The sequence below is a fragment of the Bufo bufo genome, chromosome 4 (assembly GCF_905171765.1).
Source record: "Bufo bufo chromosome 4, aBufBuf1.1, whole genome shotgun sequence".
In the NCBI taxonomy this organism is placed as follows: Eukaryota; Metazoa; Chordata; class Amphibia; order Anura; family Bufonidae; genus Bufo; species Bufo bufo.
The window spans coordinates 155,241,722-155,313,810 of record NC_053392.1 but is presented as its reverse complement, the minus strand read 5'-3'; the positions used below and the strand labels follow the sequence as shown (position 1 = coordinate 155,313,810).

Here is a 72,089-nt window from a genome sequence, read left to right as displayed (position 1 = left end):
CCTGTATCCTGGCTCACATGCAACAAATTGAGTGCTGTAAATAGGAGTAATAGAGGAATGATGGAATTCCACACAGAAAGTAGGGTCCAACTTGTCTTTACTTGATGTTATAAGATGCAGCTTTAGATCCATACAATGTTACAGCAATAGTCTAGAGTCCCAGCAGATATTGGCAATATGTGGCAGGAATTATATCTATATTCTGCATCTAGTACATACGCCTCTAAGAATCTGGCAGGTATCTGTCTTCTGCTCTGTTTATGGTCTGCTTGATTTGGGCCTGACTAGCTATGGAGGTACTTATCTTCTCCTTGTATTTGGAATCTGTACTTACAGGACTGCTCGCAGGGAATGGTGGTTTCTTCCTGGAGATCTAGTAGTTCTGAAGTTGGCTGCTTTCTTTGTCATCCAGCTGAGGTAAGGAACTCAGGCTGGAAATGTTGCTTTGGGCCTCAAGTTAGGCCTGAATCCTTGGTTGGGATCCCTGTTTCTGGGAGCTCCTATTCACACAGCCTACCCCAACAGGGGGTGGCTGGTACACTGCCTAGAACTTTCTGTCCTCCCTCTGAAGTAGGATGTGGGAGCATTCCACTCCTCCTCAGATAGGGGGGAGCTAGCCTGGAATGGTCTATTCCAGTCTAGATATACTAACTGGCTTTGTTCTGCTACATACTGCTTCCACCTGCTGGTGTACATTAAGCATTACAGCAAATACATATTAAACAGTCCCAGTAAATCCAGATTATAGAAAAGCAATGTCATATTACACAGGGTGACAACACATCTACACTTTAACATCACGTAGCAGGGTGACAGAGTTTTAGTGACATACTCTGGGATGTTACATACCCGCTTACTTTAAGTGAAGCTGTCCTCGGCGTATGCTATAATAAGAGGAACAAGCTCTGGGTACCCAGTTAATACAAAGTGATGCATGAATATACATAAAATGACATACAAAGATAAAACATTTAACGGTTTCCTCGATGTTCCTGCCCGCTAGCATAAGGTGTCCAACACACAGTTTCCTTATCTTGGTATAACCAGGTAACCTATAACTGCACAAAGCTAAACCTTTACTGACTGACTTTGTATGTTCTGGATCCTTTAAACATTAAAGAAAGCATGGGGGTGTCTTTACTCCGTAATCCCACCATTATGTAATGGAATGCCCGCAAATGAAAGGGTGGCTTTATCCTGTATTCCCTTCCCTGCATCATAGCCTGAAGAAATTGCTATGTGGGGACAGTGTGGGGTAATTGCTATGTGGGGACAGTGTGGGGTAATTGCAATGTGGGGACAGTGTGGGGTAATTGCAATGTGGGGACAGTGTGGGGTAATTGCTATGTGGGGACAGTGTGGGGGTAATTGCTATGTGGGGACAGTGTGGGGGTAATTGCTATGTGGGGACAGTGTGGGGGTAATTGCTATGTGGGGACAGTGTGGGGGTAATTGCTATGTGGGGACAGTGTGGGCTAATTGCTATGTGGCGGCAGTGTGGGAAAAACTATTGTGTGGGGACAGTGTGGGGAAATTGCTATGTGGGGACAGTGTGGGGTAATTGCTATGTGGGGACAGTGTGGGGTAATTACTATGTGGGGACAGTGTGGAGAAATTGCTATGTGAGAGCAAATTACTATGTGGGGCAGTGTGGGGGGAAATTACTATGTAGGGGAAATTACTGTGTGGGGGCAAACTACTATATGGGGGCAGTTTGGGGGAAATTACTGTGTGGGGGCAAATTACTATGGGGGGATTACTATGTGGGGGCAGTGTGGTGGAAATTACTATATGGGGGTGTTACTATTGGGGAGGCACTGTAGGGGCAATTCTATTATTTTTGGGGACACTATACAGGGATTATTGCCTGGAGCACAATAGAGGGTGGTATTGTTACTCAGGGCACTCTAGGGGACATTATAGCTGCTGTGGACACTATAGGAACATTTGGGGTAATTTATCAAACTGGTGTAAAGCAGAACTGGCTTAGTTGCCCATAGCAGCCAATCAGGTTCCACCATTTATTTTTGACAGCTCTTTTGGAAATCCAGTTCTACTTTACACCAGTTTGATAAATGACTCCAATTATGTCTATTATGGTCACTATTTTTTCAGCAGTATAGTACCTGGGACATTGGGGAGCACAACGGGCACAGTATTGGGAGTGGCAGCAGGATGACACTGTGGGGACACCAGGATGGGGAGGTTGATGGAAAAATTGAGAAATCTAACATGTCTGTGTTACAAACTGTAGAGACGAGATGTGGCTGAAAGAATTTGCCATGGTGGTCTGGGTCAAATGGAGGAGAAGAAAGAGAAGGTTTACATGACAGGAGATGTCACTGGATGTAAGAGGTATGCGGTGCTGTATTCTCCTCAATGTCTTTTTTATTATAATTATATGTATTTTAAATTTGGTGACCAAATTTTTCAGGTCAATTAACACAACCAAAGTAAAGGTTTGATCAAACCGGTACGAATATAATGGGCTAGACCCTTAAATCCAATAACTAATCACAATAATGGGTAGCTTATTAATACTTAACATTTAATTGTATCAAAAATTAAAATAATAGGCCCTTATAATATAGATAAAAAATCTATGCTGAATGCAATTAGAGTGCTGCATACAAGTCTCCTGTTGGCAGATGCCAATTAGGAGAAAGGGGGACCAAAAAAAAAAGAAAGGGGAAAGTAGTATGGATATATTGAGGAGGAATGGATGCGCAGTTAGAGGGACACACTGCTGGGTCACAGGCCCTAGGAGTCCCTAGCTGTCGCTCCTTAACACCCTATTTCCTATCACTAACCCTACGTCCCCCTACCTAGACGTGGACTGCCCAGCTTTGTCCAAAAGATAGAAAATGGTCCCTAAGATCTAAAGAAAGACAAAATATATCAGAAAAGGGAGGGCAAGGAATGTGAGCAAAAAAACAACAGATGTGAAGTAAACTATGCTAATTGTTGATATGGTGATTTAAACAAGCATAGTCCTCTGGGGTCAGCAATGGATCCCAATAAAGGTGAGCAATAAAATGTCCCGACGCGTTTCCTTGAAGGTTAGCAAATCTTCAGGGGACTATAACCTTTAGGTATATAGGCACTCTTTCAACTGAATTATAGATATCACAGATTCAGTCGGATGTCACAGATTCTGCAAAAGATAGCCCTTAGATATCAGGACCACAACCGATCTAATGGTATACAGAAATCATCAAACTAAAAGATTTCAAGTCACTTCACCAAAAGTGGCTCAAAATCCCCAGTGGCCACCTGTTTCAGGGTCACTAGTTCATCAATCATCAAATAAATGAATTTCGAGTCACTTAAGTCCAAGTTGCTCAAAATAACCAGTGACCACCAATTCAGGATCACTAGTCAAGCACGGTATATCAAATAAACCACTGATATGGTCAAGGTCCAAGTAAGAAGCAGTGTAAATAACCTAGATTACATAACACTCAGAGGTATTAAAAGAGCTGGCTCTCAGGTGTTGAATCGGCTTTCTTGGTGTATTAACACCCACCAACTTATGTTCACAGCCGTTCAATACTGTGTGCAGAGAAAAGCTAGACAGCGATGATATTCAAACACAGAGTCAGCTAAGTACTTATCTGCACAATCTTGATGGATCGACTGTTCACAGAAAGGTGCGGATATCACTCCTTGGCATCCCGCGTATGGCAGCAAATTTTTCAGTTTAGGACCCAATTTGGGGATTTTTTTTTTTTCTCTGAAGATGTCATATGGCCTATGAACAGACTGTGGCGCTCATGAAGCACCGCAGCCTCCTCATACAAAAAACAAAACAAAACTAAAACTAAACTGGAGGGAGGGGCCCCAAGTTAGGTAGACAACCCCGGGCCTATCATGCACTTAATCCGCCCCTGTCTCTGACCCCTGTGGGTCAGCTTTCATCTACACCAGGACTATTCCAGGAGGTAGCGGCCTGGTTAATTCCCTGCAGTGAAATCCACATCCCTGCACAGGGGTTAAAGGGTGAATACAGGGAACTGGCAGGACAACGCCCTTAGGTTTAGCCCAAAGTCAAACTGTTTAGTTGGCCCAGTGGGTCTACACCCACTGTCCATTACATTCTCCTTCTAGTGTGTGCAGTGGCGTAACTAGAGATGACTGGGCCCCAAAGCAAGTTTTTGAAGGAGCGGCCCCCACACCAGGCCCCGCAGCCGCTCTGTCCATTTCCTACAGTGTCACTGCATATAATGTCATTGTATAATATTGTTGAGGGGGCATGACAATAAAATCTTTTAGTCCTCTTCCTGGGTGGGCCACTTCTGAGTTCAGGCTCCAAAGCATCTGCTTCCCCTATAGCTTCACCCGACTGTATTTTACATTGTTTATAAATAAAAATCAGAAAACGGCTCACTTTTGATCACCCTGGTAAGGTGCTCTTGTCTATAGAATCACCCTTTCCAAGTTTGTGCATCTGACAGCTGTGTTTGTCTTAAATAAATTATGAATTGATCTAGAGCAGAGTTTTGCCTATCTTTTTTTTTTTGGAGGGTTCTTTGTCTATTGCCTCGGTTATTAAACCCGTCCCCTTGTGGGTCTGACTTAATGTTTTTGAATGGTCCTGTCTGGTCTCCATTGTTGCTCATGTGTCTATACACAACTAATGCTGATGTGTGATAAGGTGGTATGTGTGTCCTATACTAAGCTGAGGCTCTGTTGTGCTGGTTGCCGGATGAACAAGGGCACATTCACATGACCGTGTGATGGGCGTTCCAGTTTTCAAGACTGCAAACCATGGATCCACAAAGCATGGGCACCAGCCGTGCGCACCTCGCATTGTGGTGCAGACCAATTGACGTCAATGAGTCAGCAATCCGCAAGATGCAGCCAAAGATAGGACATGTCCTATCTTTTGCGGCACTGACCCAGAAGCACATGGGGTGCACATGACGAGGGGAGCACAGGGCCAGTGCCCAAGCTTTGCAGTCTGCAAAGCTGACATGGCCATCACATGGTCATGTCAATGTGGTCTTAGAGTGCTTGTAGTGATGATGTCTGGTACTGATAATGTTATGTCTGTGGTGACAGTGTCCACTGTGACTGCACATAATAACGAGGACTGTGTGGTGACAGGGTCTGTGAGGTTTGTACATGTGCTGGTGTATGGTCTAAAAAAGGGTGTTTTGCCAAAGGTTGGTATAATTAATGTTACGCTGACGGCGCGTGTCTGCCACTGTCCCGCTTTCCCGAACGGGCTTCACTCCACTCACCCTGTGTGAATTGGGACTAATGCTTAGTGAACTCCCTTACAGCACTAATCAAGGTAATCCTTCCCTCTTGTTCCCTGTCCAGCTGTCGATTAAGAGGCTGATCAGCCTTCCTATTTAGCTGGGCTGTGGATCTACCTCCTCATCTGAACTTTGTGGTTTTCTACAAATCTGCTCCTTGCCGCCTGATCTGACCTTGGAACTGCTATCTGGACTACACATGTACTCAGCTGATGTCTCTGACCAGTGGCGGATTACAATAGGGATGTTCGGGTCAGCAGCCCTGGGTCCAGCACCGCTGGGGGGCCCAACGCTGACCCAAACGCCCACATACTGCGGCTGGGCACGGGAGCGCATAGCTCCCTGTCCCGTCGCCGATCACCGCCATAGGCCTGAGGCCTATGCGGTAGTGAAATCCCGGCGCAAGTTTTTGAAGGAGCGGCCCCCACGCCAGGCCCCGCAGCCACTCTGTCCATTTCCTACAGTGTCACTGTATATAATGTCATTATATAATATTGTTAAGGGGGGCATGACAAAATCTTTTAGTCCTCTTCCTGGGTGGGCCACTTCTGAGTTCAGGCTCCGAAGCAGCCGCTTCCCCTATAGCTTCACCCGACTGTATTTTACATTGTTTATAAATAAAAATCTGAAAACGGCTCACTTTTGATCACCCTGGTAAGGTGCTCTTGTCTATAGAATCACCCTTTCCAACACAACTATGTATGTTACATTGGTCGGTCTCCTAGTCGTTTTTGGTTTACTAGTCCCTCTATAATAGCAGAGAGTTGTTTTTCTGTTCTTTTGAATAATTTCCTGTTCTAATTTATCTAATCTGGGGGATATACTCTCATGGTATTAATTGTATTTGCTGTTATGCGGAAATGTGTCAGTCTTTTGATTGAGTCTCTATTTGTTGTTCTAATTCCTGCGATACCTGTGTTATTCGTTGAATGATTAACTTTATAATGCCAATGATTGGGTTTTAAAAAAAAAAATAGCTCCCAATCGTTATTAAATTCTTCACTACATATGTCATGTGCTGAAATTTAATACAAGGTGAATCCCTTTGGCGTTTTACCTTTTTTATGTATTGTCCTAATGCATATTGGTTTTAGTTGACGAAATGTGTCAAACATCAGATTGGTATGAAGATGGCACACAGAGCCATATGGGTCCCCAAGGCACCCAAATATGAAATGTTTCTGTTATTATTTAAAAATTGCCAGATATCCATAATAGATCAGATTAGGAGATGACACCGATTATATAATTTCTCTGAAATACTTAAAACAAGTTGGCTTACTGCCACTGGTGTATGGAATGAAGGTGCTTGAGTCACTGATTACCTAAAATCAGGCAAATAATAAAGACAAAAAGAACAAAGTAGCCGGCACACCTCAGGAACTGGCAATTACAGTAGATCTCCACTAATATATACACAATTTATTGTAAAAATACAAATATAATTTAAAATCCAAAAGGAGCCCCAGTTACGGGGCAAAACAGTCCACCGTGGAGGCATTCTACCCTACTAAGCCCCTGCAGCTGTGTTCTGCCCCCAAGACAGCATAGCAGTTTCCTCCATTCACTGCATAGCGTTCATTGGATGTTATGCACTGAGCATAGAAGGTGGAAGTGGTAATAAACCACCTCTGTCTTCTCCTCAAGGTGGCACTGACAGTCGGGGGCTTGACCTGCTTCTGCTAGATTGCAGGAGCAGGAACTTTAATCCACAGGTACGGTGCCCCGATTTAAATCTCAGGACCAAACATTGTACATGTACTGCATTTGGTTGTAATGGGGTTAATATATGAAAATACACTGACCTTGGTTTGGTCCAGGGTATATATAATTATTAAGGACTAATAGCTGTGAGGCTATGAATGTGACCCATTTGTGACCTCAATATTAAAACCTTAGCTTTTATTTCAAATAACATTTAACATAAATCATTAAAAGTCCTATTCTCTCTCACTCGTAGCTGCTATTTTACCATAGTGTTAATGGGATCCCTGTAGTTACCACTGTGTTTATATGGTTCGATGGTATGGTGTATTACTGCATACTTTTCCCCTTTCAGACGTCTTCCACCCTGCCTCATCTGTACAGGAAAGTCTGATTCCAGTTTCTATTAAGAGGGTCCTATATTTCCTTCAACTGAGATGCTTCATCCGAATCCAAAGAGATTTAGATAGAGTATGTCTCCCTAGGGAGAGGGCTAAGGCCCTATATAGCTCCAGCCAAAAGGCAAGGGTGATATGACCGTAGCCATTTTATTCAGCTACCTTGTCATAAGAATGCCGCAATCAATTGATCCCAGTGGTGCCCTACAGGGTCTCCCTAATGTATAGGCAATTCAACAGTCTGGGCTGTTTCTAGGTGAAATGGGGCCCTGGGGCAAAAAAACAATAAGGCCCCCCCAAATGACACTTGATGACTTTTACAGAAGAAACTGTATATTGTGTGGCACAGTGTATGTGCTATATGTGTATAACAAACATATTTCATATGAAAACTTACAATTACTTGGCTTGACCCTTGGGGATCTCGGACACCACTTCCACACTTTGGCTGGGGGGCTCGTGGAGCTGATGTTGTGTTTTATCCTAATGAGAAAGATTTCATAATAAGGATTTGGAGAATGGGCAGAGGGATAGCAGAGCAGGGAGAGGCTGGTGCAGCTACTAGGGGGTCATACCATGGGGGAATAATAAAGCCCACCATAATGCCCCCCCCCCCCAGTAGAAATATAATTCTTCTTATAATGTGACAGTGCAAAAAAATACCCCCTTGAAATGCCCCCAGTTGAGCTAATGTCCCCATAATGTGCCAGTATAAAATACCCCTATATAGTGCCCCCAGAGTGCTCCTTTCCCCCCTCCTAGTGCCCCCCATAATGTACCAGTATAAAATGCCCCATATATAGTGCCCCAGTAGATGCCCTCAGTGTCCCCCATAATTTGTAAGTATAAAATACCCCTTCTCAGTGCCCCTGTAGATGACCCTATAGTACTCCTCTCCCCCTTCCCCATAGTATCCACCATAATGAGTCCCAGTATAAAATGCCCCTATACAGAGCCCCCATATAAAATACCCATTCTTTGTGGCCTCAGTAGATGCCCCTATAGTGCCCAATAATGTGCCAGTAATAAGTGCCCCCATAGATGTCCCCCAATAATGTGCCAGTAATAATAGCCCCCCCTATATCACATGCCAGTAGACAGAGCCCCCCCTATATCACATGCCAGTAGCTAGAGCCCCCCTATATCTTGTGCCAGTAGCCAGAGCCCCCCCTATATCATGTGCCAGTAGCCAGAGTCCCCCCATATCATGTGCCAGTAGTCAGAGCCCCCCATATCACGTGCCAGTAGTCAGAGCCCCCTCATCAACATGTGCCAGTAGCCAGAGCCCCCTCATCAACATGTGCCAGTAGTCAGAGCCCCCCCCATCAAAATGTGCCAGTAGTCAGAGCCCCCCCCATCAAAATGTGCCAGTAGTCAGAGCCCCCCCCCCCCCCCCATCAAAATGTGCCAGTAGTCAGAGCACCCCCCCCCCATCAAAATGTGCCAGTAGTCAGAACACCCCCCCCCCATCAAAATGTGCCAGTAGTCAGAGCACCCCCCCCCCCCCCCATCAACATGTGCCAGTAGCCACCAGTATTGTACACAATTTCACAAAAAAATACAAATAAAACACTTATACTTACCTCCATGTCAGCGATGCGATGCAGGCCTCTTCCGGCCTGTGTCCCGGGCTGTATGGCTCAGGTGGCGCGATGACATCACGCCGCCTGCACCGGCCTCTGATAGGCTGCCGGCCTAGTGCCTGCAGCCTATCAGAGGAAGGGACACACCTCTCCCTCCCCTGCTGGACGGCGGTACAGATGACTATGGAGATGAGCGCTTCCACAATAGAAGCGCTCATTTCCGTGCGACTGTCCGCTGCTGCCCCCACGGAAATAGTTAGTTGCGGGCTGGCGCGAGGGGGCCCCTAAGGACTCGGGGGCAATTGCCCCCTTGCCTTAATGGAAGCGCCTGTCCTGTCCGTATTAGATATGGATTAGCTGTGGCGCTGTGCCTGTACTGTATAAGGGCAGGTAAGTTGCCTTATATTAGCAGAAAAATTCCATCCCGACTCAAATCAGAATAAGTTCCTGGATCAACATCTCATCTCCAGTATCTATTATGACTTGTGATATCATTACTTCCAGTAGAGGTATCCAGAACCCTCTTGAATTAAATTCATTCATCATGCAGTTCTTCACAACTGTAGCTATTAAATTACAGTTCTACCATCTCTATCCTCTTAAAAGACGTATGGATGTAAACATATATAGTGGCCACTAGGGGTCAGTATGTTTACAGCTACAGTATATTACTTAGAGGGCTTCTACCACCAGAAATACTGTTATGTAGCTGACTGACGGTAGCGATGCACTAATGTCAGCACTACATAACAGTATGTTTTTTTAGATTTCTCCCTGCAGCTGTTTTGTTAAAAAAAAAAAGCACTTTTATAATATGCTAATGAGCCTCTAGGTGCTATGTGGGCATAAAATCAGCCTGCGCTGAATACAGAGGTAAACGGCGCAGGCGCGGGATTTCAGCAGCGATGCAGCGGACCGTGCCATCAATCAAGAGGAGCGGGCAGAACAGAGGACCTGGGCGGGATAAAGGGTGAGTGGACGGAGCCTCTAGGTGCTGATTTTACGCCCACATAGCACCTATAGGCTCATTAGCATATTATAAAAGTGCTTTTTTTTAACAAAACGGCTGCGGGGAGAAAGGTAAAAAACATACCGTTATGTAGTGCTGACATAACAGTATTTCTGGTGGTAGAAACCCTTTAGGTGAAGTAAGTGTAGTAACAGGCTACTTCTTCCTTATACCTTAATGTCAGTTTTATTACCCACAAAAAGGGGGAAGCTGCAAGGGGAAAAAAGGAAGAAACATCAACATTCCAGTGACTCCAGGGTGGAAGAGTACAGGAACCTCTGTTCATATTATATTAATTTATGCCTTATTTACATTAATGTATCCAATTTGCATCAGCAAAAAAGCTGACCATTTTGTATCCCTACGAATGTCTGTATAGATTGTGGGTTACGGGTGTCTTTTTTTATGCCACTGTAATGGTCGAGTCTGGATCTCAAAAAGTTTGAATGAATTTGGTAGGTAAAACAGACAGAACAGGTTTTTGCCATTCATTTTGGAAAAATCACATAAAAATGGAGGCCAGTGCCATTTTACTGTGGAAATTGGTGGTGAAAACCAGGAGTGAGGCACCCTGAGAGTAGGTAGGGGGAGGGCATGCCCTGATTGACTCAGCCAATTAAGGGGCAGTATTCAGGAAGGTCCTTCTGCAGAGAAAGAAGGATCACCATTCTGTCTTCAGCTTCTGACCTAGAATGATGTCTTGTTGCAGTGTCTACCAAAAAGCTATTACAGACACACACCACTAATGTAATGTGAAAGGACACTATAAGGAGAGTACAGAGAGAAAATAAGGATATATAAGTGGGTATATTTTAGGGACTTTGATCAGGGAAAGCGAGAGTGGGGGACTGGTCACTCAGAGTTCTGTATAATGCAGCTACTGGAGTAATTGCACTTTTTGTTTTCTAAAAACCAGTTCAGGCTACTTTCACACTTGCGTTTTTCTTTTCCGGCATAGAGTTCCGTCACAGGGGCTCTATACCGGAAAAGAACTGATCAGTTTTATCCCCATGTATTCTGAATAGAGAGCAATCCGTTCAGGATGCATCAGGATGTCTTCAGTTCAGTCATTTTGACTGATCAGGCAAAAGAGAAAACCGTAGCATGCTACGGTTTTATCTCCTACGGAAAAAAAAAAACCTGAAGACTTGCCTGAATGCCGGATCCGGCATTTTTTCCCCATAGGAATGTATTACTGCCGGATCCGGCATTCGGAATGCCGGATCCGTCCTTCCGGTCTGCACATGCGCAGACTGAAAAAATGATGACACCGGAAAAACGGATCCGACATTTCAATGCATTTTTTCGACTGATCAGGATCCTGATCAGTCTTACTAATTCCATCAGTTGGGATACATTTTGCCTGATCCGGCAGGCAGTTCCGGCTGCCGCAAGTGTGAAAGTACCCTTAAATGTATAATTTGTAATTGCATTTCAGTGCATTTTACCCATGTTATGAAATGCATTGCATATTACTTCAAGGTACTGGGTAGTTACAGCAAAAGCAATAACCCGCATTATTAAACAGGTTGTATATTACTGCAAGATAACAGGTAGTCAAGAACAAAGCAATACCTTCATTTTTATACCCATGTTATTGAAGGTATTTTATATTACAAAAAATGTCAGACTACTGCAAAAATTACATTCTAATACCCCTGCTAGTGAAGACATTCATATTCAATTATTGCAATACACCATGTAGTTTAAACATATTTACTGCAAAATGATTTATTCCCAAAGTAAAATGTCAGTACCAATGTGCAGTGTGTTTGTAGAAGGGGAGGGACATTTAATTGCGCCTTTACTCGTGGCCTCATAATAAATGTCTGGGAAATGGAAGAGTGCAAAACCAAAGACTCAGGCCTCATCATTCGAGATTCAGAATGTGGGTAACAGTGCAAACACCAGTAGTAGCACCAGCCAGTAGTAGTAGGCCACAGACTTCATTTGTTGCAGATTGTCCTCAATAACATTGTGGTGCCTAAGAGGAAGAGACTGGACTGGATGGTTCACTCCTCCTCTCAGTCACAGCAGAATGATGTAGATGTCACCTATGACTGACACCCTACCTTGGAGTAGGGATTACAGCTCTGCTGCTTCTCATTCTCTTTGTAGAAAAGACATTTACCATCAACGTACCTTACTAAAGAAATACCTTCCTTCACGGACGTGTATAGTATTAAAGAAATAAAGCATGCAAAAAATAAATTAAAAAAATAGCACAAAAACTAGACTTGAGTAAGGACAAAAATATGCATAAAAGGGAGTGGGGCGATCGCAATTTAGTGTGCATAAAATAAATCTGCCCTATAATTAAGGCCTTTTGTAAAACTTGTATCTACACATAAAATCCAATAAATTGCAGGAGTGAAAGGTATTTAGTAAACAAGTAAGTTAATAAAATGTTTAGCTGCGTCTCATACTCCAGTACGTTCTTTGGTAATGTAATAAATCTGTTCTGCCATGCAAGATTTCAATTTTCTAGTGGTACAAAACTCATGTATGATTTAGCACAAGCAATATAATCTAGGGTTATATAACATGTAACCATAGATAAATGGATACCAAATCTTTACTAAATATCACCATAAAATCCCAAACCGTTAAAAATACCAAACAGACAATAGGAAAAACAAGAGGGACATCTGGTGGACAGAATATGTAATGGCACCCACTATCACTACAGAAAAACAGCTATACAATCTCGTGTGCGGTCACATAGGACGTCATCAGGCAAGATTTTGCGTGGATAAGGAGAGTATTTTTATTACAGGATTAACCCTTGAAAGTCCTTCCTTTTCTCAGATGCTGCGATCAGCAATGAATGTGGCATCTGAGGGGGCACAGTTCCCAGTCATTGCACCCGCTACTCACAAAGAAATTTGTCACAAAGCAGAATTTCTTAGTAAAATTTGTCAAGTCAGCCGAAACAAATTTTTGATCACTTCGCTCATCTCTAAACATGCTGCAAGCTCCTCTTGCCCTTATATATTCTGCTGTAGGAAGGCTTTAATAGTTGGAATTGGGTGGGAGCTATGTACATTTAGGACAGTGTTGCCACAGGTTTACAGTATAACATCACCGATTGACATACATAAAAGGTTCACTAAAAACATTGCTAGAACTGGCCTAGTTGCCCATAGCAACCAGATTCCACCTTTAATTTTCTAAAGGAACTGTCAAAAATGAAAGGTGGAATCTAGTTGCTATGGGCAACTAAGCCAGTTCTACCAGTTTGATAAATATCCCCATTTGTATATAAATACGGGCAGACATTCTTCTCCTGTTAATGCATAATTTTTGTTCATAAACAGGGACAGCGATTCCTCCCCACCCACCATTTACCCATTTTCATTATTCTTCCCTATCTTCCTTGAGCCATAACTTTTCTTATATTTCCGGTCACATAGCTGTATGAGGGCTTATTTTTTGCGGGACAAGTTGTACTTTCTAATGCCACCATTAATTATGGCATAAAATGTAGTGGGAAGCGGTAAAAAAAAAAAAAAAAAAATATATTCCAAATGGGGTGGATTTTGAAAAATAAATAATTTCCTCCACTGTTTTACAGGTTTTGTTCCCATGGAGTTTTGCCTGCAGCAAAACTGACCCGAGCCTTTGATCCTCTGGGTCAGTACGATTACAGCGATACCCTATATGTGTAGGTATTTTAGGTCTAAGAAGTGTAAAAATTAAATGTAAACTTTGAAAAAAATCTATTTTTTTTTTTACATAACCATATTCTGACCCCCATAACTTTTTTATACTTATGCATACTGCGCTATACAGGGGCTCATTTTTGCAGGACAATCTGTAGTTTTTAGTGATACCATTTTGGAGTGTGTAACTTTTTGATCACCTTTTTGGGGCAAGAGAAGCAATGAAAAAAATGGCAAATGGGACTACAGATTGTTCATTTTTTTATCCTGGCCTGCCACCAGGTGGCTAAAATAAGAATTGCAGCATGAACACTAAGCCTCGTCAGCAAGGCTTAGTGTTCAGTGCAACTATCGATGCCCACATTGGCCGCACGGGGCATTGGTAGGACGACCGGAAGAGCAAGCTTCCGGGTTTTTGCGCATTTAGATGCAGTTATCCCACTTGATCACAGCATCTAAAGCCTTTAATTACCGTGATCAGCATTATTGCCGGTCACGGTAATTAGCTGCAGGTCTCTGCTGTATGAAAACAGCAGAGACCTGACGGTCATGGCGCCCGCTGCACGTGCGAGCGCGTGCCATGTTTACTCATCGCTCCAGCGCATAATTTGTGGATGCTTAGTCCCAACAAGCCACTGTGTTTTACCAATAACGTGTGTGTTTAAACACCATCTACCTCAATAAAAGGACCATTTTTGGAAGGTTTCTAATATGAAAAAGCATAAGACATGTGACAGTGCAGTGTGTTTTTAAACATGCTGAGGTTTTTGTTTTGTTTTTTATCATCGTGAACCATGCGTTTACTCATACTATGTATGACATTGTCACTGACATTATTTGTCATTGCTGTCATTGTGTCATGAGACCTCAAAGTCATACCAAATTTTCAGGACAGTCACATGGTGAAAAGAAAAAAAAAAGGAAAAAAGTCTGGTACCGTGATAGCATGGTGAACTCCTCATGTAAAGTACTTTAGGAAACACTGACCTTGCTTAACTCCTGAACAGGTAAAGATAGGTCAAAACTGACACTTCCCGTGTGTTTCTGTATATATATATATATATATATATATATATATATATATATATACATACATACACACACACACACACACACACAGTATAAAAATATACCATTATTTAAACCACACAGTGAGCACCATAAAAAAATAAAAATGTCCCTAATGCCAAAATTGGCATTATTTGGTTAGCCCACCTCCCCCCAAAACTGAATTGAAAACAATTTGAAATGATCAAAAAGTCCCACATATCCCAAAATTGTATTAATAAAAACTATGTAAGACACTGGGTCTTGTCAAAAGAGGACATAAAATGTGCTTCCCTCTATTCCCTATAAAAAGTCTCTTAGAGGCTAGTTTTGGGCAGTGCACCTCCTGGTCAGAAATAGTTGACGGCTAGACCTGCCTCTACAACACAGTTGGCAGACTTTAAGAGGGGGCACATCACTGGACAGAGAAGCAGGATAGTGCTAGGTGGCACCTCCATTACACACCCATGTCTACAGTACACTGGGTCCGACATCACTTTTTATAGGTACAACAACAAGCAGTTTGGATTAAAATGCACACATTTATTCCATTGTCACACTACAATATATCATTTATACAGATACACTACAGAGACTACAGTGAGAACATTCTTCCAATAGAACATTTTCTCGAGTTCTTGAATGAAGACGTGGACTTCCGTGTTCTTTAGGCACTTTACTGGTCAATGACACAGGATACAAATTCTGAAGGCATTATACTTAATGAGGTATTCTGGTTTTAGGATATTGATGACCTATCCTCAGGATAGTTCATCAATATCAGACCGGTGGGGGTTCGACTCCCTGCACCCCCGCTAAGCAGCTGTCTACATTGCAGCGGTGGTGCAGGGTACTTACAGCTTTGTGCCCCATTCACTTGAATGGGAGGGGAAGCTATAGGTTACCCTGCATTGCCACTACCATGGAGACAAACCATTTCACTACAATTACACACAGCATGAATTTTAGAATAAAATCTGATACTGTGACATCATTGGAATGATCAAAAGTGAAGATCAGTTTGGAATGATTGTTAATGGTTATCTAGTTACTAAAAATTATAAAATAAAAAAAGCGGTAAATGTCAAAAACCACACACTATTCCCCTTTTCCATTACCAGCCGATCCAGCTTTGGCAGTTGCCCTCTTTGTTTACAAGCAGCCAGTATTGGATTACTGCCGCCCAACCTCAGTGGTCACACTAGGTACGGTATGATGGCACCTATTGATGTGTGCTGATGCCAGTAGCATGGCAAATGATCACTGAGCATGTGCTGGCCACCTGTAAACAGAAACTAGAGGGACTGCCAAGGCAGTTGGAGAGCAGTAGCGGTAGGGCTTTATAACATTTGCAGCTCTTTTTTATTTATATATACATTTTTGAGAAACTGGATAACCCCTTTTTTTGTACAGAGTACTAGAAGTGCATGAGGCGTCTACTGAACCTTATAACACCTTCGTTTTCATTGTGGCCTGCTCCATGCCTACTGCATTTGTCCAATCCTCATCTACTCTTACATTGTACCATGTTCTGCCACCCTTATAGTCCATGTCTAGTCAAATAGGACAGAATAGATTATAATAAAGATTCACTATGGAAGGAAAAAAAAAAAATGTTTATATGGAAAAACAGTGGGGGAGATTTATCAAAACCGGTGTGATGGAAAGCGGGCTTAGCTGCCCATAGCAACCAATCAGATTGATCCTTTCATTTTCCAAAGGCGCTCTGAAAAATGAAAGGTGGAATCTGATTGGTTGCTATGGGCAACTAAGCCAGAACCAGTTTTTATAAATCTTTCCCAGTATCTTTATATCACATAACAAATTTACAACAACATGTGAAAGCATTCAGTGAGTGACTTACACAGAAACATACACAACTGAAGAGCGGCCACCATGAACATGCTGTGCAATCTGCAGGCAGCACATTATAGAGCAGGAGGAGCTGAGCACAGCGATCGTTTTGTGTGAAAAGATTCATTATAACTTGTATTTTATACATTTCTCTCTCTGCTCTGGAGGCGTTATCAGCGACTGACGGCCATCTCTCTGCACAACTGTGCGCAGCATGCAGCAATCTGCTCCACTATATGGGGATGTAGATTCAGGTTTACACAGCACAATCTATTGCCTAGAAATGATGATTTAGGTGTCCGCGTGAACGATTATTGTACCCAGTAAATGAGCATTTTGCTCGTTGATCGGGTGATCTGCGGCACCTTTACATGGCCGATCATCGGGAACGACCGTTCACGCTAACTCTGTTCCTAATAATTGGTCCAACAACTGCCTCGTTTGAACACATCATTCCAGAGAATGCTGTCAATCACCGATAAGACCTTCCCTGTGAACGAAAGTCAGAAAGCACAGATTTCCATGTATACAATTACAAGTGATCTGGATCTTTTCCCATAAAACTATGTAGCAATCTGCTCAGCTCCTCCTGCTCTATAACAGGCTGCACTTTGCAGTGACAGGTCCAATGCCGCTGGATGTGATAGATACAAAAATGAGTGGTTATTCAGACTCATTGGTCGTGTCAACTGACGTACATTAAAAACATGTAAAAAGTGAAGTATAATGCATAAGAAAACTAAAATGGATTTTTCAAAAAAAATGCTGCAAAAGTTTTGATTTATGATCAGATGTGTACAAGAGTAGCACCATTCTACAGTCAAAAAAGGTTCCCAGAGTCTAGAGAAGGGCTACAGAAAAGCTTACTTTGGTATACATTGTTTCTTATAGGCAAGCGAGACTGAAATCCATTGTACAAAAACATTCAAATGAAAACCTTGTTTTACAGACAAACAGTATAATGCCTCTTGCACACGACCGTATGTATTGTGCGGTCCGCAAAAAAAATACGGATGACGTCCGTGTGCATTCTGTATTTTGCAGAACGGAAGAGCTGGCCCCTAATAGAACAGTCCTATCCTTGTCCGTAATGCTGACAATAATAGGACAGGTTCTATTTTCTTGCGGAACGGAAATACGGAAACAGAATGCACACGGAGTACCTTCAGTCCCCAACCATTTCCACCTTGGGAGCCACATTAAAAGTAAAAAAAAATTAATAAAATGTTAAAAGGAAGTCTGACAGCTCCAAAAAGTAAGCATATCTCAGTGTAGGGTAGGTGCCCCCGAAACACAACCATACCCTTCTTGTGAAAATCCGTTCCTCTAACCCTAAGAAATGTATATTTTTTTAAATTTTTAGGTAAATAAGTTTCAGTGCACTATGGGCTAGTCCAATTCGCCACCCAACTGCATCGAACGGAATGGCCCTGCCCATGGGGAACCGAACACCTTATTTGCATAACAGTAAAAAAGATCTACCTCTGAATTAGAGGACATTATTTTCACAAGAAAGGTTTCAGGACCCTGGCCCTAAATGGGGGTATATGTTTACTGTCAAACTGATTTTGGAGGCGACCCTTTATCATTAAATTCAATTACAGATAAAAACTTTGACATTTACTACAGTGGGGTTATGCCACCCAAAGTGCAAGGGGGGAGTATATGGCTGGCATATAAATGTGGATATAAAGTTGTAGCAAGTGCCTTCATTTGTAAGGTGAGCTGCCAAACGCGGGTGGCACGTCATATGTGACTCCCAAGCCACGGATTGGGGACTACTGATATAAAGTAAGGCTCATGCAGACAAGAAATATGACAGTAGTGGATTATACAGGATATCACCTCATATTAACATTTACATTGTTAGCACTAGTAGATTAGCAGATGGCACACCCAGACTAAAACTAGGCCTGAAGGTGGGTTAGACTAGAGCATAGGGTGCGCTGATCATGAAGAGCAATTTTGAGTAATTTACTCTTGGTCAATGCCAGGAAGGGTTCCAAGAGAGAAAGAGAAGATCCACTCCTGACACTGGTTTGGAGGGAAAAAAAAAAAATAATTACTCAATAACTGCACCAAAATATGGTATTAGAACCTCGACTAAGAGATATGTTCTTGGTCAATGTGAATGCACCCATTAGAAGCCGGCAAAAATCTAATATGCAGCATATGAGGCGAGATTTATCAAAACTGGTGTAAAGTAGAACTGGCTTCCTGGCCTACAGCAACTAATCAGATGCCACCTTTCATTTTTTTTTTTTTTTTTTATGAAAAGTGGCATCTGATTGGTTGCTCTGGGCAACTAAGCCAGTTTTCCTTTACACCAGTTTTGATAAATTTACAAGGTTTCTATATTTTTTGGCACAAAAGATTTCAGGAAATAAAACACTATTTTATTTAATGCCTAAAAATCTGAACACTATATGGGAGGTAGATATTTTGTTTTAAGGCAAATGTCTTAACAATAAAAAAAATCTGAAACCTGAAATGCCAACAACCGGTAAATTGTGCAAATCAATAAATTCTAATAAAGAATGCAATCTAAATTAAAAAAATATATATGAGAGATTTATCAAACAGGTGTAAAGTAGAACCGGCTTAGTTGCCCACAGCAACCAATCAGATCCCCCTTTCATTTTGGACAGCTCCTTTGGAAAATGAAAGGTGGAATCTGATTGGTTGCTATGGGCAACTAAGCCAGTTCTACTTTACACCTGTTTGATAAATCTCCTCCATTGTTCTTATAAGGAAGCATTAGGATTCTGCCACACTTATAAAAAAAAAAGGCAAAGAACAGAGTTTTGTGGCGTTTATTTGTAGTTTTTTTAAAATATATTTTACTATTAGCCAACATGTAACACCTGGATGTGCAAAAAACAGAAAATGCAATATTTTTACAAAAAAATAAAAAAAATATAGAGTGTTAACCTAAACTGCAGTTTGAGCCAAAGCCAGAAGTAGATCAAGCAGAAAGGAGACCTTCCTTTGCATTTCCCCTTCATCAAAAACTCTGGCTTTTCCAGAAAAAAAAAAAAAAGGGTAGTTTCACAGTTTGTTTTTTAAATGCCACAATTTTTGTGGTAGTTTCATTTTTTTTTTTTAGAGATTTCTTCCTGCTGTATCCACTTCCAGCTTTTTCTCACAAACAGGATTGGTATTTTTCCAAAAACACTGCAGGAATCCTAAGCATTGGAGTGCATAGTCAACAGAAAGAAGTAATCTAAGCAGGGTGGGGGGTAACGGAGTATAACCTCATATCATAGAAACTGGTTATTTGGCTGTGTGGTTCATAGTAAAATTTGCTGGTCTCAGGTTCTGAGAGCAACGGCTGCGCAGAACATCCTATCTTCTAGGCAACAGGTAAAAAAAAGTCAAAGCGCCCTGGTTAACAACACCTGAGTGGGATTTATACATTTGAAAATAAAATACATAATAAAAACGGTCAACCATGCATTTAAAAACCTGAAATTAAAAACAAATCGTTTTTTCCTCCCAGTTTAAAGCCATCTTCACATTCTAATTGTTATTTCCAGATTTTTCGAAAAACATGAAATCCTGTAAAACAAAAAAGAAAAAAAGTTAGACATTAATTTTGTATATACATTGAAGTTTTAAAGTGTTACATTACCAGGTACATTCAGGAAAAGTAACTGAAATGAGTTGGTTAGAACTGGACAGCCAGTAGGTGGCAGTGTAGCGTCACTGAACTTCATACAGTAGGTAGAGCTTCATTATGGGATTATACACATTTTAATAATATTTTGCCTTGGGTGCCCATAACCACTTAGGGGCTATGGATGCTTTGAGACATTTTTTTAAAATAAATTATTGATTTAGAAGTAAACTAGACTATTGAAAACAAAGTCCTTTCTTAGCATTTTGCAGCTTCCATGTTTCCTTGTACATAGCTGCTGCAGAAAGCTGTTCTGTGATGAATCCGTCAAACTTAAGGGTGCATTAGGCTACTTTCACACTGGCGTTTTGGCTTTCAGTTTGCGAGATCCGTTCAGGGCTCTCACAAGCGGTCCAAAACGGATCAGTTTGCATTCCGAATGGAAAAAGGATCCGCTCATAATTCATCAGTTCAGTCTCCATTCTGCTTTGGAGACGGACACCAAAATGATGAAACTGAGCCAAACGGATTCGTCCTGGCACACGATTTAAGTCAATGGGGATGGATCAGTTTTCACCGACACAATAGAAAACGGATCCGTCCTCCGTTGACTTTCAATGGTGTTCAAGACGGATCAGTCTTGGCAATGTTAAAGATAATACAAACGGATCTGTTCTGAACGGATCAGTCCATGACGGATCCGCACAAAACGAGTGTGAAAGTAGCCTTAGATGGGCAGATTTTCTGCCCCATGATTGCTAATGAGCGTTCATATGAATGCCAGTTAGCTATAATCTTGCAGTGTAATACTGCTGCCGATTGCCCGATGAATGAGCTTGTTCATCGGGCAATCCAGATCTTTCAGCATGTCGAAAGATCAGGGTTTGCCGGCGGCAGATTGTGCGGTCTAATTATGATCTGCAATCGGAAAACCACTGTACAGCATGGGGACAAGCAATGGCCGTAAACCATGTATTTGGCATCACTATAATCATACGGACCCAGGTAATAATGTTATTTATGCCGAAAAATAAACTCCAGAAAACCAAGAATGTAAAAGCTTAATAGCGGTATTGCTGTTTTTTCCCCCCTCCCCCAGAAAGAGTTGATAAAAGGTTGTGTGTACCCCAAATTGGTACCATTAAAACTACAAAAAACAAGCCCTCATACAAATTGACACAAAAATAAAAAAAAGGTCTTGGAACGCGACAATGAAAAAAAAAAAAAAAAACGCTTGGTCCCTAAGGGGTTAAAGCATTAGCAAAAACAAAGTATTAAGTGACTTGTATTCAAATCCATTCTTCAGAGCAGATCTTTGTAGTATCGAGAGCTGCCTAGTATGCAAATGCTTATGGACCTGAGCGAGGGCTATGAACACATGAAAAAGCAGAAGGTCTGAGGCGTTGTGCATGGCTCACAAGCATCACATCCTGCCTCACGCTGGGTTCACACCTGAGCGTACTGTATGGAGCGCTCTGTATGCGCAATTTTATCGGGCGTTCCTATTCGCGGCCGGCAACAAGCAAACGCCCATTGTCGCGCGTTCCCGGAAGTCTATGGGTGGGAACGCGCGACCATACGCCCCAAAGAAGCTCCTGTACTTCTTGGGGCGTAGGGCGTTTTACAGCACGTTCGTACGCCCTGTAAAACGCTCAGGTGAGAACCATGCCCATAGGGGATCATTGGTTCTTGCCTGTTGAGCGTTTTACAGCGCGTAGGAACGCGCTGTAAAACGCTCAGGTGTGAACCCAGCGTCACATTCAACAGAACACATGTAGGCCAACAGATCTAAAAATATACAAAAAAACTCAAGGACCCCCAAACTGATATTGTGGGGGAGGAGGGCGCGTCCCGAGTCTTGTGATGTGGAGAGCTCCCTTGATAAGTGTATGGGTGGTGATTGTGAGAAGTGCCCACAAGGTGGTTCCCAGTTAAACACCCAGCGCCAACTGGCATGCTGTGCTGCACAGACGTGACAGGAGACGGCCTGAGAAAAAAAATAAGTCAACCAGCATTACACACATTTCGTTAGGGACAGCAGGGTAGTTCGGTGCGGTGTGTGAATGACACCATCTGACATCCTTAGGGTACATGCACACGACCGGGGAAAAAAAAATGTCCGTTAAAAACAAGACACTGGTCAGTTTTTTATGGCCACTTTACTCCATTTTCTGGCCATGTGTAAGATTTTAATGTCCGCTTTGCATCAGTTTTCCACGCCCGTTAAAAACCGATATGAAAAATGGATGAATTTGATTGGCAGTTATTTCTAGACCCACCCTTCTGAGAACACCCACAGGATGGTAGGCCTCCAGCCAAAATAATGTCCCCCATAGTGGAGGAATTTTTTTTTACTGTCCCCAGTTTGAATAATGCCTCCAATGTAGGCACCTCCCCCCCCCCCCCCCCAATCCTAAATAACGTCCCACATAGTGGAGGAAATTTTCTTTTTATTGTCCCCAGCTTCAATAATGTCCCCATGTAGGGCCTCATCTTAAATAATTTCCCCCATGGTTTAAATAATGCCCCCATATTGGGTCAGTTTTTTTATTTTTTTTGTAAAAAACACCTCACCGCATCCACTTGCTTGCGCTGCAGCAGTCTCTTCTCTCTTCATTGAACAGGACCTGCAATGTGCGTGATGACGTCAATGAGCGCTCCCACGTGGACCATGCATATTGCAGGTCCGGCTCAATGGAGAGAAGAGACTGCTACAGCATGAGCAAGTGGATGCAGTGTTTTTTTTTTTTTTTTTAACCCCTAAATAGCCATATAAAGTGTACCCGTTTTTAACAGCTGTTAGACGGCTGCACTCCTGTCAATCGGCCGTTAAAACTGTCCCATTGATTTCAATAGGGTTCGTCTGGCCGTGGAAACAGCCAAAAACAGGACGTCCTATTTTTGGACGGACGCTATTCACTGGCCGTTGCCCCATAGACTTTCATTGGTGCTAAAAATGGCCATGTGACGGCAGTTACTTAAAAGGCCGTTACACGGCCATTATTCACCGTCATGTGCATGAGGCCTTAGGCCTCTCTTGCGCTCACTCACTCTGCACTGGGTCCTATTACACAGGAGACACACAGCAGGGGCTTGTGAGCAACATGGGGCTCGCAAACTAGAGAACCACTCATAAGTGTTCTGAGCAGTAGACATACTGAAAAACATCTCTTTAAAAATGTGGCTCAATGCCCTTAAAGGGGTTGTCCGCTTTTTTAAAGGAAATGTATCACCCAAAATTTAACCTGCCAGTTAAAACCAGATAGTAACACATCCCTTTTTCTAATCAGTTTTTATTTTCTGATTGCAGATCTTTTTTATTATATTTCCTGAACGTGATTATGTGGGCGGACATCTTGCCTGAGCTATTCTTAACAGCATTTACAAAGCATTAAGAAAATTGCTTTATGGCAGCCTCATGGCCCATAGGCACAATGGTCAGGAGGGGACCTCATTGACTTCTATGGGAGAGTTATCTAGGCAGCTCTGTGACCTGGGCAGAGGACATTGTACAATGGAAGAATACATAAATGAGATTTGACAATCACCTATTGTGAATGGTGGATCCTGTCTTATCTATACAAAGGTGATTACAGGCAGGATTAGAATGACAGATAAGCATGTAGCTGCAGTAAAGTGATACAGACCAAGAAGTGGCGACAGTTATTCTTCGTGGCCAGTGCGAAAACTGCAGGACTTCATGTTTTTTGTTTACATATAGACAGTCATGGAAAATAAAAAACATCACCAAAAACTCTTTAAAGAGATGGGCTTTCACACTAGCGTTAGAAGAATCCAGCAGGCAGTTCCGTTGCTGGAACTGTCTGCCAGATCTGGAAATCCGTATGCAATTTGTTTCCGGATCCGCCTGACAAATGCATTGCAATACTGGATCCGTCTCTCCGGTGTCATCCAGAAAAACTGATCTTTTTTTCCGGAATTTTGGCCGGAGAAAACACCGCAGCATGCGGAAGACATACTGAATGGATTGCTTTCCAATCAGAATGCATTGGGACAAAACTGAAGCGTTTTTTTTTTTTTCTGGTACTGAGCCCCTATGACAGAACTCAATACCGGAAAACTTTAAACGCTATTTTTATTTCCTGTGCGCTCAAAATTCAGTTCTCTGTACATCGCTGACTGCTCAGCGGTGTATGGAGTACGGACTGTGAAATTAAAGAATAGGGCTGCAGCAGCGTAGGGAGTACTGGCAGGAGCACATATTGCTGCTTCTGCCTGCCCCCACAGAGGTTTACTTTCAATTGGCATAGCACATGGGTACCCTGTACCCATGTACTATGCCAGGATTAGCTGAGCTGAATCTTGTCTGTGCCTCTTCGCTTAGGAGATCAGGCAGAAGCAGGAGCCTGCTCCGCTTAGCTAATCCTGGCATATTACATGGGTACCCATGTGCTATGCCAGGGGGCACTGGCAGCAATACGCGTTCCGGCCCATACTTACTGCTTATGCGGCCCCATTCATAAAAATGTCATGTCCGTACTCTGTACACCACCGAGCTGTCAGCGGTGTACAGAGAGCTACGTTTTAAGCGCACAGGGAATGGTGCATTTTAGGGAGGAAAAAGTATAATAAAAATACTAAGTTAATTAATAAAAGTATAAAAGAAAATTAGGACATTATTATTAGGACATTAGGGACATCATTAAAATTTTACACGGATGTTTAGTTACTCTTCAAAAATATGTTAAATATAAAAACATGATTTAAACAATAGGTCATTTCCTGATGGCACATTACCTGTAATATTGATGACCTATCCTGAGGATAGGTCATCAATATTAAAAAAAAAAAAAAAGCAGACAACCCCTTTAAGAAAAGGGGTTGTTAATTTCACTTTTAGATTGATAGGCTGGGGTGTGGCTGCCACATGTAGCTGAAATCCCAACTACCCATGGTGGCCAAAGATAATAATTTGGTAATACCTGCTAAAATGGGCATCCATGTGCTGCCATAGGTGGGTAAGGTCTCGGCTGCATGCAACAGCGTTTAAACCTGGCCTAATGGTCTATTCACACTCGGGCTAGTTCTAGTCCCTCAGCCGGGATATTCTAACCTGCAAACTAACAAACCTGATGGACCAGTTATGAAACCCTGAGACTCAACACGGTCAGTTACTAGTAAGTATTACAAACAAATCTAGAAATGAAAACCACATCCACAGGAAGACGCTAGGAGGTTGAGCAACATCTTGCTTCAGGATGCTAATTGTCAGCTCCGCTTTAGCAAGGTAACTGCTGTGGTTTCCTGCTTACTTACTGTGAATTTCAACTTTTGTTAAAGGGATTCTGTCACCAGAATTAACCCTATTAAGCTAGCTGACATTAACCCTGTGGGGGGGGGGGGGGGGGAGAAGGGGCGTTGTTCCTGCTCCTAGACGATCCGCTCTCCCACCTTTGTCGCCTCCCTCCAAGTCCTGATTGACAGGGCCAGGCAGCGCTCCCATCTGTCTGCCAGCCCTGTGCTATGGTGAAATCTCGCGCTGTTCAGCATTCGGTGCAGGCGCGGTAAGGAAGCTGGCAGTCTGCGAGCGTCTTTCCCTCACTGCGTGAGATTTCACCACAGCACAGGGCTGGAAGACAGATGGGAGCGCTGCCTGGACCTGTCAATCAGGACTTAGAGAGGCGACAAAGGGGGGCGAACGGAGCCTCTAGGAGCAGGAACAACGCATTAGGGCCCCTAAAATGCTAGGGCAGTATAACTACCCCACAAGTGACCCCATTTTGGAAAGAAGACACCCCAAGGTATTCCATGAGGGGCATGGCGAGTTCATAGAAGTTATTTTTTTTTGGGCACAAGTTTGCGGAAATTGATTTTTTTTTGTTTCTCACAAAGTCTCCCTTTCCGCTAACTTGTGACAAAAAATAAATTTTTACATGAACTCCCCATGCCCCTCACAAAATACCTTGGTGTCTTCTTTCCAAAATGGGGTCACATGTGGGGTATTTATACTGCCCTGGCATTTTAGGGGCCCTAAAGCGTGAGAAGTAGTCTGGAATATAAATGTCAAAAATTTTTTTACGCTTTTGGATTCTGTGAGGGGTATGGTGAGATTTTATTTTTTGTCACAAGTTAGTGGAATATGAGACTTTGTAAGAAAAGACAACAAAAAAAAAATATATATCAATTTCCGCTAACTTGTGCCAAAAAATGTCTGAATGGAGCCTTACAGGGGGGTGATCAATGACAGGGGGGTGATCAGGGAGTCTATATGGGGTGATCAGGGGTTAATAAGTGACGGGGGAGGGGGGGGGGGGGGTGTAGTGTAGTGGTGTTTGGTGCTACTTATTACAGAGCTGCCTGTGTCCTCTGGTGGTCGATCCAAGCAAAAGGGACCACCAGAGGACCAGGTAGCAGGTATATTAGACGCGGTTATCAAAACAGCGTCTAATATACCTTTTAGGGAAAAAAAAATAAATAATCACATCTACAGCCTGCCAGCGAATGATCGCCGCTGGCAGGCTGTAGATCAGCTAGTTTACCTCCGGTTCCTGTGAACGCGCACACCTGTCTCGCGAGAGGACGCGCCGGCGCGTCCACCCAGAATAACAGGGCCGCCGCAAAGACGCAATCCTGCGTACGGCGGTCCTGTAGTGGTTAAAAGGCACTGGCTGAGGCTACAGGTACAGTAGCTAGACACATTTACAGACTGTCAAAATTGTGGGAAGATTTGATCACAAAAAAAATGCAGGAACAATAGGAATTTAAAATACTTACAATAAGGAAGCAGGCACCAAGAATGACAGCTTTGATCTTTACGTCAAGGTCCATGGGGAACTGAACTCCAAAGTTGTCAGCATCTGTAAATATCTCCTTTACAGCTCCGGACCATTGTTTGGAAATCCGTCCAACAACAGACTCCTCCTCAAGTGACTTCAGCTAAGGGGAGAAGATAACGTGTGAACGTTGTGAAGACCACACCAAGTATTGTATGTGTGCACACGATCCCTGGGTCCATCAACTGGAGGTAGAACACCCTTTCTGGAGCTCAAACTCCAAAGTCAAATCAGAAAACGTATGTGTATGTGCGATTATACATTTCCCCATAGTTTTCTCTCTATGTACACGTGTTACTTGTGCATTTGAGTGGCGCTCTTTTCTTTAATGTTCGAGCGCCAATCTCTTGCTCTGTTTGAAAACTGTATTGAGAAGTGCAGTCCACTATGCTTTTTAAAAGGGAACCCGTTACTTTAAAGGCCCCCTTCACACGGGCGTCATGTTTTTGGCCCAGATAAGATGCGGGTGCGTTGCGGGAAAATGCGTTTTGCACCCACGTGAGAAAAATATTGTTCTTCACAGAAGTTCGGGTTTGGGTTAGTGTTAGGTGTAGATTGTATTATTTTCCCTTATAACATGGTTATAAGGGAAAAAATAGCATTCTGAATACAGAATGCATAGTGCAAAAGAACTGGAGGGGTTAAAAAATATAATAATTTAACTCACCTTAAAGGGAACCTGTCACCTCTATGCTACCCTCACTGAGCGTTTCTAAATGTTCATTGTGTTACCCTAAACATAATTACACTTTTAATTTCATTTGCAGACGAATTCAATAAGTATTATTCATTTTTGTACTTTCCATCTTTTATGCAAATTAACATAAAAGAGTCATATCATATCTTACTTGTGTGACCAGAGAAGTCATTTTCAAGCTCTGACTCATCTCAGGTTAATTTGCATATGTATCAAATCAGGTTTTTTGACACAATAAAAGCACAGAGAACTATGGGGACTGGATATTGCGGATGTGCTAGCGGCCATCTAGCAACCCATGTCCTCAGCTCTATACCCAAAATCCAGGTGACAGGTTCCCTTTGAGCCACTTGTTCACGCAGCTCGGCTTCTCTACTGTCTTCATCTTTGATGTACAGTAGGAATAGGACCTTTGATGACGTCACTGCACTCATCACCATGGTGATGGATCATGTGACTGACCATGTGATGAGCGCAGTGACGTCACCACAGGTCCTTTTCCTGTGCACAGCAAAGATAAAGACAGAAGAGAAGCCGGGCTGCGCGAACAAGTGGCTTAAGGAGAGTTGAATAATTATTTTTTTTATTTATTTTTTAACCCCTCCAGCCCTATTGTACTAAGCATTCTGTATTAAGAATGCTATTATTTTCCCTTATAACCACATTATAAGGGAAAATAATAATGATCGTGTCAACATCCCGATAGTCTCCTAGCAACCGTGCGTGAAAAATCGCAGTGCATCCGCACTTGCTTGCGATTTTCACGCAGCCCCATTTACTTCTATGGGGCCTGCGTTGCATGAAAAACGCACAAAATAGAGCATGCTGCGATTTTCACGCAACGCACAAGTGATGCGTGAAAATCACCACTCATGTGCACAGCCCCATAGAAATGAATGGGTCCGGATTCAGTGCGGGTGCAATGCGTTCACCTCACGCATTGTACCCGCGCGGAAATCTCACCCATGTGAAAGGGGCCTAAACGTGGTGGTTGAACTGTAGGCAGCATATTGTACAGCAGGAGGAGAGTAGCAGATTGATACATGGATTTATGGGAAAAGCTTCAGTAAAAAACTTCCATTTCATTCATTTAAATTCCTGCTCATTCTGGACTTAGAAGTCCAGGAGGCGGTCCTAAGTGCAGAATGAGCAGGAATTTAAATAAATGAAATGCAAGTTTTACTGAATCTTTTCCCACAGAACTATATACAGTCCTGATCAAAAGTTTAAGACCACTTGAAAAATGGCAAAAAATCATATTTAGCATGGCTGGATCTTAACAAGGTTCCAGGTAGAGCTTCAACATGCAACAAGAAGAGATGGGAGTGAGACAAAACATTTTTTGAGCATTCATTTTAACGAAAACAACGAATAAACTGAAACAGGCTGTTTTTCAGCTGATCAAAAGTTTAGGACCACACCTCCAAAAAAAAAAAAAAAACTAACCCCCTCAAAACAGAAATCCAACTTCCAAACATGAACTCAGTAATGAGTAGCTCCGCCGTTATTGTTTATCACTTCAAAAATTTGTTTTGGCATGCTGGATGCAAGCGTTTCCATGAGGTGAGTGAGAACATTTCTCCAAGTGGTGAAGATGGCCGCACGAAAGCCATCTACTGTCTGGAACTGTTGTCCATTTTTGTAAACTTACTTTGCCATCCATCCCCAAAGGTTCTCAATTGGATTTAGATCAGGGGAACACGCAGGATGGGCCAAAAGAGTGATGTTATTCTTCTTGAAGTCCCTTGTCCTGCGGGCATTGTGTACTGTAGCGTTGTCCTGTTGAAAAACCCAGTCGTTACCACACAGACGAGGGCCCTCAGTCATGAGGAATGCTCTCTGGACATAGCCAGCAGCCGTTTGACGCCCCTGCACTTCCTGAAGCTCCATTGTTCCACTGAAGGAAAAAGCACCCCAGACCATTATGGCGCCCCCTCCACTGTGGCGCATAGAAAACATCTGCTTGTCATGCCAGTAACGTTGGAAACCATCAGCAGTCAGCACCAGTAAGGGCCTTAATTTGGGTTGAGGATCGTCCAGCGTCCTGACGGACAGCCAATTGGATCCTCCGGCTCAGTGCTAATGAAATTTTTTTGGGTCTTCCACTTGACTTTTTTGTTCCATAACCCTCAGGAACATTTAAGAAATTCCAAATGACTGTCTTACTGCGTCCCACCTCAGCAGCGATGGCGCGCTGTGAGAGACTCTGCTTATGCAGTTCAACAACCCGACCACGTTCAAAAAGGGAGAGGTTTTTTTGCCTTTGCCATCACAACGTGTGACTACCTGACAGAAAATGACAATGAATCCACATCTTTGCACAGATTTGGCCTTTTAAAGGCATGTGGTCCTAAAATTTGTTATTTTCAATTAATTGAATGCTCAAAAAATGTTTCGTCTCACTCTCATTTCTTCTTGTTGCATGTTGAAGCTCTACTTGGAACCTTGTTAAGATCCAGCCATGCTAAATTGTTTTTTTTGCCATTTTTCAAGTAGTCTTAAACTTTTGATCAGGACTGTATCAGTCTGCTCCGCTCCTCCTGCTCTAGAACACCCAGCCTGTAGCTTACATTGCATTTTCATGGCAAAAGGTTCTCTTTAATACAACTCTTGCTAATCTCCACTGCCAGATATGGTTATTTTAGAAATGGTATAATTTGGAAGGTTAAATACCTCAAAGTTCACATCTGAACAGCATCTACAGGGGATGCAGGGTCCGTGCAGTTTAAGAACATCCTCCTCACGCTCGTTCTGTATAACAAACTTGGGCAGACATGGGTGCCATTTCTGTTTCACATAGCCAACTACGTTTCCAGGAGGAGCCTGAACTTCAAGCTGAAAAAAAAAAAGGCAAGTTATAACTGGCAGGAACTTATTAAAATGACTTTGTAAGAGATGTTGCATCATCCTAAATACACCAACGTTCATTGGATTTCAAGGCTATGGACACCATTTTTAATTATTGTATTATACTCATTTTGGGCTAAAAATAATTTTTGCAATTGGTCTTTATTTAAAATTAATCAGCAGATTTTTTTTTAATGTTGGGGTAAATTTCAGTCTATTCGCAGCCTGACTTATTAGGCCGAATGGACGCGACCGTGCATTTTTTTGCGGACCGCAAACTGCGGATCCATAAAAAAAAAACTGAAGCAGTCCGTGGGCCTTCCGCAATTTGCGGAACGGGCGACCCATTGTAGACATTCCTATTCTTGTCCGCAAATCGGACACGTTATATTTTTTTGTGGGTCCACGGAACAACACGGAGTGCTGTCCGCATCTTTTGCAGCCCCATTGAAGTGAAAAACTGCGGCTCGGATGCGGACCATAACTACGGTTGTGTGCATGAGGCCTTACTCTGAGTCCTGTCAGATGACAGCTCATGAAGAGCTCTTATCTTCTCACCTCACAGCATACATTTAAGGGTACTTTCACCGAGTTCTGTCCTAGGGGCTCTATACCGGAAAAGAACTGATCAGTTTTATCCTAATGCATTCTGAATGGAGAGCATTCCGTTCAGTCTTTTTGATGTTTTAGGACAGAGAATACCACAGCATGCTGCAGTTTTCTCTCCGGCCAAAAAACACTTGCGGGAATGCCGGATCAGTGCTTCCAGTCTGCGCAGACCTTTAAAAATGTAAAAAATAAAAATCAAAAAATAGAAACCGATCAGTTTTTCTGTATGACAAACAGACTGATACGTTCTTGCAATGCATTTGTGAGACGGATCCGCATTCGGATCAGTCTACAAATGCTGCCCGTTTGCATGCAGATTGCCTGATCCGTGCCGGATCACTCTACCGTAAGTGTGAAAGTAGCCTTAGGCACATTCTTACAAGTTTGATATTAATTTAGCTATAATGAGTGTTCATGAATTCAGGAGATCAGAGATAAGAGCTCTACTTGCAGACTGTCATTTTCTGTTTACTCTGACATTTAACCCTTGTATCACAAAAACTGCTAAAAAGTTTTAATAAAGATCAATCGCAAAAATAAATTTTAAGTCCAAAATTAGCAAAATGCTAGACCTTAGGAAAAAAAAAAAAAAAAAAGGGATGTCAGAATTGAGGGGCTTTCAGAGGAAAAAAAAAAAAAGGGATGTTAGAATTGAGGGGCTTTCAGAGGGGAAAAAAAGGGTCTTGTAGAAATATTGCAGGGTGCCAGTTTCCTACATATGGTGGCTGTGCAATCCTTTAGATAAGGCCGAATGCACACGGCCGTGTTCCGCGGCAGAGAACGGTCCGTGGTATGCCGGACTGGATTCCTGTTCAGAGCAGGAGCGCACGGCGTCATTGGTTGCTATGACGCCGTGCGCTTCATGACGCCACTGCACTACACTCGTATGATCTATACAAGTGTATTACTGTACAGCAGCGGCGGCATGAAGCGCACGGCGTCATAGCAACTAATGACGCCGTGCGCTCCTGCTCTGAACAAGGAATCCAGCCCGGCATATCATGGACCGCTCTCGGCCGCGTGCACTCGGCCTAGGGGACATAAGTATATAAAAGGGGTTCAAAATTACTATGCATGTCTGATGAAGGGTCTCCCTCTCTCTGAAACAAGCTAGGTTTAGACTTTTGTGAATTAATAGACTTCTTGGACACAAATGGGCAAGTGGTCATTTTTAGCCCTTTGTGCTCATGCACTATAATGCCTGGAATACCTGTGACCGTGTTAGCTGCAGACCTGCTCAGCGGTGGACAATATGCATGTCATTACTGTGATCGTGACTGCTTACAACATCACACCACCTTATACTCTGCCTTCTTTATATATAACTTGGATAGGCTACATCTGCGCCTTCCCTTCCCATCGGATCTCAATAGCGGGGAAAAACGCTTTTGTTTTGTCTCCATTGTCAATAGGGACAAAACTGAGCTGAAGGGAACGGAATACACCAAAATGCGTTCCGTTCCATTGTGCTCCCATGACGCACACAAAAGCACTGCAAGCAGCATTTTTGAGTGCATCCTAGGATGCGGAGCAAGACGGATCTGTCATGACTCACAATGTAAGTCAATGGTGATGGATCAGTTTTCTCTGACAAGAAAACGGATCTGTCCCCCATTGACTTACAATGGTTTTAGAGACAACTTACTGGATCTGTACTGGTCTCCGGTTTTCTGGTTCAACACAGGAAAAGGCAGAAGAGGTCTGCCCAGATATCATTAGCTGAGAAAAAAAAGCTTTCTGGCCAAAATGTTGCATATACTGGATTAATCTCGCTTGAAGTGATTTTCCGCTCTTCCGACTGCATCACTGGCTGAGGCGAGTCACTGCTGTGGCCAGTGATTGGCTGAACAGGCATTTCCTGTTTGTCAAAACGGAACCAAGAACGGTAGACCAGCCTAGAGCCAGTAAGTCTCAGAATGGTATTTGGGGGGGGGGGGGGGGGGGGGGGGGGGCACAATCAGTGGGATGACCAATGTTTCTTTTTATTATCTACAAAATTGTATCCCACTGGATAACCCCTTAACCACAGAGGTGGTGCTCAGTTTTCCTTCCGTTAGAGAAATAGCGGGAGGTTAAGCACCACATCAGAGCAAGGAACGAACCAGTCTGTGGTTGTATAAGATTAGAAAAACGCGGCCTAGTGATTGGCTGAATATGTGCATGCTTGGGCCTGGAAGCACTGCTGAAAGGAGCATTTGCGCTGCCACCGAGTAGCGGGAAGCAGGCAAATGGATTTCTGTAAAGGAATTGGGCACTCTGGTTACTGCTGACCAATGTGTTTGTAAGATGACAATACTAATATAGCCTTTGTTTATATTCTGCACCATTTTCTATATTTCTTAAGGCAGGGATGACCACCCTGCGGCCTTCCAGCTGTTACAAAACTACAACTCCCAGTATGCCCTGATAGCTGTAGGCTGTCAGGAATGCTGGCAGTTGTAGTTTTGCAACAGCTGTAGGGCCACAGGTTGGGCATTCCTGTCTTAAGGTATGCTCCATTGTTTGCCAAGTCTTTTGTGCTGTCCAAATGGAGGTCCTGTCCATAAAATGGCTACTGGTGGAGGGTCATGTGACAGGCAGATCCCCCAAGGCTGAGTTCACATTGAAGTTTTTTGGTCAGTTATTTCCATCAGTTATTGTGAGCCAAAACGAGTAGTAAAACCTACTCCGAGATCAAGTGTAATGATTTGATTTGCACCTATTCTGCGTTTTTGACCCGCACCTGGTTTTGACAATAACCGATCTAAATAACTGACCAAATAACTGAAACGAGATGTTTCCTCAATTCAAATACACTGCACTTGCACTGTTGGGAGTTTAGTGCAGGTACGCCGTGTTTGAATGGAGCAGACCGATTTGCCTGTCACATGACCATCCATGAATAGCCATTTTATGGACCGGACATCTCTGTGGAAGGGCAAAAAAAATAATATAGAAAAAGATGCAGAATTTTAACAAATGCTGTATTAGTAAGGGTCATATAGTATAAACACATTTGTCAGTAGTAGCCAAAAAGTGGCCAACCCCTTTAAGTACAGAACAGTATTGGACACATGAAGAAACTTAGGGGGTCATTTATTAAATTGGCGTTTTAGACGCCAGTCTTAATAAACCCCTGCGCTGGTGGTTGATCCAGCGGAGTTATGAAGAGGCGCCGGCCTCCACATAACTTTGGTGTATCCAACGCAACTTCTAAACGTAAGCTATAAGTCACAGATTGCGGCGCAACTAACCATTGAATGACAATCTGCGCCAACTACAGACGTACTTCAGCTTCATAAATGACCCCTCTATTCTGATTTAATGGTGCCGAGCTGTGCCTAGGCCATGTGACCGATGAACGCGACATCACACGGGCTGGGAAAAGATGGAGAAGGCCGCGGCACTACTCCGAGTGCTGCTGCCTTCTCAAACAGCCGATCAGCAGACCCCCACCGGACAGATACTGATGATCTAGCCAGAGGACAGGTCATCACTAAAAAATAAATAAAAAAAAATAAATTGGAAAACATCTTTAACCCCTTAAGGACTTAGGACGTATCGGTACGGCATGGATCCCGAGTCCTTAAGGACCCATGACGTACCGGTACGTCATAACTTGAAATCTGTATTCCGGCGCCCGAGGGGTTAATCGGAACGGGATTTCGGCTGAAATCATTCAGCCGGCATCCCGTAACAATGCAGGGGGGGGGTCATTTGACCCCCCCCGCATCGGCGATCGCAGAAAACCGCAGGTCAATTCAGACTTGCGGTTTGCTGCGCTTTGTGCAGTTTCTGATCCCCGCGGGCCCTGACCGCGGGGATCAGAAGCTTTAGTGTCCCTAAAATATATATTTTACACCCCCCCCCTGCACCCCTGCATGATTTTTTGCCGGCGGGTGGTGCAGGGGGGGGAGTTGTGGGCGGTGGAGGCGGTGCGGGAGGCGGGCGGTGCGGCAGGCGGGATCGCGATCCCCCGCCCGCCTCCCCTTGTATAATCGTTGGTCTCTAGTGGGTATACCAGGGTGCCAGCACATTGCTGGCACCCTGGTATAAACGGCTGACATCGATGATGCGATGTCAGCCGTTTAACCCTTTCCATACAGCGGTCCGTACGGACCGCTGTATGGAAAAAGTTAACAGTAAGAGGGAGCTCCCTCCCTCTCCCATCGGGGGGCTGCTGTGCCTTTGCAGCCCCCCGATGGAGAGGGAGAGAGCCCCCAGACAGCCCCCCTCAGCCCTGTGCTTACCCTTCCCCGTCTGCGAAGTTCTGACAACTACTGAGCAGACGGGGAAGGTTCCCATGGCAACAGGACGCCTCTCAGGCATCCTGCTGTCCATGGAGCTGAACAGATCTGTGCTAAAGGCAGAGATCTGTTCAGACAGAGTGTAAGGAAAATACAGTACTGTACAATATATATTGTTCTGTACTGTATTATACAGACATCAGACCCACTGGATCTTCAAGAACCAAGAGGGTCTGTGTCAAAAAAAAGTGAAAAAAAGTGAAAAAAAAGTAAAAATCCAAAAAACACATTTATCACTGATTAAAAATGAAAAAAATAAAATTCCCTACACATGTTTGGTATCGCCGCGTCCGTAACGACCTGATCTATAAAACGGTCATGTTACTTTCCCCGCACGGTGAACGCCATAAAAATAAAAAAATAAAAACTATTAGGAAATTGAAATTTTGCCCACCTTACTTCCCAAAAAAGGTAATAAAAGTGATCAAAAAAGGTCGCATGTACGCCAAAATAGTACCAATCAAACCGTCATATCATCCCGCAAAAATCATACCCTACCCAAGATAATCGCCCAAAAACTGAAAAAACGATGGCTCTTAGACTATGGAAACACTAAAACATGATTCTTTTGGTTTCAAAAATGAAATTGTGTAAAACATAAATAAATAAAAAGTATACATATTAGGTATTGCCGCGTCCGTATCGACCGGCTCTATAAAAATATCACATGACCTAACCCCTCAGGTGACCACCGTAAAAAAATAAAAACGGTGTAAAAAAAGCAATTTTTTGTCATCTTACGTCACAAAAAGTGTAATAGCAAGTGATCAAAAAGTCATATGCACCCCAAAATAGTTCCACTCAAACAGTCATCTCATCCTGCAAAAAATGAGACCCTACTTAAGATAATCGCCCAAAAACTGAAAAAACTATGGCTCTTAGACTATGGAGACACTAAAACATTTTTTTTGTTTTAAAAATGAAATCATTGTGTAAAACTTAAATAAAAAAAATTGTATACATATTAGGTATCGCCGCGTCCGTGACAACCTGCTCTATAAAATTACCACATGATCTAACCTGTCAGATGAATGTTGTAAATAACAAAAAAAAAAAACGTGCCAAAAAATCTATTTCTTGTTACCTTGCCGCACAAAAAAGTGTAATATAGAGCAACCAAAAATCATATGTACCCTAAACTAGTACCAACAAAACTGCCACCCTATCCCGTAGTTTCTAAAATGGGGTCACTTTTTTGGAGTTTCTACTCTAGGGGTGCATCAGGGGGGCTTCAAATGGGACATGGTGTCAAAAAAACCAGTCCAGCAAAATCTGCCTTCCAAAAACCGTATGGCATTCCTTTCCTTCTGCGCCCTGCCGTGTGCCCGTACAGCGGTTTACGACCACATATGGGGTGTTTCTGTAAACTACAGAATCAGGGCCATAAATAATGAGTTTTGTTTGGCTGTTAACCCTTGCTTTGTAACTGGAAAAAAAATATTAAAATGGAAAATCTGCCAAAAAAGTGAAATTTTGAAATTGTATCTCTATTTTCCATTAAATCTTGTGCAACACCTAAAGGGTTAACAAAGTTTGTAAAATCCGTTTTGAATACCTTAAGGGTGTAGTTTCTTAGATGGGGTCACTTTTATGGAGTTTCTACTCTAGGGGTGCATCAGGGGGGCTTCAAATGGGACATGGTGTCAAAAAACCAGTCCAGCAAAATCAGCCCTCCAAAAACCAAACGGCGCACCTTTCACTCTACGCCCCGCTGTGTGCCCGTACAGTAGTTTACGGCCACATATGGGGTGTTTCTGTAAACTACAGAATCAGGGCCATAAATAATGAGTTTTGTTTGGCTGTTAACCCTTGCTTTGTTAGTGGAAAAAATGGGTTAAAATGGAAAATTAGGCAAAAAAAAGAAATTCGCAAATTTCATCCCCATTTGCCAATAACTCTTGTGCAACACCTAAAGTGTTAACGAAGTTTGTAAAATCAGTTTTGAATACCTTGAGGGGTGTAGTTTATAGAATGGGGTCATTTTTGGGCGGTTTCTATTATGTAAGCCTCGCAAAGTGACTTCAGACCTGTAGTGGTCCCTAAAAATTGGGTTTTTGTAAATTTCTGAAAAATTTCAAGATTTGCTTCTAAACTTCTAAGCCTTATAACATCCCCAAAAAATAAAATATCAATCCCAAAATGCTACAAACATGAAGTAGACATATGGGGAATGTAAAGTAATCACAATTTTTGGGGGTATTACTATGTATTACTGAAGTAGAGAAACTGAAAGTTTGAAATTTGCTAATTTTTCTAAATTTTTGGTAAATATGGTATTTTTTTATGCAAAAAAATTAACTTTTTTGACCCAATTTTAGCAGTGTCATGAAGTACAATATGTGACGAAAAAACAATCTCAGAACGGCCTGGATAAGTCAAAGCGTTTTAAAGTTATGAGCACTTAAAGTGACACTGGTCAGATTTGCAAAAAATGGCCAAGTCCTTAAGGTGAAATAGGGCTGAGTCCTTAAGGGGTTAAGATGGGCAAAATGTATTAAAGAAGCACAAATGTGTACGGCTGAGGAAGCCCAAGACATTCTCCTACGTTCTGGCTGCTTTTAAAAACAAGTGTTATCGTTATTATGCATCGGATACACCATAAAAATAAGGACTAGAAATAACCTTTTGTACTTACTTTCTGTAGACAGCATGGGAAACAACACGCAGAGCACCTGAAAGGGCGTATGATTCGCACTACCTCACGACCAGAGTTATCTACAATCGTCATGGCAAATGACCGAGCGGCTCCACAGAAGTTCCTCGTACAGCAATCGTTTTGTTCGGCAGCAAAGTACACCCTCTGACCCATGCTATTCTTGATCTCGTATTTGTTATTCGATTCATAGCCAATTAAAGCTAACATGGAGATAAAAAAAAAAAAAAAAAAAAGTTATTAAAAGCAAAAAAAATTCCATGGATAAAATATCATTTCCTGTTAAGTTTTTCTAGTCTAGAGCCTAGGGATTGGTAATAAGACGTGTAGTGACTCAGTGTGCTGCTCTACAGGTTCTCTGCATGAGACCATGAACCGGGTTTACTCAGACCACATGATCACACATTCAGCAACATAAAACTTATTTTTTACAAAATAAAACCAGATACATTTTTTATGTGATGTTTTTTTCCCCTGGCTGCGACGCTCTTCGCTGTGATTGGATCGTGGCACGGCCAGGGAGAAGGAGACGCCCATTGAGAAACCCTGGTGTCTCCTCCTCCCTGTACCGATGCTCAGGATTAACATACTGAGTGGGAAAACTACGGGGGGCAGGAGCAATAATATAAAAAATAAAAAATAAATGAAAGGTCCTCTAATGATCTTGTCGCTTGGTCACTTACAGACCTTGGCTCTTATGTATATAGGGTGGAACAAGGGCGAAGTAGTTGTCTTCATATGTCTTTACTGACCGGCTTGTTGTGTAAGGAAGAAGAAAACAGAATCCATATACTTTGTACACCTGTCACTCTATAAATGTATGTGGGAACCAGCAGCTTGCATGTACACATTATAGTGAAGGGAGTTTTTTATCCAAACGTCCGAGTGCAGTTGTCCGTTCAGTAGTAACTTCTCAGAAAATTAAGACAAAACTTCCCTATGTAGACTTCCTCATGATAGAACTAATTATTGTTTCTCAGAAGCTATTGCGGAGCGAATAACCAATAAGTGGGTTGCTTTAGTTGATCAGCTGATAATTTTTGGAGAAATGAAGAAGCAGTTATTGATGGCCAACTTCTGGGAAAACCCTTTATTGGTTTAGTTTGCCAGAAAGACCAGATGTATCAGAGCTGAACCTTAAATGGGCTCCCCCAGGAAGGGTTTATTATTGTTCCACAGGATAAAGTGACGGCCCAAAGACTGAGACCCCCACCAATGAGTAGAACAGGTGTCCTGAGCCCCTAGTTCAGTCTCTGCACAACTGTAGTAGTGGTCATACTCCACTCACTGGAAACAATGCAGTATAACAAATTGCCAATCAATCTCTGCCTTGGTCAGTGACCCCAAAAAAAAAAAAAAAAAAAAAAAAAAAAAAAACCCACACAACACACACACACAATGGCAGATAACTTTGAGTGTGTGAGGTTGATAAATACACCATTCTAAATACTACTGGGGTCCCAGCAATCAGGAAATGATGTCACATCCTACCAATATGAAATAATTCCTAATACTTTGATAACCACTTGAATGGCTGACTACCACTGCATTCAAACCCCTTCAAAGGGAATCTGTCACCAGCAATGGCGACACCCTCATTGCACCAAAGTCCTAATATATATATATATATATATATATATATATATATACACATATACATATATACACACACACACACACACACACACACACACATACATACATACATACATACACAAAGTATCATAACTAACAGAGTCAACCAAAGGCTACTTTCACACTAGCGTCGGGGCTCCGCTTGTGAGCTCCGTTTTTAATGCAGACGGATCCGCTCTGAACACAAGTGTGAAAGTAGCCAAAGAAACACAGTTTTAAATCAGGTGAACACACAGCTCTGTGTCTATGCAAACTGCTGGTGACACTTTAAAAGTTATAGCAAATAAAGTAAAAAAGTAAAATAGCAGATACAGGTTTAGCTCAGAATTGTTTTGTCCGTCTTGGAAAGAATTGCGCCATTAAAAGTGGAAGCCTAATCCATAAAATTAACATTGTACAGATTTGTATGACAAAACTTTTAAAACAAAAAAAACAGTATAAAATTATTGTTAGTCTCTAGCGCCAACATTAAACGACAAATCTTGAGTAAAACCCCAAATTTCCTCAGATTTCTTGCCAGGTCACACATTTAAAAAGTGTGCCTTCAACTTTGGGTACTTTCACACTAGCGGCAGGACGGATCCGACAGGCTGTTCACCCTGTCGGGTCGTCCTGCTGCCATTTCGGACTAAAAAGTCGGACATGCAGTACTTTTAGACTGGCGGCCTCTCGCCGCGAACTTCACCCTGTCTGATCCATCCTGCCGCTAGTGTGAAAGTGGCCTTAGAGGAGAAAAATTTAGCACAACTAAGTATTGCTATTTTAACAGGATATCACACCCATTCAGATTTTTTCTCCTCCACATTAACCCTTACTGTAATGTTCCCATTTATTACAATAGTTTGTACTTCAAGAGTCCCATATTAGTTTTAGTAAGGCTTTGTTCAATTTTTTGTAAAGTGCTCACAGTGGTTTAAAAAGCTAAAAAAAAAAAAGCTAAAAAAAAAAAAAAAAAAGACACTCACTCCCATCAATTCCCTGCTGCAGCCATTCCAACGTTTATTTGGACCTCAATGTCAGGAAAGGCCCGCTCAGCCAATCACTGGCTGCAGTGCAGACCTGCCTCGGCCAGTGGGCTTTTCCTGCATGTTGAGAGTGGATCAGGAAGAGACCAGAAGTGTCAGCATGGAGGACCCATGAGGCGGAGTATTGATTCTTTTACTTAGTTGAACTACTCTGGGCACTGTACTGAAAATTTTGGCCTACTAAACTGCTGGGGTGGCCAACCCGTGGCTCTTGAGCCACATGCGGCTCTTAGCTTCTTCAAGTGCGGCTCTAGCTGTGGAGCCGGGAAGCAGTCAGGACTGCTCACTCTCCACCCCGTGCTCAGATCTCTTTTCCTGATCGGGCACTGGTGCTACTTTGCAGCTCCAGCTCACTCTCTACTGCATCCTGATGCACACAGTGCGAGAACGTAGTGACACGCACTATGACCTGACGTTGTGCTCACCAGGTCACAGTGGAGAGCGTGTCAGACCTGCAGAGTAGCAGGTGCCCGAGCAGGAGCCCAGTGCCTGATCAGGAGAGAAGAGATTTTTTTCAATTACAGAACTGAGCATGGGGGTCTGATCTAAGCATGGGACGTTCTGATCCGAGCATGAAGGGGGTCCTGATCTGGGTAATGGGGTCCTGATCCGAGCAATGGGGGGGGGGGGGGGGGGGCGGGGGAATATCCAAGCATGGGGGGGCAGATCTAAGAAGGGGGGGGGCGAGATCTGAGCATTGGGGGGGGGGGGGGGTTCTGAGCCCTGAGGTCTGACACTGGTAGTCTGATTTGTGTTGTCTGATCAGAGCATTGGGGGTCTTATTTTGGGGATCTTATTTTAGGTCAGATGAGGATTGGGGATCTGATTTAGGAGTCTGATCTGAGGTATGATGGAAAATATATTTTTTTTTCTCAGGTCAGATAAAAAAAATGTTTCTCTTATTTTTCTTTTTAAAACCTAGGTGCATCTTTAGGGCGAAAAATACGGTGACTCATATGTAAATGTGTAACTTGTGGCTCCTGGTAGTCGTGTTTTTTTTTTTTTGGCTCTTTGCGTCTGTAAGGTTGGCCACCCCTGTACTATACTATAAGATTCTACAAGAGAATTTTGACTAGCACATTCATGGTCACAGGTGCATATCCATAAAGCGAGCATACAGAGAACTAAAAAGCATGGCTGCTCAACATTTCACATACAAACAATAGAGCTGAGAAATGGGGATCATTCTAAATTAAAGTGGAATTATACCTACTATAAATGAAAAAAATAGAAGCTCTTTGCGCACTTTTTTTGATCAAACGTGTGTTGGGTCCATCTATCAGGCATCAAGGTGGCTTCTGCAGATGGGAACCTATTTAGAATGATCCCCATTTCTCATTTCTACTGTTTGCATGTGAAATGTTGTGCAGCCATGCTTTTATTAGTTCTCTGTATACTATAAGATTAAAATTTCTTTAGTGAAGTATAACCAACCTTCCAGTAGTTCTACTTGTTGATGGACAAGAAGTTGATCTATCTGTGAAAAAAAAAAAAAAAGTGTATCAGTAACGAATGGACAGGCAAACATTTAGAAGATGCAGAAGACCAGACAAGGTTTAAGCTAGACTCCCACGAGCACTAGACATCTCGGGCATGGAGCTGCCTGCCGGAGATATCTGGATCTGGGATTGCTGGAAGCGGACTGAAGGTAACTGCTGTGGTAAACACCCCGCCCATCAGCCGACAAAGCAACAGATTGTTGACTGATCAGGTCTTTTACGTGGCCATAAAAATGTTCATTTGTTAGCAGCCCATCACCTAAGTAAACAAGGAATGTGTTCCCAACCATGTAAACAAACGGCCACATGAATGATGAGAGGTCATGAACAACTGTTCATACGGCTGTTTGGTCATGCAATTATTTGCCAATTGAAAAGGTCCTAAATGAGTGTAGATCAACATGTTACATCATAGATTAGTGCTCATTACAGGCAGAGATCTGCCTTCTAAAGAGGGCCCCAAGATTAGAACAGTCCATAGCGATGCAAAAATTATTCTGGCGTCCCATAAGTAGTGCAGAGGTAAACCATTCTCGAGCCTCAGCTCCTCATTTCATAAGTACTAAACATACCCTGTATAAATCCAACCTGAAGAAGGAGTTTTCAAACCTCCCCATGCACTACTGTTGTGTTAGAAAGTCATACAGACATTACAATCATCTTGTGCACATCATATATAGCATTTTTATAAATGTACAGTTAATAAATATGTATTTAAAGAAAAAGGTGAGGGACTTTTTTTTTTACCCCCAGATTAGATTACAGATCTTTAGGTTTTACAATACAATGTACTGACATATATATATATATATATATATATATATAATGTATATATATGTACATCAGCCTGTATTGCAAGCCATACACATGACCCAGCCATCACTAGCAGGGCTCATCTCCCAGGGCAATAAAGCATGTGGAAATCTAATAAATCAGATTTAGTTGAAATTTCATGCGTATGACCATCTTAATATCTATCAATACAAGCAGAAAACTCCTGGAGTTGTGGAATGGACATGGACTTTCTGCCCGTATTACATGCGGATTGATAGACTCACAAGGGTTGCTTGGTTAGGAGCTTTGAATTCTATGCAAGTTTGCCACCAATGCTGCATACACAAGAACTACACAAGTGGTCCAATACCCTAAACCCAACGTCACATGCCGAGTAGAAGACTCACCTTTACATTTATCACTTTGGTATCTAATACGTACCCCCATCAGTAGCTGATCACAAGTGATCTTAACACAAGAACCTAACAGAGTGACCTCCCATGATGTAGACCTCTACCCTTTATTTGCTAAGCTTGCTATTCAAAAACCTGGTACACTTTACCTGGCATAGATATTCTAATCCTGGTGGACAGTTGGGGTCTGGTGGAGGTGCTGGCATCCATGCAGATGCTACATTTCCTGAAAGCATCGGCTGGTTTTGTACAGGAGGGCCTCCTCCATATGGGCCATAGTTAGGATTACCTGGTTGACCTAAGGTTAATAAGCAAAATTCAAGACAAAGTTAAACAGGGAAAAGCACATCTTGGCAGCTTACATGTATAGTTTGCAGATTTCAGTCTTCATCTTTGCAGAGAGCCTGGACACACTGATCATAGTATACTTATGTAGGACACTGGCCGGTAATGGAGGGAGCATATGGCTCATTTTTCAGTTTCTCAAGCTAAGTTGGCTATAAAAGTTGATGTTCTAGCAGAATTCAGATGCCTCACCCAGTCAAACAAGGGAAGGAGGGGATTCCTGTGTACAGTGCATCATACAGCTCTATGAATATCTGTAAAAGCAGCAACACATTACTGTAATAATGGGATAGTTTTAATACTCTGAAAGCCGTATTCTCACAATCTAAAATAATGATTAAGAAAACCGGTGAAGAACATGTAAACAGTTTGACAAACAAATTCAGCGAATTCTTCCATGCACATTTGTCACGGTAGCTTCATGCAGGAGGACACAACTGATGAGTATATACACAAGTGTATACTATGATCAGCACAGCACTTTTTGGACACCCGACTCCAAACAAGCTTAGAAACATGAAACCCCTATCCATATGAAGTTAGGGGTATAAAGAAAGCTCAACAGGGAAGGAATAAAAAAATTAATAAAATGGTACCTGAAACAAATGGCACATAAATCAGATCTCAGGGGTAACTACGCGTTTCGTGCAAGGACTTCCTCATGTTAATGGTATAGGCAAGGGATGGGCAAACTGCAGCTCTCCAGCTGTTGTAAAACTACAAATCCCATCATGCCCTGTAGGCTGAAAGCTGTAGGCAGACTGGGCATACTGGGAGTTGTAGTTTTACAACAGCTGGAGAGCCGCAGTTTGCCCATCCCTGGTATAGGCCAACTTGAGAAGGTGCAGTTGTTGTTTTCAGAGAGATAGGATTTATGTACCACTGGTTTCATCTAGCATTTTTTCCATTTTTGTGGAAATAAAGTAAAAAAAAATAATAAAAATAATCTTCTGTAATTTGTTTGGCACGGGAACAGTCTCAGTAGAGAGTCCACTTTCACTGCTTTGGGAGAAGGAGACGCCCATTGAGAAACCCTGGTGTCTCCTCCTCCCTGTACTGATACGAACATACTGAGCGAGAAAAATACAGGGGGGCACAGGAGTGATATTTAAATAAAAACAGGCAGGGTGGCAGCATCAGTGGGGGGGGGGTACCCTGCAAGTTAAGGTATTTATCTAGAATAAACAAAAACCATGATAGGTCCGCTTTAACATCTAGATCTGCTGACGATATTACACATGAAGTGTTCTTCACTTTTTTCCTCTAAGTTTTGCAGAGGTGTAAAGAAGATGTACAAAAAAGAAAATAGCCTTCTGGCATATATGAAAACTTCCATCGTCATGGAGGCCTTGCCTTAGGGCTCTACTACGCGAGCGGATGCAGTGTGTCGAATCCGCTGTGTGAAAGAATGGCAAACCCCGCTCCGGACAGCAGAGACACGGAGCATTACTACTAAATCACGGTGACAACTTTCTCGCTGTGATTTTGTAGTAAAAAGATCAGAGCGGCATGGAACATTATCAATCATGTTAATGCTCCGTGTCTCTGCTGTCCAGAGCGGGGCTTGGCTCTTTCACGCAGCGGATTCCACACACCGCATCCGCTCGTGTGAAAGAGCCCTTGGGCAGCCACATACATTAGTCATCCCCAACACATATGCTCACTTGGTAGAGCATGCATTTGTCCGCTACACCCCCGTTGCTCCTAGAGGCTCATTTGCATATATTAAAACATAAATTTTCACAGCAATGTGGACGCATATAAACAGGAGACCAACACAGATTCCTTCAGCCGCCAAGCGCACATGTAACAGGTCAGCCAGCTTCATAGGTACAAATCTGCATGACGCCACATGTAGTAGGGGACGCCATACATCGCTAATGGCGTGAACCCATGCAACAGTACCCTCATCTTATAAGTGGTAAGAGATCCGGAGGTGCGACCATACATCTTCCAGGATGGCTACATCGGGGACAAACCAGCCCATATAGATGTAGCACTAGCCCCGTTTCCCCTGATGAATCTAGGGCTAAAAAATAAAAATAAAAAATAGATGAAACGCGTAGGGCCACAGATCTATTTATTTGAGCACTTATATGTAGGTTTCAGTGCACCCTTTTGCTCTTTCTGCAACATTATACACACACATACGGACCAGCCGGCGAGATATCGGTGTGGTCCCAGTTGGTGGAATACAGCAGAATTCCCACCGCTTATCTGTGGGAATAGGAACAACCTGATTGGGTGTGAGATTCAAGCAAGGCCTTATCTGTACACGTTTTCTGGTAAGAAGTGTATGCCTTTTTGTATGTTGGTTTACCCTTCTTAGGTATTAACACACCTCCATGGTAGGGACTGCGGGTGGTACTGGCCCATTTAGTGGTGGTGTCTATGAATAGAATTGTGGGCCTTTAAATTTTAAAAAGGTATAATATTAAAAGTTACATTTTACTACTGCCTGATTTATTATTTTTGTTACCATCAGTTTACACCTTATTGATGAAAGCACAGATGCTCTGGGCAGGCCACGTCGTAAGGATGCCAGACCATCGCATCCCTAGACAGATCTTCTATGGTGAGCTGTCCAAAGGTAAGGGATCGCATGGGGGGCAAAAGAAGCCATACAAAGATACACTAAGAGCCTCTCTCAAATCCCTGGATATCCACATCGTGGGAATCTCTGGCGCATGATCATTATAAATGGCTTTCCCTGATCCATCAGGGTTGCCAGACATACGAATCCAGAAGGACAATCCTAGCACAGGAGAAGCGTACACTTTGCAAACAAAGCTGCAAATGCTGAAACAAAAAACATCCATATTTGTCTGTTCAGTATGTAACAGAACATTTTATGCTAACATAGGCTTTATTAGCCATCTAAGAATACATCGCTAATGGCCGAAGATCTATCAGATGTCAAGGTCCTCAACGAAAAAAAAACAAACAACAACATATGGGGAGGTAGCACACATTCACGACCATTGCTCCATTATCTCAGGATCCTGTTCTCCTGATCGTTGTGGGGAACCAAGGGAAGAATAACTGGAAATGTATGAATATGCACTCATTGGTATTCCATGTACCCAAAGACGCCTCTTCACTTAATGTAAAGTGATGGACATAAGCGATGGGCTCTTCCCCCCCCCCTGGGGAGGGAACATGACTGTTACACATACCAAAACACTAACCACCAAATATGGATCCAGGCCATTAGTGATTAACTAAGAAAACCACAGCACTGTCAGTAAAATTTGATAATGTTATCATCTTACATTATCAGTAGGTTTCAGGATGTTCAGAGAAAATATAATAATGGAGTTTAATTCCATTTAACAAAAAGGATTCATGGTGCAACACGATTATCTTAAAAACCCCCACACACTACAATTAGAGGTCCACCAAGTACTCAGTGAGGCAAAGTTATACGTGTTTGTCTTGATGCTACTTATCCCTTTCCCTACAGCTCCATTCAGGGAAGGGAATGTACAATCAGGCGGAATTCGCATGACCATGGGATGGCTGTGCCCGTTTTGCGGACAGCCCTTCTGTGTGCTGTCAGTCCATGTCACTGCTCTGCAAACGATAGGACATGCCCTATCTTCACCCACGGATTGTGGACCCATTCAAATACATAGGTCCGGACAGTGAAGTGGAGTGCACATGGCCGGTGCCTGCACTCTTCTTATGGCGCATTATGTCGAAGTTTGGATGCCCAGACAGATTCATCCTGATGGTAAAGCAATTCCATGAGGGTATGGCGGCTCAGGTTCTGAGCAATGGTGAATCTTCACAGGCAATTCCCTGTCACAAATGGGGTGAAACAAGTGGCTGCATTTTGCAGATCCATCGTTTGCGGTCCATAAAACTGGCGCGGACTTCCCTCAGTCAAGTAAATGTGGGCTCAGTCAGTAGTAAATCAGGAGTAGATTGAATTTAAGCAGACCTAAACCCCAAAAGGCCCATGTTAGAGTCATAAAAATGTGGAGCTGGGCAGTTTATAACCCCGGCTTGAATGCAACTAGCATCCTGACAACTAGGGTTGGACAGCTTATGTCACAGCGTTTACTGGAAACTTACAAAGTAATCCCTACAGTTTAACACTAAAACCATCAACCAACCAAGAACCTACAAAATCCAGGCCCAATATTTTCACTGGACAGTTTTCCCAATCACATCAGTCAACAAGCCATGAGCAGCTTCCACAGCTTTATTCTCCACCATCCAAACACGGGTGACACCTCTGCCGGGGACATATCCAGGCGCCTAGCAGAAGGAAATCTGGAGTCATGGTGCCCGTTACATGCCCTATCATTGACAGACAGCCAGCCACTGTTGCCTTCGTTAGCAGTGGTGTTGCGATCGAGAAAGCCAAATTGCTACAGACTGGAACATCTTTAGAGGCAAATCCATGTTCTGTTTGGAATCCCACTATGGTCAGGTTCAAGTATGGAGGCGTTCTGGTGATCACGTCAAACCTGCCTTTGTTGTGGAGCTGCCCCAAGTGCAGGTGTGATAATCTGGGGAGCCACTGTAAACTGGAACAGGACTCCAAATGTAGAATCAGATCACTTACCAGTACCTTGGCGCACGTTTCTGTTTGTCAGGAGGCCTACTCCAGTTCATGTAGTATTATATTCAGTTATGGTTAATGGATCTACACTTGTAAACTCAGTTGTCGGAGGGGTTTATGCCCCAATAACACTTTTCTATATTATTGATATTTTTAACTTTTATGTAATTTGAAATTGTTTTACACTATGCTGCCATTTACCTTGGTATGCTCCGGGTGCTGGCTGTGCATATCCATAAGGTCCTGGCATAGCTGGAGGTGGAAATCCGGGAGCAGGTTGATTCCCTGGTGGATATCCTGGTCCTGGGTTCATTGCAGGTTGGTAACCACCTCCATAATTTGGGTCTTGTCCATTGGTTCCTTTTAAAATGTACAGAAGGTCAGATAAAAGTAAAACACTGTATACTAAAAACATATTACCTTTCTACTCTATAATATACAAGTGCTTCTCTTCCACATCTGCTCTGGCAACATTTACATGGAGAAGCATGCATGTCACATCTGCAGCGGGGAGGACGTAGTGCACCACTGGAGGCGGCAGGGGACAAAAGGTTTGCTTCTTTAATTATTTTAGTACATGTACAGTGTCTGTCTGAATTTTTTTTAATTTAATTTAGACCCCTTTAAAAACCAGTTCCTGACTGGGTCATTTCCCATTTTTAGTACAAGTGTCTTTAAAACGTCAACCTTTTTTCCCCCATTTGGTTATGTAAATTTGGCGACATATGCGGTTTTCTTTTTTATATCATTTTATTTAAAAAAAAATATTTTTTTTTAAAGGAAAAATTTTAAATAAAATGTGAAATGTCTTCTCAATTGGACAATGTGCAACTCATTTTCTTTTTGTATCATCTGCCCTTTCCATAACAGCAATTTTGAGATATGGTAGGTATGGGTTATGGTCGCTAGGGCAGGGCTAGAAGCACCTTTTTTTTGGTCTATTTTTTGACCTTTGGGTTGACATTTAAACTTTATATTTTTTTTTTAATTGCTGATTTCTCCTAAGAAAGGCTCAGAGTTCTACAACCTCACTGCGGCTCGTGCAGATGTCTGTCCCCCATGACCGCCTGGACCAGAGCAAGAATCGGCATTGCCAATCTCTATACACAACACTCGTTGACCACATGCCGCTTCTTTACTGTGAATCTGTGGAATAGACTTCCTCAGGCCGTGGTCACAGCAGGGACAGTGGACAGTTTTAAAAAGGGTTTAGATTAATTCTTGTAAGGCCTCCTGCACACGAACGTATTTTTTTGCGGTCCGCAAAAACGGGTCCCGTTTTTCCGTGATCCGTGACCGTTTTTTCGTCCGTGGGTCTTCCTTGATTTTTGGAGGATCCACGGACATGAAAAAAGTCGTTTTGGTGTCCACCTGGCCGTGCGGAGCCAAACGGATCCGTCCTGAATTACAATGCAAGTCAATGGGGACGGATCTCCCATCTCCCCCCCGATCATTGGTGGCAGCGGGTTACTAGCAATAGTACAATAGTAAAAGATTCATACTTACCTGGGAGCTGCGATGTTCGTGTCCGGCCGGGAGCTCCTCCTACTGGTAAGTGACAGTTCATTTAGCAATGCGCCGCACAGACCTGAGGCTGTCACTTACCAGTAGGTGGAGCTCCCGGCCGGACACGAACATCGCAGCAGCCGGTAAGTATGAATCTTCTACTACTGTACTATTGCTATGTAACCATGGCAACCAGGACTGTAGTAGCGTCCTGGTTGCCATGGTTACCGATCGGAGCCCCAGCGATTAAACTGGGACTCCGATCGGAACTCCGCTGCCACCAATGATGGGGGGGAGATGGGAGGCCGCACACTGGCCACCAATGCTATAGAGGGAGGGGGGGCCGATGGGGGGCGGACACTGTGCCACCAACGAATAATTACAATAGAGGGGGGGGGGGGGGGGGCCGCACTGGCCATCAATGATATTCAAACTGGGGGGGGGGGGGGGGGGGGTCTGCCCCCTGCTGCCTGGCAGCCCTGATCTCTTACAGGGGGATATGATAGTACAATTAACCCCTTCAGGTGCCGCACCTGAAGGGGTTAATTGTGCTGATCACGGCCCCCTGTAAGAGATCGGCAGGGGGCAGTCTTGTACACAGTTTGTAGTGTATTCTAACTAGAAGCGTCCCCATCACCATGGGAACGCTTCTGTGTTAGAATATACTGTCGGTTCTGAGTTTTCACGAAGTGAAAACTCAGCTTTGAAAAAGCTTTATGCAGACGGATCTTCGGATCCGTCTGTATAAAAACTAACCTACGGCCACGGATCACGGACACGGATGCCAATCTTGTGTGCATCCGTGTTCTTTCACGGACCCATTGACTTGAATGGGTCAGTGAACCGTTGGCCGTGAAAAAAAAATAGGACAGGTCATATTTTTTTCACGGCCATGAAACACTGATCACGGATGCGGCTGCAAAACGGTGCATTTTCCGTTTTTTCCACGGACCCATTGAAAGTCAATGGGTCCGCGAAAAAAAAAAACTGAAAACGGCACAACGGCCACGGGTGCACACAACGGTCGTGTGCAGGAGGCCTAAGTAAAACATTAATGCTTACGAAAATGTGTAGAAGTCTGAGTCTCCCTTCCTTCCGGGATTCGCGTCCCCACCTAACCTTGGTTGAAATTGATGGAATTGTGTCTCTCAACCGTATCAACTATGTAACTATGTACTATGTTTATAATGTGGAGGATGAAGAATCAGGAGTATAGTCGGATGCTCCCCCGTCTGCAGCCATATAATGAACAGGAGCATCGTGGGGAGGGACCATTTACTAAATTCATTGTACCAGTGCATTTCTTAGGGTAGAGTGCAGATTTGTACGCAGAAAAGCTGCGTGAAATCCGCACCAAAAAACGCGTAATCCCCATCGTGTGCAGTTACCCAAAGGTTGATTTTAGACCAGCAAAAGAAAAAGCTTTTCCCATGTTCCTGGCGCACATTCTTGTGAACAGGCCACAAACTGAGGGACTCCGAATGAATGAGTCTTGTGGGAAAATCAGACCAAGGCCCGATGGTCAGTGTGGGAAATTGCGTGAAGATGCCCAACTGAAGGGTTCAGTGTTGAGTCCAGGTGCTGTCCGTTCTAAACTCTGACAGCGCCCGGATGGAAATCTCTTGTGCGAAAGGATCCTTACCTTTATCCTAAAGCGACCAACCCCACGATTTACGGGGGCATTTACACACACAGATCTTTTGTTATACACACGCCAACTATTGGTATGAACCGACAGAAATTGGTCAGAGGATCTGTAAATACACCCTTAATCAGGACTGTACTCCAGTATAGGAAATTACTTCCTCTGCCGATATAGCAAATCATAAATCTCACATTTCAAGAAACCCTTTTTACAGGCAAGTGGTCAAATAGGACGTAAAAACATCAACATTACATTCTTAACAATGAGAGGAATACACTCCAGTTTAGCATGCAAATCATTAACCTGTTAATTCCAATCATTACCTTTCATTTCCATGGTTGCAGCAAGCAGAGAAGTCTAATGTCCCTGAAATAAAGAAATGCGAGTGCGTAAGAATAGAAAGTAACCGCGTTTTATATCACAAGGAATTGAAAGAAATGAAAATGCAAATTGTGTCAACATCTGTCACAGTTCCAAGGAAAAAAAAAAAAAAAAAAAACAGGAAAGACGGGATGTGATGTAATAAGAGAAAAACCATGGAATGTGCCTCACATAGCAAATCATGTGTGTGCAGACTCTCCGGGTACAATGGAAAGGTGAAGAGCAAGCAGAGATCCATCATCTAGTCACTAAGGGTTACGTACGGTTGTGTATGGAGACATAGAAAGACAAAAGGCACAACACGTGTCACCAGCCACTGGTTGCTAGCACCAGCTCTAAATGGAGTCATTCGCACCTAATGCACAATGTGTTAATGACAGTCTGTGACTCCCATACGTACGTGCATTGTAAGCAGAGAGAAAACCAGTCAAAAAACCTGACGGTCACCATAATGCATTTGCGTCAACCAGGGGTGGACTGGGAACTTAAAGTGGCCCCTAATGTTGTAGATGGGTCTGAACTGAAAGAAGGTGGGACAACACAAGTAGATTGACCCTGACAACTTGTATTGGGCCTGTGCTCCTCAAAAGCTGTCCCTCTGTGGTGGCCATCAATAGCTGTCACATTGTGTCCTCCTCCTACAATTGTCTGTAATATGGATAAGGAGCAGGGGGCTTAAGAGGCAAGATGTGGGCCACCAGAGCAAGCTGCCTGGACTTCTAGTGATCTTTATAGTTCCCCATGTAGTACATACCAACCAGTGGCAGTGAGGAGGCTTGGGTGGCACTATGGCAATCTGTCTTCTGGGAAAATTCCCTGTAGGGTCAATTGCCAGTCCACCCCTCGACTCAACTTTGACAGCTAATATGATAGCCAAAATCAAGGTAAAAAGTTTGACACTGTAAATGACACCCAAGAAGCTCATCCTATCCATGTCCGTTCCTTTATTACCATCTGTCTACATATACGCACATCAGAAATATGGATAGGGCATATGTTTGAATTAGGGGAAAAAAATTTAATAAACTTTAAAAAGGGGTTTCCAGGAGCAAAATATTGCTGACCTGTCTTCAGGATAGATCACCACAGGTCATGTGACCAGTAAAACAGGCAGTAGTTGAGAAGGATCTGCGGTGATGTCACCATCATGTGACCAGTGCAGGGGAGGATGGCAGTGAAGAGGAAAAGACCTGGGGGGAAAAAAGCTGTGGTAATGTCTGCTACATGAGGAGAGGTTAGTGAAGGGAGAGGCAGAGCAATGCTGGGAGTTGTGGTTATTTAACTGGGACTGTATGTTAGGGCTGAAGGGAGGGATGTTATTTACATGGGACTGTGTTGAGGTGGCTGGGGAGGGGGGGGGTCATGTTATTTACAAGGGACTATGCTGATGGGGGCTGTGGGAGGGAGTGACGTTATTAACATGGGACTGTATTTTGGAGAGGGCAGGAGAGATATTGTGATGTTATTTACATGGGACTGTATGGTGGAGGGAGGAATATAACTACAGGGGGCACAGCAAATCCAGGGGACATTATAGGTGTTATTACTGGGGGCTCTATAGGAGGGACTTATAGATCCTCCTTATTTCTACCAAGAGCACTATGGAGGGCCTTATTACTACTGAGGGGTCTGTAGAGAGCTTTATTACCACTGGGGGAACAATAGGGGGGCCTTATTTCTCTTGGGGAGCATTATCACTGTAGGGGGCAGTATTACTTATGGGGGCATTCTGGAAAGGAACTACTATTGGTGGGACTTGGAGGAGCACTATTACTATGGGGGGGGGGGGGGACTCATTTCTTCAGGATAGTATTTGGGGGTATTGTGGAGAACAGTGAGCAGCATGATAACACTATGGGGGCTTCAGGTTGGGGGGGGGGTGATAGAAAAGTGAGGAAGCCAAGTCTACTTTCACACTGGCGTTTTAGCTTTCCGTTTGCGAGATCCATTCAGGGCTCTCACAAGCGGTCCAAAACGGATCAGTTTGCATTCTAATTGGATAAGGATCCACTCAGAATGCACCAGTTTGGCTCAGTTTCATCTACATACCACTTTGGAGACAGACACCAAAAGGCTGCCTGCAGCGTTTGTGTCCATCTGATGAAAGTGAGCCAAACGTATCCGTCCTGGCACGCAATGCAAGTCAATGGGGACGGATCCGTTTTCAATGACAATAGACTTTCATGGCTATGTTAAAGATAATACAAATAGATCCGTTTATGACGGAACCGCACAAAACGTGAGTGTGAAAGTAGCAGCTGTCTGTGTGTCACACTCTGAGACGAGGCGTGACTGAAAGAAGTTGTCTGGACCAAATGGAGAAGATTATGACAGAGAAAAGATCTACATCAGAGGAGACGTCACCTGGGAGGCTCTAGATGTGACAGGTAGGTGCTGCTGTATAGCAAGTACAGCAAAATGCGGTGTTGGGGGGGGGGGGGGTTGACGACTTAGAGAACTGGGCCATATTCATTGGGGCTTGGGCCCCAGATCTTTTGAGACCCTAGCAACGCCCCCCCAAGCATGGCCACTGTACATGGTATGCTGTGAGGAGGCTGCAACGCTCTGTGAGGGTGCAGGGACCTCCTGGACACCCTGATATTGGTGATCCATCTAGAAAACCCCTTTAAGTCATCAAACCACAAAATAAAATATGTAAAAAAAAATATTTGTATAGATAGGGAAGAATAAAAACTATGATAAAGGCGTTGACAGATAAGACCGAAACCTCACTGGCTTTGCCTACCTACATATGGAACTTGACAAACCCTATGCAGTAGAATCCAATCTGGAACACAAACTACAGTGTCCCACTCAAACACTAGACACAGACAATGGACAAAAGCCAGTTTACAAAAACCAAAGTACACATTTAATCATTCACAACCAACTAAAGTTCACATAAAAACACAAATGGACAGTGGGAACGGAAGAGAAGTCACCCGAATATCACATTTAATCATGACCAGGTTTCATACACAATCACGTAAAGTACAGTAGGAGCAATAATATGTAAACTACCCACCACCGGATCAGTAACTAGGACGATCAGTGATGGTAGTCTATGGAGCAGGAGGAACTGAGCAGACTGATATATGGTTTTGTGAGAAAAGTTTCAGTATTTCTTTCTATGCCTAGGAGTCCGGTGGGTGGTCCTACTGAGTGATTGACAGCTCCATCTCTCTACGCAAAGTCAAAAAGGCAATCGATCGCTTAGGACCGCCCACTGGACTCTAGTAGTGAACAGTGACTCAAATGAAATATTTTACCACAAAACTGTATATCGATCTGCTCAGCTCCTCCCGCTCTACAACAAGCTGCTGGCATATAGGATTGCACATGACAAGTTCCCTTTAGAGACACTAACGTCTTCAGTTCGGCCCATACTACTATCACCAATGCTTCGCTATGGGGAACACATTGGATTTTATGCACCTTTTTGCCATCTGTAAGTAGGAGGGGTCTCAATAACCTTTTGGCCCTTTAATGTATCCTACCATGTGTCTCCATAGAGAACTATTTAGTGATAGGCGACACACAGTAGAAGGAGGTAGCGGAATTTATTTGGTTTTTCTTGGGGGGGGGGGGGGGGGTTTAGATAGTCTGCATTCACAGTTGTATTTTCAATTCGAGTTCCACCAATTCCCTGTCCGTTACAACAGGGACAATACCAGACACAGCCTGTGGACATGGGTGGTGCTGTTTTTAAAAGAAAGCAGCTATGTTTTTCTTATGCTGGACAACCCCTTAAAGCAGGCATCCTCAAACTGCGGCCCTCCAGCTGTTGTAAAACTACAACAGCTGGAGGGCCGCAGTTTGAGGATGCCTGTCTTAAACACATCAAACATGACAAAAACCACACACTCTGAATTTTGATTTTCAAAATCGTGTGAACATACCCAAAAGGTCTCCTCAACTGAAAAGACTGGCTCCAATTTTTTGGGAGATAATAAGGATCCTACACAGTCCCAAATTTTGTTGCAAGTGCCGTTTTCACACCGTCCTCGACACTTTTAGAAACTGGGGTATTGCGAGGGCGGACCAATGAGCCCAGCACATTTATCTTCATTCCCACCAGTTTTCCAGCGTAAATGAATACAGAAATCTACAAAAGCTAGGAGGCCGCCGTAGATTTCAGTCTGGCACCAAATCTACGATGAGGCCTGGGCCTTGGCATAAATTCGGAGCATTCTCTGGCTGCGCAGGGGAAATCAAGACCGTCAGTGAAAAACACATACGGATGCCTTCCGCTTTTCATGCAAAACGCTATTCATTTCTGTGGGGCGAGGGCTGCATGAAAAATGTACGTGTGTAACGCTCATGTGCACAGACCCATTAAAATCAATGGATTTACAACCCAACAAGAATCATTAAGGTCTTTCACCTGAGTTTTCCGTCCAGATACGATGCGTGTAGCGAACGGATAGTATCCAGACTGAATCCTGGTCTGGATACTATCCGTTCGCTACACGCATCGCATCTGGACGGAAAACTCAGGTGAAAGACCTTAATGATTCTTGTTGGGTTGTAAATCTTTCGAATGCAAACCATCAGCTAAATCAGGCCGCTCATTAAAGGGGGAGACAAAAAATAAAAAACAAAAAAAAAAGTGCTTCCCTTTGCCGTATTGCGGACCGCATTTGCGAATCCGCAATACACGGGTGCTGTTCCGTGGGCATTCCGCATCACGGATGCGGACCTATTCACTTGACTGGGTCCGCATATCCAGAGATGTGGAATGGAAGCACGGAACGGAACCACTACGGAGTGCTTCCGTGGGGTTTCATCCCGTACTTCTGTTCCGCAAGAAGATAGAACATGTTCTATCTTTTTGCGGAACTGCCAGATCGCAGACCCATTAAAGTGAATGGGTCCGCGATTCGCTGCGGCTGCCCCATGGACACAATTCATGCTTTTTTTGTTTTAAAAGGCATTTTTTTTTCCCTATAAAGAAGCCCATGGGAAACGTCTGGAACACCCCGAGCATACAGCAATTTTAAAAAAAGTTGGGGGAGGGGGTGTCCCTGCAGAGGCACAATGCACAGTCTGATCGGAGAGACTCGCCCCATCTGGACTTCTATTGCAAACTGCTGGCAATTCATTCATAACTTCTAGCAGGAATAATAAAGGAATGGCACATCATAGAGTCATTAGAATCGATGATCTGCAGCGGTTATTACATGGGCGCTGCAAGCAGATATGCCAGGGGAGGTGACAGATCCTCCTTAATGTGCCACGCTTGTCAGTCATCACTTTAGGAAGTTGTCTTTCCAAAAAAAAAAAAAAAAGAGAGATTCACCCCATTGTGACGGTTACCAGTGCCGTGTGAAAGCTTCGAATCTTTCCACATCTAAGAAAGGTCACGTAACATTGTCCACTAATTTGCACATTCCTTTGTCTTAAGTCTCCATTTTTAAGCAAATTTCCTCCACAGAGCCTCTATGGTAATGTGAAACAGCCGTCTGACCATGGAGACGGCTGGAAACAAAGGAAACTGCCGGGATCCACAGTACCTCTAGAAGTGTTCCCTGAGCGAAAAGGTAGAAGATAGAAAAAAAAAAAAAAAGGTATTCCAGATTCAAAAAGGGCCAACAACCCCGATTTTGGCACACGAGCCCCAGCAGCTAAAGTAACTTTGGTACACAGTGACATAAATATAAGCATAGGACATCCGCGCTGTGCCCACTAGAGACTGGGTGATGCAGCCTCCATGACACAGGCAGAAGGGATTCCCAGTCGTTTACTATGCAGGACCCTCTTGTGTCTGCATTTTTGCGATACTTAGTTTTAAAAGGCATGCTCAAGCAGTAGCAAATTCAAAAAGAAAGGGGGGGGGGGGGGTCAATTACCAGCCAGAAATACGCCTATATTAGGTGTATTTCTGGCGCAGATTGCGGTGCAAAAGGTACTTTGCGCCGCAATCTACGACTTCTCCCCGCTCACGCCAAATCTAAAAAAGTGGGCATGGCATGGGCGGGGAAGGGGACAGAATCGGGAGCCTGACCGAGGGCTAAGTGCAGATCAAACTATCTTCCCACAACGGTCAGATGGATTATTATATTTTTTTTAAGCCGGTAGAACCCCTTTAAATGAATGGATCAGTGAAAAAAACTGAAGCACACTGATGGATGGTCTGTTTCACTGATGGTTTCTAGGAGATGCGAGGTATTATTCAGCGACATGAAAGAAATCATGAAAATTAATGACACTCTCGTGCTTCCGTGGGTTTTCGGTTCGTGCCTCCGCACTGCAAAAATGTAGTGCGGACCGTCAGATGCAGATGACAGACCCCCTTCAAGTGAATGGGTCCACAGACAGCTGGCATCCGCGATTCGCAGTCCGCAGCACCGACACCGCACATTCTTGCGAAGGTCTAAATATAATTGCAGGAAAAAACTGGAGCAAAGTGAAGGAAAGTCATACGTTTTCCACTGAAATAACTTGGACAAGTTCTGTATCGCTCATGTGAAATACGCTTTTAGGCCGCCATGCACATTAGCGTGTTGTCGGCTGACAGTCTAATGTGTGTGGGGAGCTCCGAACCCTCTCCCAACTGATGAGGTCTGTGAGCAGAGGTCGCGCTACATTCTTTCAGGAAGAGTAAAAATAATCCTCTCACCATTTTTGAGGAGTATTTTTAGCCGATAAGGAGTACGAAAGTTACAGTAATTCAAATAGTTAATACGAAGGCCTATATAACATTAAGGGGTGGCTATCGATGCAGGGAAACCATTACTAGTATCTAGAACTGTCTCCCATGCAGAAATAGCTAATTTAGCCGACATTGTATACTAAACATAAGACCACTGCCACGACTGTGTACATTACCCTGCATTGTGACATCACTGGGTGTACTATCCCTGCACTGTGACATCACGGTGCTCATAACCCTGCCATTATTACTACATCACTTGTGCCCTGTTCTGTGACATCACCGTTTGCATTAAACCTTTGCTTTAGGCCTCATGCACACCACCATTACGTTTTTTTTGAGGTCCGCAAATTGCGGATCAGCAAAACACGGAAGCCGCCCGTGTGCCTTCTGCAATTTGTGGAACAGAACAGGCTGCCCATTGTAGAAATGCCTATTCCTGTCCGCAAAACGGACAAGAATAGGATAGGTTATATTTTTTTTTGCGGGGCCACAGAACGGAGCAACGGATGCGGACAGCACACGGAGTGCTGTCCACATCTTTTGCGGCCCCATTGAAGTGAATGAGTCCCCACCCAAGCCGCAAAAACTGAGGCTCGGATGCGGACCAGAACAGCGGTCGTGTGCATGAGGCCCTAGTCAGGGGCTGTTGAGAAAAAAAACGTATAGAAAGTATGGCTTGAAGTCATCAGACTATAACTGAGAAAAAGTGCATACTTCTGACAGGGTAATGTGCTGCCCCATGGTTACTCGATACGCCCTGACTTTACTGGTAGCAGTGGAGGAGAGTTAATTGCTGTGGCTGGCACTGTTCTGGGGGCACTGTGGCTGACAGGGTTATGCTTTCTGAACAGACTGTGGCTGCTTCCTCCGATTACAGAACGGGCAGTCTCCGGTTGCTAGGGGTACTCCTCACGCTGCCTGCACTACAGATAAGCGCGGGAAACTGAAATGCTTACACGTGACAACACTCGCCATGCTGCCGGCCGTCACTTATGGTTAACCTGTGGAGTTCCTGAACAGTTACTATTAGCGGGGCTGGTCCCTGGCAGGGTGCACACCGCTATAGCTCACATATGTGTTCGTAGGTATCAGGCTCATACAGCATGTCAGGCTGGACAAGGAAAAACAAGGCGCTCAGATCTGGGACCCTCACTACGCAGCAAGGCCACTTACCCCGCGCGCCTCCTTCCTTGCTTCAGAGCGGTGTGCCATAAGTGCTGGCAACCGGCTCACACTGACCAATAACAAAGCTCCTTACTGTAAGGAGCTTTGTGATTGGTTGTTTCAGGCAGCATCGCTACGTTGCCGTTTACAGCCGCTCACTGCACTGATTAATGGCAGGGAAAAGTCTCGGGACGCCTTAGACTTTTTCCAGGGAGTAAAATGGCGTCTGAGGCTTGTACAGGCGTTATTGCGACCTCTGTCGGAGAGAGTGAATATTTTTGCCCAATCCTTTTGTTCTCCTGGGAGATAAGCCTCCGACAGAAGTATCTGGCAGCAGCTCTCCCTATTGAATACACATACAGATGGAGCAGAGTGGAACGTGTGTGGGGGAGGCGTAGGGATGAGCGAATCGACTTCGGATGAAACATCCGAGATTTATCAAACTGGCTTAATGTGCCATAGCAACCAATTAGATTCCACCTCTCATTTTCCAAAGAGGCTCTGAAAAAGTGAAAGGTGGAATTTGATTGGTTGCTATGGGAAACTAAGCCAGTTTTATAAATTTCTCCCTATGAGCCTATTAACATGCCATTTTTTTAACGGCCAGAGACTAGCTAGCAGACAGGTCCTATTTTTTACCATTTTCACAGACCAACAGCCCCATACAATTGAAGCAAGCTGTTTCAGAAAGCACACGACTGTTGCTTATGCACACGACTGTTGCTTATGCACACGACTGTTGCTTATGCACACGACTGTTGCCCGTATTGCAGCCCGCAATCCGGCACTACGGAGTGCTTCCTTGGTGTTTCTGTCCGTGCCTCCACTCCGCAAAAAACAGAACTTATTCTATTTTTTTCCCGTGCGGACGGATCACGGACCCATTCAAGCTGAAGGGGCCTGGATCTGTCGCACAGATGGTGCAATTTCCACTGTGGATTTATTTTTAATTTTTTTTCACATTCATCCTGCTGGTACTGGAAAGAGCTGTGGCTTCTCCACATGCAGTTCCGTGACAAAATCCACAGAGAATCTGCCACGTGTGAACATACCTTAAGAGTGTATTCATAAATATATTTTAAAAAAAAATACCCCAAAAAATTCTTGGAAGCCGAGTCAGTTTGAGATCCTGAATCCAGAATTTCTAGGGAAAGACCAGATGAGGAACATTCCCGGCCTACAGGAACGCCTCCCTGTACGCCCACTCTTCCCGGAGTCAATGAACCTGGTTTCTATTAGCTGGAATAAAGCAATGAGTTTCCTGAGGGAAAATCCCAGCGTATACTACACACATCCCCATCATTAACTGGATCCATCTGATAAAAGACACTCCCCTTAAAGGGGCACATAATGGGCTTCAAATAGAAAACCAAGGCCCGATCTCCAAGGACACAAGATGCACCATGATTGTCACACTGAGGAATGATGGAAGGATTTTATTCCCCCCGAAAAGCTGAAGAGCCTACAACAGCAAGGGCCGTTATGAGGCTAGGGCCACACGGAAACGTGTAGCAGAAAAAAGTCCCGCAATATTTTTTGTAATGGTAGCTGAAAAATGAAACAAGGAATCTGGTTGCCATGGGCAACTAAGCCAGTTTCCCTTAGCACCAGTTTTGATAAATGTCCCCGTGTATATGCCTTTAGGGTACACGCATATAGGACGTAAAGTACAGTGGAAAAGTCCACAGCGGATTTTGACGTGGATCCGCAACCAAAAGCCATATTAGGGCTTATGCGCACACGTATTTTGTTTCCGTGTCCATTCAGTTATTATTTTTTCCAGCCCGTATACGGAACCATTCACTTCAATAGGGCCGGAAAAAAAATATGAAATTACTCCGTGTGCATTTTGTTTCCACATGTCCGCAAAAAAAAAATATAGAACATGTCCAATTATTGTCCGCATTAGGGACTGTTCTATTAGGGGCCAGCTGTTCCGTTCTGCAAAATTCGGAATGCACACGGACGTCATCCGTACTTTTTGCGGACCGCAAAATACATACGGTCTTATGCATGAGCCCTAAGGCCTCATGCACACGGCCGTTGTTTCGGTCCGCATCCGAGCCGCCGTTTTGGCGGCTCGGATGTGGACCCATTGACTTCAATGGTGCAGCAAAAGATGCGGACAGCACTCCGTGTGCTGTCCGCATCCGTTGCCCCGTTCCGCGGCCCCGCAAAAAAAATATAACATGTCCTATTCTTGTCTTCAAAACGGACAAGAATAGGCAGTTATATCAATGGCCGCCCGTTCCGTAAATTGCGGAAGGCACACGGGTGGCTTCCGTTTTTTTCGGATCCGCAGTTTGCGGACCGCAAAAAACGGCTCGGTCGTGTGCATGAGGCCTTAGGCTGCGTCCACATCACAATTTTGTTCCACATTTCAAGTATACGTTAGGCCTCCTGCACACGACCGTTTTTTTTCCCCGTTTACTGTCCGTTTTTTGCGTTCCGTATACGGAACCATTCATTTCAATGGTTGCGCAAAAAAAACGGAATGTACTCCGTATGCATTTCTTTTCCGTATTTCCATTTAAAGATAGAACATGTCCTATTATTGCCCGCAAATCACGTTCCGTGGCTCCATTCAAGTCAATGGGTCCGCAAAAATACGGAACACATATGGAAATGCATCCGTATGTCTTCCGTTTCGTTTTTTGCGGAACCATCTATTGAAAATGTTATGCCCAGCCCAATTTTATCTATGTAATTACTGTATATGCCATACGGAACAGAAACACAACGGAAACAAAAAAACGGAACAACGGATCCGTGAAAAACGGACCCCAAAACACTAAAAAAGCCATACGGTCGTGTGCAGGAGGCCTTAGCCTGATGCCATACAATGGAGTTACGTGCAGTTTATGCCACAGAAATGGCTGTGGACTTCACCCTCTGTTGCAACGGGTGAAATTCGCAGCCGAGAGCTGCGGAATAAAAGGTACGACTAGACAGCGATTTTGGAACTTAATTTATGCAGATTTTTTTGTTTACACAGCGCCTGCATGAGATTTCCTAAAATCTGGTACTGGACAATGCTGCGGATCTGCCGCACCAAGATATTAGGATGGCAAATGCGCAGCAGGGCCGGGCCGACACAGAGGCTGGGGAGGCTCCAGCCTCAGGGCGCAGGCAGGCCACTGACCACGTCGCTGCTGCTGCCGCACCTGCCAGCCGCACTGGAGGACGGAGGGAGTAGTGAGCACTTGGCACTGACTAAAGGCTCTTTCACACTTGCGTTGTTCTTTTCCGGCATAGAGTTCCGTCGTCGGGGCTCTATGCCGGAAGAATCCTGATCAGTTTTATCCTAATGCATTCTGAATGGAGAGAAATCCGTTCAGGATGCATCAGGATGTCTTCAGTTCAGGACCGGAACGTTTTTTGGCCGGAGAAAATACCGCAGCATGCTGCGCTTTTTGCTCCGGCCAAAAATCCTGAACACTTGCCGCAAGGCCGGATCCGGAATTAATGCCCATTGAAAGGCATTGATCCGGATCCGGCCTTAAGCTAAACGTCGTTTCGGTGCATTGCCGGACCCGACGTTTAGCTTTTTCTGAATGGTTACCATGGCTGCCAAGACGCTAAAGTCCTGTTTGCCATGGTAAGTGTAGTGTGGAGCAGTATACTTACCGTCCGTGCGGCTCCCCGGGCGCTTCAGAGTGACGTCAGGGCGCCCCAAGCGCATGGATCACGTCATCCATGCGCATGGGGCGCTCTGACGTCATTCTGGAGCACCCCGGGAGCCGCACGGACGGTAAGTATACCGCTCCCCCGCTCCCCACTACTACTACGGCAACCAGGACTTTAATAGCGTCATGGGTGCCATAGTAACACTGAACGCATTTTGAAGACGGATCCGTCTTCAAATGCTTTCAGTTCACTTGCGGTGTTACGGATCCGGCGGGCACCTCCGGCAAATGGAGTACACGACGGATCCGGACAACGCAAGTGTGAAAGAGGCCTTACGTGCTCCCTCCACGCTCCGCCTCCTGGCTCGGCCGCTCCGGTCTCTGCTCAGTCGCTTGCCTGACTGGCTGCGTACAGCGCGCACTTCGACCTGACGCGCTGTACGCAGTTGGGGTGGATGTCTGATTAATAACAAACATACATATCTAAATGGGGGAAGGGGGGCGCACTTGGGCAGCTCAGCCTCTGTTGGTGGTGGACCTTGTCCCAGCCCGGGTCCGCAGCATTCCGTTTATGTGTGAACGTACGCTTCACCACATTCTAAAGCATTTCACAAACTGCTGCCAACTTTTACCACCACTAACTAAAAGCTAACCAACATCCACCGCACTCAATGGCACCAAGGACGCGCCAAAGCGCATGATGTTACCACGTTCGCAGGGTGTGCTAAATCCCATGTGAACACACGCGTGTGGCTTCCTGCTGTACATGTCAACCAGCGAGGTTTATCAGTGCAAACACTCATCACACAGGAGGCACAATACATAGGTTTAGGGGTTAAGAATTGGAGCACAGCAACTCAGAGGGATTGATCATCTCTAGGAATTACCCTGCCCCATCCTAGAATCCATGGGACTGCTATGTGTGGTGAGGACCTACTCCTCCTCATCATCAACTGGTCCTGACAGTCCACAAGTGGTCATCACAATCCACTCCTAGATCAGAACTCCAGGCAGGTCTTGATGAACCCAAGAGCGGAGATCTTCCACCTGATCACAGTCCGGTAGGTGAGCCCATAGAGTGCAGACCGGTAAGTACTTACCTCTTCCTAGCAGCGGCTGCTCTCTCTCTGGTCCGCCCTGTACTGACTCTGAGCAGGCAGTAGTAATGAAAACAATGGTGCAGGAGGAGCCTGCAGGCGGCGTCACGGGAAGGACCGACAAGGGGATCTGGAGGTGGGGGATGGGACACCTTCAATCTACAGGAGGCTGGGTGTGTGCAGCAATGTAGCCATGGCCCTGGGCTATAGATGTGGCCGTATAAATAGTAAGCTCTTGGGGCAAGGGTGTGTTTGTACATTCAATCAGGATTTGATGAGTCCCTAGAGGGAAGCCCTATTCACATGTAAAGGTTAAAACTGCACCAGAGGCTGTTGTAACATCATGCGCTTCAGCGTCCAAAACTTTTAGGCCAGGTCTACACGACGACATTTGTCGCGCAACATTTTTAGAATGATAGTCTATGGTGTCGCACTGCGACATGCTGTGACCGCGTGATGGATTTTTTGCGACTGTCGCGTCGCAGCAAGTCGCAGTGCGACACCATAGATTACCATGATAAAAATTGTTGCGCGACACTGGCGCGACAAAAGTCGCAGTGCCCTATCTGTCGTCGTGTAGACCTAGCCTTATGGTAGCAGAAACGGATTTCTTAGATAACCAGAACCTTGTACGCCAAACTTGAAACACAAAGTTTGCTCGTCCCTAGTCCCATGTGAACATGCCGAAAGACAGGGGTAACCCATTTTTGGGGATGGAGTGACAATTTAAAAAAAAATCTAATCTGAAGCGCTCTGCGTGCCGTGCCATACAGGAAAAGCGTATACCACAAACCACTAAACTGCCTTCCGGCAAGTATATGGATAATAAAGCCTGTCAGTGCATTCCGCCGGCGCCAACCAGACACTTACCGACGATGGGAAAGGGCTGTTCGCCGTACACTGGTGCCCCATTTACTGGACACCCGTCACTCAACGGGGGAGAGTTATTAAACTGGTATAAAGGGAAAATGGCTTAGTTGTCCCTAGCAACCAATCAGATTCTATGTTTAACTTTCCAAAGGAGCTCTGAAAAATGAAAGGTGGAATCTAATTGGTTGCTCGGAGCAACTAAGCCAGTTTTCCTTTTCACCAGTTTTGATAAATCCCCCCCACCCTCCAAAGTAGTTAGAGAGCTTGTTCCCCAACCCCCCCAGCAATCTCCTACAGGATCACCATCCCCTCCAAACTTTCTGCGACTAATCGGACCCGTTACACATGCTTATGGTGCATTCAATACGCTGCGGATTTGCTGTTGCAGGTTTTCTTGCAGCTAATCCGTAGAGTTGTACAGTATCTGCAGTGTAAGTTGACCTGCCGTGTGGATTTCACAGAGGTTGAAGTCCTCAGGTTTAGGTCTCAGCATAGGGGCTCATTCACACGACTGTATGATCACCGTGCCCCTGCTGCGGACTGCAAATAGCGGCCCACAATGCACAGGCAACAGTCATTTTGACACGCGATCTGTAAATTATGGCAAAAGATAGGACATGTCCTATTTTTTGCGGTGCAGAGGCAAGGACCCGAAAGCCCATGGAAGGGCTTCTGAGCGTTTCCGTGGGCTTCCAATCTGTGCCTCTTTTACCATATTTTACAGATTGCAGACCCATTCAAGTTAGGATACTTTCACACTGGCGTTCAGTGCGGATCCGTCTTGTATCTGCACAGACGGATCTGCACCGATAATGCAAACGCTTGTATCCGTTCATAACGCATCTGTTTGCGTTATTCATTCAAAAAAAGTCGGATCCGTCTTGACTTACATTGAAAGTCAACGGGGGACGGATCCTTTTCCAATTGCACCATATTGTGTCAGTGAAAAAACGGATCCGTCCCCATTGACTCACTTTGTAAGTCAGGATGGATCCGTTTGGCTCCGCATCGTCAGGTGGACACCAAAACGCTGCAAGCTGCGTTTTAGTGACCGTCTCAAAAACTCAACGGAGACCAAACGCAGCCAAATTGATGTATTCTGAGCGGATCCTTATCCATTCAGAATGCATTGGGGCTGAACTGATCCGTTTTGGGCCGCTTGCGAGAGCCCTGAAACGGATCTCACAAGCGGACCCAGAAATGCCAGCGTGAAAGTAGCCTTAATGGGTTCACACAGCAGCACGGAGTTCACACGATCGATGCCCGTGCACTGCGGCCCGTTATTTGTGGTTCGCAGCACGGGCACGGTGACGATACGGTCGCGTGAATAAGCCCTAACTGTGAGCCCTGCTTTGGAACTTGGCCTGTGCAGTGTCCCACTCAGTGATGGTCGTGGGCCCCTGTATAACTTTGGGTATATGTATACCAAATGTATTGTTGTATCAAGCTGTAATTCCTCATAGCAGGCTGTTTTAGTGTCATTACATCTATTCACCCCTAGTTGGTGCTGGCACCACTTATATATATCAAAGGGTTTGATAATACTAGAGAGAACAAAGAGGAGGTAGAACAGAACAGTAGAGGAAGGAGGAAGTAAGTGATGTGTGAGGAAGAGAACAGGACGAGTCCAGGATGTGGCTGCCTTTTCAGCCCCTTAGCTGTGGCCAGGCTGAGGGAGCAGGGAGAACAGTAATACAGCTACCTAGCAGAGACCAGAGTGAGTGACGGATATAGGCCTCTTTCACACGGGCGTTGTGGGAAAAGGTGCGGGTGCGTTGCGGGAACATGCACGATTTTTCCGCGCGAGTGCAAAACATTGTAATGCGTTTTGCATGCGCGTGAGAAAAATCACGCATGTTTGGTACCCAAACCCGAACTTCTTCACAGAAGTTCGGGCTTGGGATCGGTGTTCTTTAGATTGTATTATTTTCCCTTATAAACATGGTTATAAGGGAAAATAATAGCATTCTGAATACAGAGTGCATAGTAAAATAGGGCTGGAGGGGTTAAAAAAAAAAAATTATTTAACTCACCTTAAAGGGATTCTGTCACCTGCTTTTACCATTTTAAGCTGGCACCATCGCTATGTGGACTAAAGTACCTTATTTCCAGCAGTCTTCTTTTTACTTTATTTCGTTTTGTAGTTTTGATATAAAAGCGCTATTTCTGTTATGCTAATTAGGGTCCAAGGTGCCCAGAGTAGGGTTGAGCGATATACCGGTATCACGATATACCGCGGTATTAAAAAAACGGCGATATGGCGATATCGCCGTTTCGTAAATACCGCGGTATTTCGTGACGTCATAGAAGCGGTCATGGGCGCTGACCGCTTCTAAATCTGCAGCCGCCCGCCCCAGCATGAACCGATACGGGACATTTGCAGAGTACTTGTACTCGTGCAAATGCCCCCGATACCTGCTGGCCGCTTGCGGCGGCTCTCTCAGCAGTTCGGCCAGCGTTGGGGAGGGAAGGAATTCTGTGACTCGCATTTCCTGCACCCGACCTCTGAGAGGACGCTGTGATCCACGCAATTAACCCCTCAGGTGATCACAGCGTCCTCTCAGAGGTCGGGTGCCGGGAATGTGGGCAGTGCCCCCCTCCTCCCTCCCTCCCCAGTATTAATCATTGGAGGCCACAGGGTCGTCCGCCCATCATTGGTGGCAGTTTTCAGTTCCGATCGGAGTCCCAGCAGTGTAATGCTGGGGCTCCGATCGGTTACCATGGTAGCCAGGACACTACTGGAGCCCTGGCTGCCATGGTATGTTAGTGAGCAGCATTATACTCACGTGCGTCGTGGCCGCCGGGCGCTCCTTCTTCTCATAGGTCTGTGCGGCGCATTGCTAATGCTATAAGCCTTAGCAATGCGCCGCACAGACAGAAGAAGGAGCGCCCGGCGGCCACGACGCACGTGAGTATAATGCTGCTCACTAACATACCATGGCAGCCAGAGCCTTAGTAGCGTCCTGGCTACCATGGTAACCGATCGGAGCCCCAGCATTACACTGCTGGGACTCCGATCGGAACTGCAAACTGCCACCAATGATGGGGACGACGACCCTGTGGCCTCCAATGATTAATACTGGGGAGGGAGAGAGGAGGGGGGGCCCACTGCCACCAATGATGGGGGGACGACCCTGTGGCCTCCAATTATTAATACTGGGGAAGGAGGGGGGGCCCGGGCCCACTGCCACCAATGATGGGGGGACGACCCTGTGGCCTCCAATGATTAATACTGGGGAGGGAGGGAGGAGGGGGGACCGACTGCCACCGATGATGGGGGGGAAGACCCTGTGGCTTCCAATGATTAATACTGGGGAAGGAGGGGGGCCCACTGCCACCAATGATGGGGGGATGACCCTGTGGCCTCCAATGATTAATACTGGGGAGGGGGGGGGCCCACTGCCACCAATGATGGGGGGATGACCCTGTGGCCTCCAATGATTAATACTGGGGAGGGGGGGGGGCCACTGCCACCAATGATGGGAGGGGGACCCTGTGGCCACTGCCACCAATGATTAATACTGGGGGGGGGGCGCACTGCCCACTGCCACCAATGATGGGGGGGGGGAGACCCGGTGGCGACTGCCAGCAATGATTAATACTGGGGGGAAGGGGCACTGCCATCAATGATGGGGAGGGGGACCCTGTGGCCACTGCCACCAATGATTAATACTAGGGGGGGGGGTTACCAGCAGGGCTGTGGAGTCGGAGTCGAGGAGTCGAAGTCGGGGGAAATTTTGGGTACCTGGAGTCGGAGTCGGCAAACAATGCACCGACTCCGACTCCTACTAAATTTAGATTGGAATAAAAAATAAAAAAAGCAAGTTTAAATGTCCCAATTCACAAAAAGTTATAATTAACGACTTCTCTACTGTAAGAATAAAGACCAATGCATGCAGTGCCTCACGTAACCGCAAAACGAACACGTTAAGTGACCGTGAAGAAGCATGCTTTTCATGTGCTTCACTATATGGCACGCAACACACAATTAGGAGCTGCAATACTTATACTTTCCATTGTGTTGTGTTCTGCTTTTACAGGGAACGCAGCGTCCATGTGTAACCTAGCCTCTCACTGATAAGGGATTAAATAAATATGTTTTTTGCAGGACTAGAGAGTGAGACACTTGTATAAGTGAAGGGAATGGAGGGCCAATAGTTCAAGACTGAAGCTGTAAACCATTGGAAAAACTGCTGTCATTTAGCTAAGGCTATAAAAACTTGGAAACTCTGATTGTTAGCTTAAACTTTAAACATGACTATGGGATTCTCCTAGGAAAATCATGTTTTAGAATAAATGCCCCTTCCTGGATCCTCCCACTGCCCTATCTTCAGCAGCAGATAAGCACACAAAGGAGAAAGCAGCAGCCCAACTACCTCTCTGCTAGAAGAGCTTAGAAGAACTTGGTGGAACAGCTTCTTGGATTCAACTGCATATTCGCATATTAATACAGAGGAGTCGGAGTCGGAAGTACATAAAACTGAGCAGTCGGAGTCGGAACATTTATCTACCGACTCCACAGCCCTGGTTACCAGAGGGGGCTGATAAGAGGGAGAGGCTGGGAGGCACATGAGGGGCTGATCAGAGGCTGGGGAACTGCCCGTCTGCCCCCATACAGTGTAATGTCTCCTTGTGGCTGCCCCCATACAGTGTAACGTCTCCTTGTGGCTGCCCCCATACAGTGTAACGTCTCCTTGTGGCTGCCCCCATACAGTGTAACGTCTCCTTGTGGCTGCCCCCATACAGTGTAACGTCTCCTTGTGGCTGCCCCCATACAGTGTAACGTCTCCTTGTGGCTGCCCCCATACAGTATAACGTCTCCTTGTGGCTGCCCGGTTGCCCCCATACAGTGTAACGTCTCCTTGTGGCTGCCCGGCTGCCCCCATACAGTATAATGTCTCCTTGTGGCTGCCCCCATACAGTATAACGTCTCCTTGTGGCTGCCCCCATACAGTGTAACGTCTCCTTGTGGCTGCCCCCATACAGTGTAACGTCTCCTTGTGGCTGCCCCCATACAGTGTAACGTCTCCTTGTGGCTGCCCCCATACAGTGTAACGTCTCCTTGTGGCTGCCCCCATACAGTATAACGTCTCCTTGTGGCTGCCCGGTTGCCCCCATACAGTGTAACGTCTCCTTGTGGCTGCCCGGCTGCCCCCATACAGTATAACGTCTCCTTGTGGCTGCCCCCATACAGTATAACGTCTCCTTGTGGCTGCCCCCATACAGTATAACGTCTCCTTGTGGCTGCCCCATACAGTATAACGTCTCCTTGTGGCTGCCCATCTGCCCCCATACAGTGTAACGTCTCCTTGTGGCTGCCTCATACAGTGTACATCTCCTTGTGGCTGCCCCCATACAGTATAACGTCTCCTTGTGGCTGCCCGGCTGCCCCCATACAGTGTAACGTCTCCTTGTGGCTGCCCCCATACAGTGTAACGTCTCCTTGTGGCTGCCCCCATACAGTGTAACGTCTTCTTGTTGCCCCCCATACAGTGTAACGTCTCCTTGTGGCTACCCCATACAGTATAATGTCTCCTTGTGGCTGCCCCCATACAGTGTAACGTCTCCTTGTGGCTGCCCCCATACAGTGTAACGTCTTCTTGTTGCCCCCCATACAGTGTAACGTCTCCTTGTGGCTACCCCATACAGCAGGGGTGGGGAACCTGCGGCCCGCGAAGTCATTCAATCCGGCCCCCCATGCGATTGTAAAACACCGCCGCCGATTGTCACTATGGAGCGGAGTAAATGTATTGCTAAACACACTGACAATGAATGGATGATCATGGCGATCATTCACTCATTGTCCGTGTGTTTAGCAATACATTTACTCTGCTCCTGCGGCCCGCCCCTGTTAGCCGGCGCCAGCCAATAGCATTTACTCTGCTCCTGCGGCACTCCCCTGTTAGCCGGCGCCAGCCTCCAGCTATTGCACTGCAGCTAAGATGCTTCCCTAGGTTTACAGCCCCGCCCGCCGTGAGTGACGTCACGCCGCCGGGCGGGGATCACCATTCATGCTGGCTGGGATGACACTGATGGGAGGAGCATAGAGAGGACGAGCCAGCGCCACCGACGAGGAACCATTTCCAGCAGCAAGTAAGGCAGCCAGACAGCATCATGAAATACAGCAAATTTTTTTAATATGCAGCATAGCGGCGGGGGGAGGGGGGTAAATGTCCTGCACAGTGCACAGGACATTAATACATAAGTTACCATGACCAGTGCAGGACATTTACCCCCTCCCCCCATGCTGCATATTAAAAAAAAATCACAATGTCATTAGGGGAAAGTTCTTATCTTTATTCAGCAGTTCTGAGTCCCGACAATCTAATCTCCCCACGTCCTCTTCTATACAGATACCCTGGCTGAGTAATGTAATTACTGAGAACCTCTGCACAAGGATTACTCCGCCTGAGCCCGAAAACCATCAAATAGTCCCTGCAGAGTAATCCTTGTGCTGCTGATCCCGGCAATTACATTACTCAGTGTATTTGTATAGAAGAGGACATTGGGGCTCAGATTAAATTGTCCGAACTGCTGTATAAGGATAAGAACTTTCCCCTACCAACTTTAACTACTAGTGTTCCTCCACCAGCTAAGCCACAGTACAGTTTGAATCATGTGTCCGGGTTGAAGGCGGAAGGAGACCCGGACACATGATTCAAACCCTGTACAGTCCGGGTCAATCCCGTACAGGTGGCAACCCTAGGTAAATGTCCTGCATCGGTCAATGGTCATGGTAACTCATGTATTAATGTCCTGCACAGTGCAGGGTGCTGTGTAATGTAAAGGGGTCCAGTGATGCAGGGTGCTGTGTATTGTAAAGGGTCCAGTGATGCAGGGCGCTGTGTAATGTAAAGGGGTCCA

The 72,089-nt window shown here is 44.6% G+C and overlaps 1 protein-coding gene across 2 annotated transcripts; it reads right to left on the bottom strand.

The window, feature by feature from the left end:
• Positions 1-19,331: 19,331 nt before the first annotated feature.
• Positions 19,332-64,420, bottom strand: LOC120997777 (phospholipid scramblase 2-like). 2 transcript variants are annotated; one of them, XM_040428044.1, is made up of 9 exons: positions 64,369-64,420; positions 51,756-51,800; positions 48,483-48,641; positions 43,516-43,664; positions 42,115-42,157; positions 38,003-38,223; positions 30,299-30,460; positions 26,870-27,031; positions 19,332-20,076 (listed from the first exon to the last, which is right to left on the bottom strand). In XM_040428044.1, exons 2-9 carry the CDS (start codon positions 51,766-51,768, stop codon positions 20,038-20,040), a joined length of 948 nt encoding a protein of 315 aa, XP_040283978.1. In that variant the 5' UTR covers positions 51,769-51,800; positions 64,369-64,420; the 3' UTR covers positions 19,332-20,037. The 2 variants fall into 2 exon arrangements, with proteins under 2 accessions (XP_040283978.1, XP_040283979.1); XM_040428045.1 differs by having other exon boundaries at positions 51,756-51,798; positions 64,359-64,402.
• Positions 64,421-72,089: the final 7,669 nt, after the last annotated feature.

What these genes read in the sequence shown, in the direction of transcription:
- LOC120997777 (XM_040428044.1), bottom strand. An exon ending in AGCACCCGGAGCATACCAAG is followed by an intron (nt 43,665 to 48,482) that starts GTAAATGGCAGC and finishes TATTAACCTTAG; the next exon opens with GTCAACCAGGTAATCCTAAC. An exon ending in GATTAGAATATCTATGCCAG is followed by an intron (nt 42,158 to 43,515) that starts GTAAAGTGTACC and finishes TTTTTTTCACAG; the next exon opens with ATAGATCAACTTCTTGTCCA.